At 33.8% G+C, this 72,089-nt stretch overlaps 1 pseudogene; it reads right to left on the reverse strand.

The window, feature by feature from the left end:
• Positions 1–27,624: 27,624 nt before the first annotated feature.
• Positions 27,625–54,118, reverse strand: LOC123827389 (annotated as a pseudogene).
• Positions 54,119–72,089: the final 17,971 nt, after the last annotated feature.

A 72,089-nucleotide genomic window follows, 5' to 3' on the forward strand; every position in this document is an offset into this window, starting at 1 on the left:
GGAAAAATCTTTTTTTTTTTTTAAGATTTTATTTATTTATTTATTTATTTTTTAGAGAGGGAAGGGAGTGGGAGAGAGAGAGAGAGAGAGAGAGAGAGAGAGAGGGAGAGAGGGAGAGGGAGAGAAACATTCATGTGTGGTTGCTGGGTGTTCTGGCCTGCAACCCAGGAATGTACCCTGGCTGGGAATCGAACCTGGGGCACTTTGATTCCCAGCCCGCGCTCAATCCACTGAGCTATGCCAGCCAGGGCTGAAAAATCTTTTTCCTGATTGACCTTGAAGGAGCACAAAGAAAAAAAATGCATGAGACAGAAAAAGCCATAACCATATATATTACACATAATAATGATGTGATCATTTACTAACCATTCTAATAAAGAAAAATGGGGAGCAAGCTCAAAATCACAAGCTCAAAAATTATTTGGGAGCAATAATCACAAAAATCTATTTTTCACAGTTATGCAAATATACTTCTTCCTGAATATCTAGACTAATAGCTTATCAAAATGTCCCACATAAATTCTAGGAGAGATAAACACATTAATTTTTGTGGCAGGATTAGAAAACATTGTCAAACACTATACATTCCCTCAAAACATCAAGCCTAGGTGAATTCACAGAAAATATCATACATCTTCATCAATTAGTAAATTATAATCATATGTAAATTGCTAAGACCATATAAAAACTAGAAATGGTATCAAATGATAAGAACAATTATCTTTCATCAATCATTGTTTTTATGCCTCACAAATATTACACAAAATAAAACTACAATCAAATTATTAATAAACAGATTTTTCAAAGTCTTAAGTTATATTAAAGAAATTTAAGGTCACCTTATAAAATACAATATATTGTGATAAAGGTGCGTTATGCCTGGAATTAAGTTGTAGTTTAATATATAGGTTACTAATGGAGGGGTTGGTGAGTGGGTGCTAAGAGAATGGGAAACTAAGGCAGAAAATATTTTTCATTATATATTTTATATAATATATCCTAACATATCTTAATTCATCATTACATTATTTCTACTCCATTAACAGTATTCTTTATCAAGGAAGAGTTCTTTTGTCATTACAAATGTTATTCATTTTGTAGTTTCATGATGGACTCATAATTTGGATTTTTTAAATGTATTGTTTATTACCATCCCTGTGTACTTTACATATGTAAAATATATGAATGCATTTTTACATTTTTTTAAGAATTCAGAAATATATGGACTGATATAATGAAGAAAAATAACAATTGAATACAGTTAAACTTAAATTTATTATTTTGTAAACCTAACAAATAAATATAAGAATGGTATATTTGCCCTGGCTGGCATAGCTCAGTGGATTGAGGGCATGCTGCAAACCAAAGTGTCACAGGTTCGATTCCCTGACTGGGGTCAGGGTACATGCCTGGGTTGCAGGCCATGACCCCCAGTAACCGCACAAGATGTCTCTCTCTCTCTCTCTCTCTCTATCTCCCTCCCTTCCCTCTCTAAAAATAAATAAATAAAATCTTAAAAAAAAAGAAATAGGAGCTTATATGTTTAAAAAAATGGTATATTTTAGGCCTGTCTAGAGTAGCTCAGTGGGTTAAGTGCTTACCTATAACCCTAAAGGTCACTAGTTTGATCCCTAGTCAGGGCACATGCTTGGTTGGGTTGTGGGCCAAGTCCCCAGTTGGGTGTGTATGAAAGGCAACCAACTGATGTTTCTCTTGTGCATCAATGTTTCTCTCCTTCTCTTTCTCCCTCCTTTCCCTTCTCTCTAAAAAATAAATAAAATCTTTTTATAAAAAAGAATCATATATTTTATTTTAAAGAAAGAAATTAAGAAACATTTCAAAATAATTACTATGCATCTTCCAAGTAACTGAAGAATTTATTCTCTAATATTTGAAATTATTTTGTTTTGCACATAGTGTTTTTTCTGAAAAATTAATGAATAAAATTTTTGTTATCATTTAAAGCTACACATGCTTAAATATCATTTTTGAAAACTGTTGAAAATTAGAAAGTGTTTAATTACAAGGCAAGTAACTTTTTGTTTTAATGGGTATATGTCTAAAAAAGTTAACATTTTTACAAACTATGCAAACTGATTTGATATTAATTAACTAACACCAGTTATCATGCAAATATTTTCAAGTAATGAAATTCAGGAGCTTAAATGTCATAGTTTCCTTTTATTTGGTTTATGGTAAATATATCAATACAGAATTTTTATGTATTTTTTCTTTTATTTATTGTTGTTCAAGTACAATTGTCTCAATTTCCCCCCCATGATGTCCCTCCATCCCAGCCATACCCTCCTTCCACCTTTGATCCTACCCACCTTTGGCTTGGGCCATGTGTCCTTTGCACACATTCCTGCCAATTTTATGGTAAAAATTCCGGTGGTAAAATCTGAGAGGCCATAGTGTGCCCTAGTTGGAGCACTGTGTTCTTCTCAGTGGTCTTCACACTGACTTTTTACAATTTTCTTATCTAATGTGTGTCATTGGTTTTGTTTTTTTCTTTTTTTCTTATTTTGATTTTTTATATTTAAAAAAATACAATGTTTTTCACATTTATATTTGAGAAAGTTCAAACCAAACTAAAGCTGAAAAAATTAAAAAACACACTTCAACTTGATTCACCAATGTCTGAGTGTAATTTTTCCACTCAGGGAATGTCTCCCTCGGTTGAGGCTTACCTTGTTTCAAGGGCGCAACAGGCACATGTGGCTAGTCACTACCAAATTAAACAGCATACTTCCAGAATCTTCATATGGTTGAGGCAGAGAATGACAAAATGAATAACTTGACAATTTTCTGCCAAACATTTTCACCTGGGCTACAATTCAGCCTTGTCTGTGATCCTAGTGGTCCAAAATATCTTATGGAATGGCCCTTAACATTCTTACAAAATTAATAAAAATACATAAAATAAAAGTATTAATATATGAGCCATCCTGTGACTGGAGATGTGTAGTTAAATCCAGAAAGGCAGACAGAGAAACTCTGATTTGTCCTTCATTGTCTCTACATTTCATATATGTAATACTTTTCTCCCAAAGTAACTTAGAGCATCAAAATATGTCATTTACTACCTTAGGGCCATCTCTTTTTTTAAGCAATAAATGTCCTCTTATGCATAACTAAAATTTCCATTGATGAATTTCATCTCTCAGTTTGAGTGCCCCAAAAATAAACCCTAGGAAAAATACTTGTTTGTGATAGTTAATTTGGAAATGCTGTCCTGGAGAGCAGGAATATATAGCAGGGCAAGTAAAGGGAGTTGGAGATATAACCAGTTTAAAGACGTGACACAGAGTTTACAAACCTGGGAGTGAATGAATGGCTTTCCTTCTGCCAGTCTTTATAAGCAGTTTAATGAAAAGTATCTCACAACTGTCCATCAAAAAAAGTAAAGAAGAAACATTTACCCATCAGTCCTCATCAGCCATTCATCAAAGATGTTAACCCCTTTGTGGGAGTTACTGTTCTTCCCTTTCTGGCTGTGAACGTATACACTTCTGTGCAGAACAGAGTACCCTCGGCATCCCATTCTTACCTCAGTAGTCCAAAGGGAAGGTGGCCTGTCTGAAGAAACTGTCCAAGTTTACTTGCACTATGTTGGACAAAGTTTATATAAAACTAGTCACTAATAAGTCTACTAGAGTAAATAATAGGCAAGAAAATTTTGAAATTGTATACGGGCATATCTAAGAGATATTGCAGGTTTGATTCCAGGCCACCACAATAGAGTTAATTTTTATTTATTTATTTTTTTTTTAATATATTTTATTGATTATGCTATTATAGTTGTCCCATTTTCCCCCTTCATTCCCCTCCACCCTGCCCACCTCCTCCCTCCCTCATTCCCCCCCTTTAGTTCATGTCCATGTGTCATAAGTTCTTTAGCTTCCACATCTCCCATACTATTCTTGCCCTCCCCGTGTCTATTTTCTACCTATTGTCTATGCTACTTATTCTCTGTAGCTTCCCCCCTCTCTCCTTCTCCCACTCCCCTGTTGCTAACCCTCCATGTGATGTCCATTTCTGTGGTTCTGTTCCTGTTCTATTTGTTTGCTGCTTAGTTTGCTTTTGTTTTAGGTACGGTTGTTACTAACTGTGAGTTTGATGTCTTTTTTTACTGTTCATACTTTTTATCTTCTTTTTCTTAGATAAGTCCCTTTAACATTTCATATAATAAGGGCTTGATGATGAGGAACTCTTTTAACTTGACCTTATCTGAGAAGCACTTTATCTGCCCTTCCATTCTAAATGAAAGCTTTGCTGGATAGAGCAATCTTGGATGTAGGTCTGTGCCTTTCATGACTTGGAATACTTCTTTCCAGCCCCTTCTTGCGTGTAAGGTCTCTTTGGAGAAATCAGCTGACATTCTGATGGGAACTCCGTTGTAGGTAACTATCCTCTTATCTCTTGCTGCTTCTAGAATTCTCTCCTTCATTTTTACCTTGGCTAATGTAATTATGATGTGCCTTGGTGTGTTCCTCCTTGGGTCCAACCTCTTTGGCACTCTCTGAGCTTCCTGGACTTCCTAGAAGTCTATTTCCCTTGCCAGATTGGGGAAGTTGTCCTTTATTATTTGTTCAAATACCTTTTCCACTGGTCGTTTTTCCTCTTCCCCTTCTGGTACCCCCATAATTCAGATGTTAGAACATTTAAAGATGTCATGGAGGTTCCTAAGCCTCTCCTCATTTTTTTTGAATTCTTGTTTCTTCATTCTTTTGTTTGGTTGTTCCTTTCTTCCTTCTGGTCCCTTCCATTGATTTGAAACCCAGTTTTCTTTTCATCACGAGTGGTTCCCTATGCATTTTCCTTCATTTCTCTTATCGTTGCCTGCATTTGTTCATCTAATTTATGACCAAAGTCAACCAATTCTGTGAGCATCCTGATCACCAGTGCTTTGAACTGTGCATCTGATAGGCTTGGCTATCTCTTAGTCACTTAAAAGTACTAGATGAGGGGCTCTTAATTCTTTTTGAGCCATCTTTTTAATTTTATTTATTTATTTTTTTCCTGTTTGGTCTGGTCGTGCTTGTGACGTATGAGGGGCAGGGCCTTAGGTGTTCACCAGGGCGGAACACCTCAGTCGCTGGGTCATGACGTTGTATGTGGGAGCGGGGTCCAAGAGGGAACAATGGTACCTGCTCTGCGCTCTCTAGGACTTCAGTCCCCTTTGCCACTTCCCACAAACAAATTGGGCCCTCTGGTGCTGTCTTCTGGGCGGGTGGGCTTGTGTACTTTCTTGGACTCTGTGGGTTTCCCCAAGGAGCCTCCTGTGAGGCTGAGAGAATCTCCTGGCCTCAACCCCCACAGGTATTTTCAAGTGGTGCCTTTAGGCTTTGTTTCCTGGCACTGGGTCCCTGGGTTGCTGGGTCTGTGTCCCTGCCTGTTTTCTCTTAGTTTGTCTGCACTTGAATGTGTGGCTGCGGACAGCCAGCTGCCTTGGGCGCCTCACTGGGTCTGCTTGTTGTCTCCCACGCCCAGGGTCTGCCAGCAGTCCGTCAGCTGCCCCTGTTCTTCTGGGGTCCGCCAACTACTGTCTGCACCCTGCGCGCCCGTGTCTGCCAGCCGCTGCTTTTTCCTTCCGGGACCCCTGGACCCCTCTCCATAGGCCTTCGACTCCACCCCTCTTACTGGTCTGGATGTATGGTAATCAGACTTCTGTTCAGTTCATTTCTCTGTGTTCTGGTTGTTTTTTGTTTGTAAATTCTTGTTGTCCTTAGTTTTAGTTGCGCGAGGAGGCACGGTGCAACTACCTATGCCTCCATCTTGGCCGGGAGTCTAGAGTGAATTTTTAAATGAAGTGAGTCACATGAATTTGTGGGTATGCTAGTGAATATAAAAATTATGTTAACACTATAGCCTACGAAGTGTTCAGTAACATCATATATTTAAAACAACATATATATATACCTGAATTAAAAACACTTATTGCTAAAATGCTCACCATCATCAGCACCTTCCAAATGACTAATGTCTTTGCTGGTGGAGGGACTTGCCTTGAAGTTGATGGTCGCTGGGTGTTAGTTACTGAAAACGTGATGTAGAGACATGACATAAGCAAACACTGTTGGAGAAATGGTGTCAATAGACTTGCTGCATGCAGGGCTGCCACAAATGTTCAATTTGTAAAAAGCATAAAATCAGCAAAGTACAGTAAAGTGAAGGACAATAAAATGAAATATACCTGTATAAATGTTTTAGTTTTATTTTGTTTTTCTGGAACAAGGATTATTTCAAAGCAGGGGATCCACTCTGTAAAGTACATGATTGTCTACTCACTTTGCTATACATCTGAAAATAATACAGGATAATATTGAAGGTAAACTGTAATTGAAAATATAAGTAAACTATTGCTACTATGTTTCAAGTTTTTGTAAAAAGAAGACCTATTACATTATTTGAAGTATGTTTTCCAACTTTTGACCTCCTTATAAATATCTAAAGACTGCAGGGCAAAATTTATTAAAAACACAAGTAAACACCCTACCCCTACCAACTATTGACATCTGTGCAGTCCCACTATCTATAATATACACCAGTAATTAAATGATGCTTCATACCAGGCATGTGAAGCTTTGCAATCAGGGCAGCTGTTGGTGTGTGTCTTCTGATCCTTATTTAAAAAGTAAAAACACTTAGTTTTTATTATAATATACAATGAAAAGCAATTTCTTCCTTAGTTAATTCAGAGGGCTTGAGCTATTCTTTAATACCCATTTCCATTTTTATTCTACTCAATATTCTCTTGAGAACTGATCCAGATGAAATGCTTCTCAATCACTTTCAAAACATCAGTTATTATGACTACCTAACAGTTAACTTTTAACAATATACTCATTTTTAAATCTAGTACTGCAAAGTTTAACTTTCATTAAGAAGGCACCCATATTTTGTCATAATCTAATGGAAGAGCCTGATGTCAAAGAACTTCAGGAGCTTAGAATTTCAGAAATAAATGGAAGATTATGTTGAAGTCTACCACAATGCTTACTTACTTTTCCTACTTTACTTAATTTTTTAAGTATGTCTGTTTGTGCCTGTGGACAATGCTATCTTTCACTTTGCTTAACAAGTCAAACAATTATTAGAGTTGGAAGAATACTAAAATTATGTTCATGCTACCATATTTCTCATTTAAAAACCATATTCTTGATTCAGTGTTTCTTTCTATTTAAATTCAAAACTTGAATAATTGAAACAACTTTTATTTCAATAGTGCTATCCCCATCCTCTTGCCAAGCGATCAACATTAAGACTTTTATTCTGCTTCTGTTAAGCTCTGTCCTGATTTAAGAGACAGATATTGCTCATCTAAGCATAGAGCTTTTGACATTTAAAGTAATTGGAGCAAATTAATGTGATTTTTTAAAAATGCTACATGTATATTATCTTTGCTTTAAAACCTAAATTGCTTATGCAATGAAGAGGCTAAATCTCTTATGAATATCAGTGCAAAAATATAGTGAAAGTATTAGCAAGTAGATAATGAAGATAAAATTGTCTGAAAGTTAGTTACCTTCAAATTACTCAAAGTATACTATATGGCACTTAAATTTTAGGCCAGGATGAAACTTTTTCTATTTTTTCACTTCAGCTAACTCAAAACAAAAAAGTGACAAATTTCTTGAGTATGACTCAATATTTGACTCAGTGTGAATATGTATGTGTGTGTTTCAAGGTTAAACCTGGAGACCTCATTGAATACTGAGCTTTAATAGAAAGGGAATATTCAGAAATACATGAGGTTTGGAGTGAGGGAGAAATCCACAGACCAGAAGTTCCATATAAGTAGATATTCTTGCTCTATGTGACTCCAAATTAATAGGGCCTCTTAAAGTATTATAAGTGTGATGGGTATTTTGCATATACTTATTAAATAAATGATTTCCTGGTTCTCTCATTCATCCATTAAATCATTGATTTGCACAGACATATTGAAGTGCTATTCTTTGATACTGAGGGAGATCCTAAAAATACAAAGATAAAAATTTCTCTAGACTCTGTTTTCAATAATCTTACTATTTTGAAAACAGATCAGCATATAATATAAATATTGTAATATGGTAATAGACTTCTGGCCAAGAAGCCATTCTATGAGTTCTTGCAATGTACTTATTGTGGTTTAATGAAGAGGAAATGCAATGTGTTCAAATATTCCAGTAATAAAGGTCTTTATTCTAGTAGGTCATTAGTAAAAATAGCAAAACAGCTGAATGGGGGGAGAGGGAGAAGGTGGTACAATATTAAAGAAATTCAACCACCTGAGAGTCTTTACAATAGAAAACATTTATAATGAACTTTTCCTGGTGTGTCATACAAAATGATGTGCATGGGGCGGGGAGCAAAAAACCCAGAATTATCTTCTGGAGGGTGGATCCCTTGTAGTACAGGTTTCTGCTGCCAGGTGAGTGTTCCAGGAAGCCATCTGCATCAGTGTACCAGTTGGCACTTTTGTGAAAAGCTGTATTCTGCTTTAGTGGATTTTTTTGAAGACTCTTTCAGTGTATTTGCCCATTTCATGATGGATGATTTACAAGCACAGCTGCCCACACTGTGGTGAATGTTCAGCAGTTTTTGACCAAAAATGGCATGACCCCCAAGCTCTACCCTCCAATTCACCCAATCTCTTTGAGTGAGTTTTTTTGTTTCCTGGATGAATAAATTCCTCAAAGGGAAACATTTTGCCAGTGTGGAAGATGTAAAACAAAAAATGGCAGAAGCACTAAAACACATCAAAATTAACAAGTTCAGAAACCATTCTGAGCAGTGGAAAAATGTCTCAAAAGGTATATTGCATGAAATACAGAATAGTGTGAAGGTGACTGAAGTTTAAACACGAAAGAAAAAATGCACAATTTTTATAAATAATTTCTAGGCTTTATTGGGTTGTCCTTTCTACATTAATGCTCATTGGTATAGAAATCAGATTTACTTTACCTTCTGTTTGTAGTTCCCAACTAACAAGAACATATAGCATTGTTTCACAAGAAATAAAATCTATTTATATATTAAATAGTTTGGATAAATATTTATAAATAAAATTAAAAATTTCTGGGAAAATTGCAGCTATAACCTCTGGAATTTTCAATATGATGTGATACAAATTTATAACTTATAGGAAAAAACACATCATATTTTGAGCAATAGCAGATCATTGAAATAGTCATTGTTGGAAAACTTGTTAAAAATTGAGTGGTTGCTTATTTATCTTCTCTAAATGGTAAAGTTTTATTTATTTTTTTAAGATTTTATTTATTTATTTTTAGAGAGGGAAGGGAGGGAGATAAAGATAGAGAGAGAGAGAGAGAAACATCAATGTGCGGTTGCTGGGGGTCATGGCCTGCAACCCAGGTATGTACCCTGACTGGGAATCGAACCTGCGACACTTTGGTTCGCAGCCCATGCTCAATCCACTGCGCTACACCAGCCAGGGGTAAAGTTTTATTTATAACCCTAAAGTAATGAAAGTAGGGAAAAAAACATATTATTTTTAATTAAATTAATTGGCCTGATATTAGTTAATAAGAACATATAGGTTTCAGGTGTACATTTCTATGATACTAGATCTGTATATTGCACTGTGTGCCCACCACATAAAGTCAAACCATCTTCCATCACCACGTGTTAGTACCCCCTCCACCCTCTACCCCAACTCCCTTTCCTCTGGCAACCACCACATTGCTGTCTGTGTCCATGAGTTTCAGGTTTATAGCTCACATATGAGTGAAATCATATGTTCCTAGCTCTTTCTGACTGATTTTTATTAGAATAATATTCTCAAGATTCATCCATGTGTTGCAAATGGTAGTACTTCATCTTGTGTATTGCTGAGTAATATTCCATTGTGTACAGGTACCCATCTTTATTTAATTGTCTATGAAAAGATACTTTGGTTATGTCTTTGTCTTGGCCACCATAAATAATTCTGCAATAAAGATAGGGATGCATATACCTGTAAATACATGGTTTCAAGATTTTCTGGTAGATACCCAGAAAAGGCATCACTTGGTCATATTGAGAACTCTACTCCTAATTTTCTGAAAAATCTCTATACTGTTTTCCATAGCGGCTATACCAGTGTACATTGCCATCAGCAGTGAATGAGAGTTCCTTTTTTCTCTACAACCTCTCCAGCACTTGTAATTACTTGTGTTGTTGAAAGTAGCCATTCTAACAGGTGTAAGGTGGTGTCTCATGGTAGTTTTAATTTGCATCTCCCTAATAACTAATGAGTTTGAATATCTTTTTATATATCAATATCTATTTTCTATCTGTATATCTTTATGAGAGAGGTGTCTATTCAGTTCCTCTGCCCATTTTTAATTGGACTATTTGTTGGTGTTGAGTTTTATAAGTTCTTTAAATATTGAATATGAAACCTTCATTGGAACTGTCATTTGCAAATATCATCTCCTATTTGGTTGCTGTCCTCTTTGTTTTGTTGCCAGTTTCTTTTGCTGCACAGAAGCTTTTTAGTTTACTATAGTCTCATTCATTTACTTTTGCCTTAACTTCCCTTGCCTTTGTGGTCAAATTTATAAAATGTTCTCCACAAACCAAGGCCCATTATTTTTCTCTATTTTATATTATTATGGAACTATTTACTGTTATTATAATGTCAGATATTAAAATGTGATCAGATAATTTCAATATTCAAGTATAAATTTAAATTAATAAATATACAATTGATCCAAGATGGTGCCAAAGTAGTTGGCAGCTCTGTTCATCTTCTCCCAGACACGGACCAACCAGATTTGAAGTCAGAACACAGAACAGAGAGTAAGTGAAAGCATCTGTGAGTAAGCATGTACTAAGACAAGAGCGTGGAGAGTATATAAGAATTAACAGGAACCGACCCACCTTCAGCGCTCCCTGGAGCTGATGGCCTGGGTTTTCTACAGGCCAGGAGCTGATGGCCGGGATGTTCTAGGAGAACTACCACCACTGCCAAGCCCACCACTGCTGAATACATAGAATCTGGTTACCTGTAGATTGGGTCAGAACTCATGTGCTATTAGGGTGGCAAGACAAGGCCTGGGAGGTGTGGGCTCCAGAAACAGCATGGGGGGAGCAGATGTGCCTGAGGCTGCAGATCTCTGGAAGGAGTGAGGTCAACATGCCACCATCACCATGTGTAATAGCATAGCTGCAGGATATTTCTCAACACCATCTGGGAAAGATACAGAGAGAAACTTTATCTAAAATTGTCAGAGTCTCTGAAAGGAGGTGGCCAACCCTGACCATAACAGACTGTGTGTTTTTTGGTTTTTTTTTTTTTTTTGCAGGGGCAGGGTTGTGTGGAGAACAGGACCCCCAGGGACCCATGCTACAGCATGGGGACCATAGAGATATGGTTTTTAAAAGGGGAGCTTGGCAGGGACCTGGACTCACATCCCTGTGCACATGAATGGGGTGTAGTGGCTTTGCTAACCAAAAACTGGAGTCATAGAATACACTAAAGGGACAAGAAGACCTGACTCAGCATGGCTCATGAATAGAGAGCAACTCAGAGTGAAGAATTCAGGCCAAATCTCCTGCGAAAGAGGAACAAGCTCAGGTCTGGAAGGTAGGAGTTAAATGCCTGAGATTTGTTGCAGTCAACTAGAGCCTTTCACAAACAGGTGAATCTAACCCTTCCACTGCTGGATTACAGCCTGGGCAGACTGGCTAGGCCAGGCCCAGGAGTTTTATGCTGCATACATTTCCCCAGAGGAAAGAAGGAGCATTGATAGGGCCCTTCACCAGACACTACATGCTACACAGCTCCTTAGGCCCTGATTTGCTAAACCTAGCAAAATAGAGAAAACAGAGATGAGTGCATCAAGGCACTGTCTTCTGTCCTGCATAGTTGTTTAACATTCAGCTCATATCCTTCAAGTTTGGGCATAATATGGCACCAGGTTTTATAATACAGTTTATTTCAAATCTCATATAATGCTCTTCCCTTCTCTTACTCCATAATACCTCTTTCTTTCCTCTTTGCATTTTTGTTTTAAATATTATTTTCTTTCTTGCTGTGAACTGATTCTATTCTATACTCTTATTATTTATTGCTCCCTACTTCACCCTCTCAAAACCACTTGTGATTGTCATTAGTCACTTCACATTCCTTCTCCCATTATTCTCTTTCCATCTTTACCAGTCTTTGTTCATAGGTTATGGATAAGGTGGTAGTTGTTACAGTTCTTCACTCCTATTTCAAGATAATGACTATTTTTGTATTTCAAGTCTCAAGTTTCACTGTTTCCCCACTCCAATTCCATTTTGCCTTCCCTCTGTCTTTTCTTTTTCTTTAATTTTAATTATTATTTTCCCCTGTCTTAGCCAGGTTTTCATCCTGCATTCTTAGTATTCCTTCTCCCTCTATCTTCTCAAAATAATGTCCCTATCCTGTAGACATCTGTTAAGCTCTTCTGTCTTCCATTTGCCCCCTTATTCCCATTCCACCTATATAAATCTTACCTCATTGGTTGTTGATATTTCAGTGGTGGAGCTTTTTTACTATATATATATATATATATATATATATATATATATATATATATTTGTTTATTTATTTATTTATAAATAAATTTATAAATTTATTTTACAATAAATATTATATATATAATTTGTTGTGGTTGCCTGTTTTCCTGACACTAGATATATACATATATATTTTTCTTTATATTCTGATTTAACCTAATATTATACACTTCCCTTCTCTTCTTCCACCCCACATTTTCTCCACCTCTTTTTAGTAACAAAGTAAATTTTGTTTTCTTTCCTATTGTGTCTTGTCTCTATTTTCTACTTTTAGTATTGCCCCTTCCTCTATGCTCACAAAACATCTTTTCCTTCAGTCATCTCATAATTATTTTTCATTTCTTATAATAGTCTTAACCTCTTTACAGCATTATTAATATTGGCTCATTTGCTATTGATAGTGTAATTGTGGGTGGATGTTATTTTTCTGGGTGTGGGTCTGTTTCCTGGGCTGTTTGGTTTTTGTTCTGTCAGCACTTGTACAATAATATACAAGACATGGGGGACAGAGTAACTCTCAGTCAATCAGCTGGACAGAAGAACCCACTAAAGAGTAATCCAACAACAACCAAAAGCCAATTAAAACCAGAGAGCCCACATAAAAGGCTTAAAGTGCAATGCAACAGCATCAAGTTCAGGTGATCAAGGAGACTGTATCACTGAATTCCACTAGCCTCCTAATACAACATATCATACCACAAAGATAGGGAGTCAAAGTAGATCAGTCTAGCATACAGGAACAAGCAAGAAATGCTACCTAAAATAGGGAGACAAAGAAACAACCCCCAATCAAAACAAAAGGAGTAATCCCCAGAAAGACTGCTAAATGAAATTGAGGCAAACAAACTATCAAACATCAAATTAAAAATAATGGTTGTAAGGATGCTGAAGGAGCTCAGTGAGAACTTCCAGGGAAGCTGCAAGGAACTTACTGTGAACTACACCAGCACAAAAAAAGGACATAGAAACTATCAGTAAGAACCAGGAGGAAATGAAGAACACACAAAGGATATAAAAACAGGTTACATGAACCAGAGGATTGAATCAGCAAGCTGGAGGATAAGGCAGAAAAAAATACCCAGACAGAGCAGCAAAACAAACAAAAAAAAGACTTAAAAAGAACAAAGAAGGGTTAAGGGAATTTCAGAACACATGAAACATAATAATATCCATATGATAAGAATACCAGAAGGAGAAGAAGAACAGCAAGAGATAGAAAACCTGTTTGAAAAAGTAATGATGTAACACTTACCTAACTTGATGAGAGAAAAAGTCACACGAGTCCAAGAAGCACAGAGGGTCCTAATCAAAATGAACCCACATAGGCCTAATCCAAGAGACAACATAATTAAAATGGCAAAACTCAAAGAGAACAAGGGAATCTTAAGGATATCAAGGGAGAAACAGGACATGACATACAAGGAAGCTTCAATAAGGCTAGCAGCTGACTTCTCAACAGAAACACTACAAGCCAGAAGGAAATGGCAAGAAATACTCCAAGTAATGAAAAGCAAAGGACTGCAACCAAGACTACTGAGCCCAGCAAGCCTCTCATTTTAAATGGAAGAACAAATAAGGAAAGTTTACCAGAAAAAAGAAGGCTAAAAGAATACACTTCCATCAAACCAGCTTTGCAAGACCTGTTAAAGAGGCTGCTTTAAGAAGATGAAGAAAAAGAGTGAGAAAGAGAGGAATATAGGTACAAAAGAGGAAAATGTCACTGAATAAATGCCTATCAATAACAACCTTATGTGTAAATGGATTAAATGCTCCAATCAAAACACATGGGGTAGCTGAATGGATAGGAAAACATAATTCACATGTATGTTGCCTACAAGAGACACACCTCAGAACAAAAGATATACACAGACTGAAAGTGAAAGGCTATAAAAAATATTTCAAGCAAATGGACATGAAAAGAAAGCTGGGGTATGAATACTTATATCAAACAAAATAGATTTCAAAAAAAGGCCATTAAAAGAGACAGAGAAGGAAACATAATATTCAAGGGTAGAATCCATCAAGAAGGTATAACCATTTTAAACATATATATACTCAACATTGGAGAACCCAAATATGTAAGGAAATCTTGGAGGACTTCAAGAAAGATATAGACATCAACACACTTATACTAGGGGATTTTAACACCCCACTGTCCAAAATGGATAGATCTTCCAAACAGAATTAACAAGGATATTGTAGGACTAAACTACACTGTAGATTAAATGGACTTAACTGATATATGCAGAACCTTTCACCCCAAAGTAGCAAAATATACATTCTTTTCAAATATACATGGAAAATTTTCAAAGATAAACCATATCATAGGGCACAAAACAAGCCTGAACAATTCAGGAAAATTGAATCATATCAAGGATTTTCTCTGACCACAGTGTCTTGAAACTAGAAACAACCTCATGGAAAAAAACTCAAAAACAGTCAAATTCATGGAGATTGAATAAAATGTTATTAAACAATGAGTGGGTTAATAATGAGATCAAGGAAGAAATCAAAAAGTTTCTGAAAATAAATGAAAATGAATACACAACAGCCCAAAACCTGTGGGACATAGCTAAGGCAGTACTGAGATAGAAGTTTTTAGCAATATAGGCCGACCTAAGAAAGGTAGAAAAATGTCAAACGAACAACCTAACCCTACATTTACAAGAACTAGAGGGACAATGGCAAAGCCGAGAGTGAGAAGAAGGAAGGAAATAATCAAGATCAGAGCAGAATTAAATGACATAGGGACTAAAAGAAGAATTCAAAAGATCAATAAATCCAGGAGCTGATTCTTTGAAAATATAAACAAAAACAACAAGCTTTTAACCACATTCATCAAAAAAAAGAGAGGACCAAATAAATGAAATCATAAATGAAAGAGGAGAAATTACAACTGATACCATGGGAATACAAAAGATTGTAAGAAATTACTATGAACAATAATATGCCAAGAAATTTGAAAACCTTGGTGAAATAGAAACATTTCTAGAAACATAACCCTCCAAAACTGAATCAAGAAGCAGAAAGCCTGAACAGACTGATAACAGCTAGTGATATTGAAAGAGTAATAAAAAAACTCCTGGCACACAAAAGCCCTGGACTGCATGGTTATGCAGGAGATATTTATAAAATATTTAGGGAATAGCTAGTCTCTGTCTTTCTCAGACTTTTCAAAAAAAATACAAGAAGAGGGAAAAATCCCAAAATCTTTTTATGAGGCCAGCATCATCCTAATTCCAAAACCAGATAAAGACACAACAAAGAATGAAAACTACAGGCCAATATCGCTGATGAGCATGGATGCTAAAATCCTTAACTAAATATTGGCTAACTGGATCCAGCAATACATTAAAGAGATCATACACCATGATCAAAGGGGATTTACCCCAGGGAGGCAAGGATGGTATGATATTTGCAAATCAATAAATGTAATAAATCACATAAATAAAATGAAAAACAAAAATCACATGATCATATCACTAGAGGCTAAAAAATGACTTGATAAAGTATAGAACCCATTTATAATAAAACCACTCAGCAAAGTGGAAGTAGAGGAGGTGTACCTCAACATAATAAAGGTCATAAATGAGAAGCCTACAGCCAACATCATATTCAATGAACTATTAAAAAATCCCATTTACTATAACAATGAGAAAAATAAAATACCTAGGAATAAAAGAGTTATTCCAAGGAGTTAATAGACCTGTAATCAGAAAACTACACAACATTGAAGTAAGAAATTAAGGAAGACACAAATAAGTGGAAGCATACTGCATTCATGAATTAGAATTAACATCAATAAAATGTCGGTACTACCCAAAGAAATTTATACATTCAATGCAATCTCTATCAAAATACCAATGATGTATTTCACAGATACAGAACAAACATTTCAAAAAGGTATATGGAACCATAAGTAGCCCCGAATAGCATCAACAATTTTGAGAAAGAACAAAATAGGAACAATTACAATACCTGATATTAAATTCTATTACAGGGCCACTGAAATCAAAATAATCTGGTACTGGTATAAGAACAGATACATAGATGAATGGAACAGAATAAGGAGCCCAGAAATAACCTGTCTGTATGCTCAATTAATATTTGACAAAGAGGACAATAACATAAAATGGAGGAAAAATAGCCTCTTCAGTAAATGGTGTTGGGAGATCTGGACAGATGCATGCAAATAAGTGAAACTAAACCACCAACTTATAATATACACCAAAATAAACTCAAGATGGATAAAAGACTTAAATATAAGTTGCAACACCATAAAAGTCTTAGAGGAGAACATAGGCAGGAAAATTTCAGTTATCCCACACAGTAATATTTTCACTGATATGTCTCCTCAGACAAGGGATATAAAGGAAAGAATGAACAAATGAGACTATATCAAATTAAAAAGTTCTGCACAGCTAAAGAAAACATCAGCAAAATGAAAAGGGAACCAACTATTGGGAAAACATATTTGCCAGTGATAACTGGGACAAGGGTTTGATCTCCAAAATAGATAAAGAACTCTCGTGACTCAAAACCAGGAAGACAAACAATCCAAATAAAAGATAAGCAAAGGACCTGACCAGACACTTCTCCAAGGATGACATACAGAGGGCCTAGACACACATGAAAGGATGTTCAACATCACTAGTCATCAGGGAAATGCAATTTAAAACCACAATGAGATACCACTTTACACCAGTGAGAATGGCCATCACTAACAAATCAACAAACAACAAGTGCTGGTGAGGTTGAAGAAAAGAGAACCCTAGTACACTATTGGTGGGAATGCAGACTGGTACAGCCACTTTAGAAAACAATATGAAATATCCTCAGAAAACTAAACATGGAATTACCTTTTTACCCAGCAACTTCACTGCCTGGGTTATACCCTAAGAATCCTGAAATACCAATTCAAAAGAACCTGTGTGCCCCAGTATTCATAACAGCACTTACAATCACATGACTTAGGAAACAGCCTAAGTGCCCATCAATAAATGAGTGGATAGAAAAACTGTGGTAAATTTACACAATGGAATACTACACAGCAGAAAGAAAGAAGGAACTTCTACCCTTTGTGACAGCATGGATGGAACTGGAGATCATTAAAATACAAGTACCAAATAATCTCACCTATGAGTGAAACCTAATCAACAACAAAAAAAGGCAAAATATAGCCAGAGTCATGGAAATAAAAAACAACCTGACAGTAACCAGAGGGAAGGGTGGAGGGAGATAACAGGGTTAAGAAGGGGAAGGGTCAAGTCAAAAAAACATGTATAAAGGACCCATGTACAAGGATAACAGCTTAGTGACTGACTGAGGGAGGGAGTGGGGTAAAGGTGGTAGGTGTGGCAGGGTAGAAAAATGGGGGAAAATTGGGACATCTGTAATTGAACAATACATATTTTAAAAAATGTATAAATATAATTTTTCAAATTAAACATGTTTGGAGCCCTGGCTCGTATGACTTAGTGGTTTGAGCACCAGCCTGCAAACCAAAGGGTTGCTGGTTTGATTCTCAGGCAGGGCACATGCTGGGTTGCAAGCTAGGTCCCCAGTTGTGGGGGCATATGAGAGGCAACCACACATTAATGTTTCTCTCCCTTTAAAAAACAAACATGTATTGAAATTTCCATGAACATTTCATATTTTACAGTAATATACTTCCTATAATGTCTGAGGAATTGAAATTAAAATGTTTATTATAAAGTGACTTATAGTTTATTGAATTACAAAAAAAAATTCTTAAAAAACTTCCCTACAGACTTCTTTGTTTTGTCATCTACTTTTGTTATTTTTTAGGGGAGTATTATTTAAACTTAGGTATCACTACAAAATTATGTAAATATACTTTACTGTAAAGAGTAAAAGCTTAAATAAATTACTTTTTTAAAAATTGAGACAGTGTGTTTTAAAATCTTAAATAACCTTTTTAAAGTGATATAGTGTTGCCTCTATCTGTGCCTAATTTCAGTAGGTAGCCTAGTAAACACTTCCTTTAAAAAATTGTACCATTGTTATCTTGAGATGGTAATATTTCATATTTTTTAATTATGTGAAAAAACATTTAATTAAGCTTGGTCATCAAATGCAGTACGATACAAGAGCAAATCAAATTATGCTGTGATTCCTCAAATGTAAAAATTACCCAGAATTATCTTTAAGTGATAAAATAATATATTTGGATCCTGTGTAGGTAATGGACCATTATACATTTGGATTCATAAGAGATTAAAAAAATGAAGTGTTCTTGAATGTTTTATTTTTACTAATGAAAAATTTCTGATTAGAAGAATATTGCCATAAAATTAATGAATAGAAGAAATACTTTGAATATTATTACTTTTTATCAAATTAATATGTCAAATAGAGTAAATTTATGTTGGATAAGTTTATGTTAAGTAAAGGTAAAAGTTTAATAGTTATGGTATATACAATATGCTTGACAACATTTTAAGAGGTTTTAGGGTTTTTTTTCTTCTTTTATTGATTCTAGGAATACAAGAAGGGAGGGAGGAAGAGAGGGAGAGAAATATTGATCAGCCACCTCCTGCATGCACACTACCAGAAACCAGACTCGAAACCCAAGCATGTGCCGCAAACTGGCAATTGAACCACAACCCTTCAGCCTGTGGAATGATGTCGAGCCAACTGAGCCACACCATTGGTATGAACATTATTTTCAGATAGAGGTAACATTACTTACAGGAGACTGTTCTATATGGCATGGGCCCAGCTCCCACTTGGAGATGCATAGGACCCACACCCATAGATAGGTTCTCCTGTGGGGAATCAGGCCTGCAATGTGCCTAGGCCACTTTGAGTCTTCTTCTTACTAAAAAACTCCCTCACCCTGAATTGAGGACATTTACTGCAAAGTAAGTTCCTAAAATCCATGCTAAACCTTCCAAGGAAGAGTGTAACTGGTTCAACCACTTTTGCCTTTTCATTTGCAAATATCCCTCTTCTGTGAAGTGATTAGCAGCATTGGCTCCTTTGTTTTATGTAAATGTTTGTTGCATGGGTCCTCGGCCAGCAGTGACCACGGAACACTGTGGATGGCTCGACGATAAACACGCGAGAAAAAACACACATGCACAGAGACAGACTAGTTTCTGTGGGGAAGTAGGGACGAAATGGCTACCCCCCCTAGTGGGGAGTGCGCTGATTTACAGTCCATACCTGCTTTTATTGGGCTCATTCTGCATAATAATTCAGGTAAAGTACAGTACTCATTAGGGGGAAGTAAGGAACCATAGAAAACAAAGAACTCTGCCAGTCTATTGAGTCGGGGTCAAAGAGCTGTAAGACTGAGGAACAAACTAACTTCCTCCTAAGACCCTTCTCATTCAACTGAGAGCATTCTAAACAAAGAAGGTTTCACAGTAATTTACATGTTCTTTCTTAGGCCTGATCACCCCTGGGAATCTGCAGTTCTCAGCACAGAGCTGCATCACCCTCTCATTGTTTCAGGCTTAGGTGGAGCAAGGGAACTAAGGCAACTGGGAGACAAGGAGTTTTTTTCCCAGGCGCTGAAAACTCAGGCTATGTCAAAGCCAAGGAGCGAGGGTCCATCACCCCCTTTTGCTGCAGCCCCCCAAGTCCTTCTTTTGGGGGGCCTCCCAAAGTGATCGTGCCTGTCTTAGGTCATTCCCCCCCGTGGGGAATCTTACCCATCTTTGGCTAACCGACCAAGCTTTTTGGGGTTCAGTCATGAATAAAGCAGCAGAAGCAGCATTCCTGCCAGGGAGATAAGCTTTTGTCTCCTTGCTGGCTCACGGTTCCAAGGGCGTTCCCTTAGCCTTAGCCTAGGTGGGGGTTTCGGCTTCTGATACAAGTCAGGGCGGTTCCCAACAAATGGTAACCAACTAAAGTGAACCTGTGCATAGTAAATGAGGACCATCATGTAATATGGGGAGAAACCCAATAAAGGTTGGTCACAACAAGGGCCAAGAATTTTGCTCCCCTTGAGAGAAAAGCCATTCTGTCCCTTTGCTTCCACCAGACTTGGTAGTCTGTATGAATGTCTCATTTCATCCATAATGATGTGGACACTGCGGGATGGTGTCTGCATCAATTACTGAGACAGAAAGAGTTTTAAGAAACCTGTCAAAGGTTGCCCAGCTAATAGAGGGCAGAGCCAGATTTAATGTCCAGGCTCAAAAGTCTACAAATATTAACAATGCATAGCAGAAATAAAGTTCTTAAACAGAAAATAGCTTGTGGGGTAAAAGAAAAAGTAATCTCAGAAGTGAATATTATAATTTTGTTAGATTTAAAATATATGTTAATTATGAATAAAAGATAAAAGTATATATCACAGGTACATAAGCCAATTAATAATAATCTAAGCATTAGGATACACTTATCCACAAAACTGTATTATTTCTGAGTGGTATAAATTTAAATATGGTATCTGTTAGCTAATATATTATATTAGGAAAGAGACAGGGCCAAATTTGAAAATTTTTAAGTTAGAATATCAGAGCAGAGAAAATGGCACTTAACACATAAATGACTCATCTACTTTCTGTTCCTGGATACTATATATTTTATTTAATCTTTGGAACAGAAAAAAAAATACATCTTACTGAAAAGCAGAGAAGAAAACCTATCGGATGTCATACATTTTATTCTTTAGACAACTGTGGATTCTAAGCTAAAGGATTTACTTCACATTTCTACACATCTTTAATGTGGATTCACTCCTTTTTGTTTGTTTATTTTTCCTCTCCTTTATTTCATTATGTTTTGGTGCTTTGGAAAGCACAAATGCTTACATAATTTTAATCAATATAATAAGAATTCTAAATCTCTCCAGTCCTTCTTTGCATTAGTACTAAATCCTCTATTTTTACATATCTACAAAATATTGCTGATTTCATTATTTTATTAAATTAGAAAAAGTGATTTTCAGTTATTTACAATCAATCCTTGATTTCTTAGGTAGGAATAAAAGCTTTCTAAATGGTCAAAATCAATCTGCATTCTCTGTATCCCAGATATTTCTATCAAGTATTATAAAGTTGGACCTCTTCAAGTGACCTTACAAAATATTATGTTGCTATTACAACATACTTAAAAAGTAATTGCTGATACATACATATAATTTATACAAACCAGAAATTTTCAACCTTTTAAAATCTCATGGCACACATTAACTAATTACTAAAATTCTGTAGCAGATCAAAATATATATTACTTTTTGCCCATCTGACAAAAAAATGTAGATATAATTTTGATTCATTCACACTAGATGGCTATTACCATGTTGGCTCTCTTATTTGACAATAAAAGAATGAGAGAATGAAGGAAAAGAGGTCAGTGCTCTTGAATAAATAGTCAGGTATTACATGTTTTAAAAAATTTTTGTGGCATACCATTTGAAAAATGCTATTTTATGCATATAAAAATATATTCTTATAATATAAAAGGTCATAGTGTTATGTTTTAAATATTTTGTGATTTTTAGACATTTAAAGAGTTAACTGAGTATTGGTATCAAAACATATTAATATATCTAATTCATATATCTAAGCAAACATTTTAATAAATATTTATTAAATATTTGTTATAACACTGCTAAAACACAATGTTAGCTTTCTTTAGTACATGGTAAGAGCCCATTAAATAGTGAAATCAACAAAAGAGGGTATCAATAAATGTTAATAGAATGTATTTTTTAATTTTAATTTTTTAAAAAATAGTATCTCATAACTTCAAAACCTAGTTATGACATCATAACACATTTGAGTTTTAGGATATTCCATGGGGCCATCATACATTAAAATAGCAAAAACAAAGGTTGTTAAACATGGCATTTCATTCAAAATCATGCTAGGCACTTAATCTTAAATAACTTTTACACTGACATAACATTTTAGATAAAATAATGTCTTCTGTGGGGCTGGTAGTTATTTATAAACTCCATCAATCATATTCAGATAATTTTTTTTACTGCCACTGATAAAGAGAATTGCATTTAGCAATATTATAGTGATTTTACCTGTTCTGAAATTTTACATTTGTATGTTTGCTATTATTGAAGTTTCAAGTTCAGTTCGAAGTTTCAAAAACTAGGGCAAGGAATAGCCAATCCTGCAGAGGAATCTCTAGGGCATAACCCTTCTCAACTGCGTGCTTTTATTCTGATGATCAGAGACACTACTGAATCAGCATGTGCTGACAAGTGTGCTTACACAGGCCTCACAGACACTACCCAGAACTAGGCTGTTAGAGTGATGCTGACATAGGACATGTAGGCTTTCCCTTTAACTAGGTTCTTCATGTTTGTCCATTTTGCCTTTCTTGTTTGATCATTAGTCTTTGTTCAAGAATGCTAGATAATCAATGAAGGTTGAAGAGCCAAGAGCCCATAGTTAGTTAGTAAAGAAAAATACTGTATTACACAACATCAGCACAAATTGACATTTTTAAATAGCCTCTCTGAAAAGAGCTCACTGGAAAAATAACCACTGTCAATGACAGACCTGGACTTCACACACAGTAGGGCTTGATAATCATGTGTGCAAAATGAAGGTAGAAGGTCAACATATGATGACTCAAGAAATGAAATTTACTTCTGTAACTTGAATTGGGCACTTGGAAATGACTTAATTTGTCAATATATAATGGCTCTGTGGCCAAAAACAGGTTGTCATATTACACCATTTCTTTTTTTTTGTAGTTGTGTATATGCATTTACTTTTTAATATTTTTTATTTTAATTGCTGTTGCAGTACAATTTTATATCTTTTACTCCCATCCAAACCCACCAACCCAGCCCTTCCCTACTCCCTCCAATTTCCACCCACCCCTAGTTTTTAATCTATGTGTCCTTTATACTTCTTCTTGTAAACCCTTCCCCTTTTCCCCTGAAATTCCCCTGAAATTCCCTTTCCTCTCCCCTCTGAACACTGTCAGACTGTTCTCTATTTCAGTGTCTTTGGTTATATTTTGCTTGTTTCTTTGTTTTGTTGTTTAGGTTCCTGTTAAAGGTGAGATCATATGGTATTTCTCCTCCACTGCCTGGCTTATTACACTTAGCATAATACTTTACAGTTCCATCCATGCTGTTGCAAAGGGTAGGAACTCCTTCTTTATTTCTGCTGCACAGAATTCCATTGTGTAAATGTACCATAGTTTTTTGATCCACTCATTTACTGATGGGCACCTAGGTTGCTTCCAACACTTGGCTATTGTAAATTGTGCTGCTATGAACATTAGGGTCCATAGGTTCTTTTGGATTGGTGTTTCAGGGTTCTTAGGATAGAGCCCCAGTAGTGGAATTGCTGGGTCAAAAGGCAGATCCATTTTTAGTTTTCTGAGTAAATTCCATACTGTTTTCCATAGTGGTTGTACCAGTCTGCAATCCCAACATACACAACAATAAATTCAAGGTGTATAAAAGACTTAAATATAAGGCATGTCACCATTAAAGTCCTAGAGGAGAACATAGGCAGGAAAATCTCAGATATTTCACACAGAAACGTTTTTACTGATACGTCCTCAGAGCAAGGAACATAAAGGAAAGAATAAACAAATGTGATCTCATCAAAATAAAAAGCTTCTGCACAGCTTAAGAAAACAATATTAAAATAAAAAGAGGACCAACTGTATGGGAAAACATATTTGCCAATGATACCTCAGACAAGGGTTTTAATCTCCAAAATATATAAAGAACCTATGTGACTACACTCTAAGAAGACAAGTAACCCAATTAAAAAATGGGCAAAGGACTTGAACAGACACTTCTCTAAGGAGGACATACAGAGGATCCAGAGACACATGAAAAGATGTCAATATCACTAGCTATCAGAGAGATGAAAATTAAAACCAGAATGAGATACCACTTTATACCAGTCAGAATGGCCATCATAAACAAAGCAACAAACAACAAGTGTTGGAGAGGTTGTGGAGAAAAGGAGACCCTAGTGCACAGTTCATATTACAGCATTTCACATGTAAGGGTATACAAGTAGAAGTTAAACATGTGAGAAACGGTTCATCTTTTGTATTATCTTTCTTTCATGTACCCACTATTCTGACTTGTAATACCACAGATTACTTTTTTGTTTTTAAAATTTGTATAAATAGAAACTTGCATTCATAGCATTTTGTTTGTCTACTTTTCTGTGACATTCTATATATGAGACTCACTTGTACTGATAGTGGTGATTCATTTATAACTTTATCTGTTCTCTTGTTGATATACGCTTAGATTGTTTGCAATTTGGAGCCATGACAAATGATGATGCTTTGAAAAATTGTGTACATGTCTCATAGTGTGCAGATGTACACATTTTGGTTTGGTTCATACCTAGAAGTAAAATTCTGATTCATGGGGCACTTACACTTTAACATTTATTAAACTCTGCAAAATAGATTCCCGATATAGTTACCACAGTTCATATTGCTTCAGGAAGCCTAGAAAACTACCATTTCATAACCTCACTATCACTTGAGATTGTTCAGTCTTAGAATTTTATCCATTTTGGTGTGTATAAAATCACATTGTATTGGGTATTATTTTTGTTTGTTTCAAATTCTAGTGAGCATGATGTTTTTGTGGTTATTGGTCATTGTATATAATTAGTTTTGAAGTCACTGCTCAAATACTTTACATTTAAAATAACCATTTTGTATCTTTATTTTGATGTTTGTATATAACTTACTGAGAAATGTGTATAAATTATTCTACTATCATGGTGGGTTTACCTCATTTTCTTTTTAATTCTGTTGTTTTCATTCTTTACATATTTGGGGGTTAAGTTACTAGTAGCTTAGATATTTAGGATTGCTACATCTATATCAATTTATCATCAGGAAATGTTTTTCTTTTTTATTGTATATACTTTTAAACTTTAAATCTGCTTTATATTTACATATTGCATCATCTCTCTGTTGCTTATTGTTTTGTAATGTAAGTCTTCCATGCCTGTGTGTGTTTTGTCTCTGTTGCTTTGTTCTTCGTTTTGTTTTGATTTGTTTTTATTCAGTTTTTTCATCCTTGACTTAGTTGTAGTTTATCACTTTTTTGAAATGAAGACAGCTTTTGTTTTGATATCATATTTTATCAAATGTGTTAACAATTTAAAAAAAAATATTTGACAACATATTACTCCTTGGTTATTTCCTATAATAATCTATATTTTATTTTATGCTTTTAAAATCATTGTTGTCACAAGACAAAATCTATTACTGAAATCTATTACTTCACCAGATAGAAAAATAAATAAATAAAAGTCCTCCAAGCAGCCCTAAGTGCTTAGTTTATCTCAATGGATTTCCTTTCCCTGAACTACACCCACAATTCTTCACTATTTTCTTAGTTCTCTACTACCTTCAATCATACATTTCCTTCTTTTTTAAAATTTTAATAGTTATTTTCAATTTGAAGTTGGTCTGACTTACTGTGTCCAATGTTACCAGGAACTAAACAATTTCATTCTGTTTTCACATTGCTCACTCACCACGCATGCATAAGTCACTGATTTTGGAACCTCATCCATATTCCTGAATTCTCTTACACTTTTCAAAAATATTCAGCTGGGTGTGGGGATAGGTAGAAGAAGGCAAAGAAGGGATAAATTGTTATGAAAGGAGATTTGAATTGGGGTGGTAAACACACAATACAATGTAAAGAAGATGTGTGGTAGAATCATGTACCTGAAACTTGTATAATTTTACTAACCAATGTCACCCCAATAAATTCAATTAAAAAATTTCAGGTGATTCTTTTGAACTTTACAGGGACAGAATTGTATGATATCTAAACAATAATATTTTTCTTCTAGTCCTATTATATTATATATTTCAACATTATTCTTATATGTAATTGTTTTGCCTAGCATTTTTTGTAGTTTATGTAAAAATTTATTTGACCAAATTGTAGAAACAGTGATACTGTTACATACGATACAGTTGCAAGAATCTAAATGAAAAGTGTGGGTTTTATTCCATTGCACAATTTGCTAGTGCATCTTCTGGGTAGTGTGAACACAATAAATAGGAGTGAGGGGCAGAAGAGTCGGGTAAGCTAGAAGCAGGGTGATTTTTAGTCAGAACTGTAAATTTGAGTTGCCCCACACACTGCTGGGGAATATGGAGTGTTTCAACTGAGATGTTAACTGAAGAAGCAAAAATATAACAAAGCCAAATGTGCAGCCGTGTCTATAAAATATTCCATATACAGTTGAATCAGGAGTTTCCTGGTCTTTCATTAACTTGGTCCTGACAAGGGAATTAAAGTCCTAGATAAGTAAATATTCAATTTACCATTCCCTAAGATACAGAGAAGATGAAGTCAGGACAGTTGCTATATCTCTGCTGCAAGAGAGCCCCCCTTTTTGTTTGATACTTAATGGAAAAAATGCTCTTGTTAAAAAATGCTCTTGTTATCTGTTGATGGCCAGCAGGCTTTTTGATATGGCTTCCTGAACAGGACTGAATTCTACCATATTCATTGCTGCTGAGTGGATGGCCTCACATCAGAGTAAATGTATGACTATTTCTCAAGCATTCTCATTCTGACTATTCAGAGGATGTTGGTTCTGCATGGTAGAATGTGAAAAAGAGAATGCTTAAATTAATCTATGGTTCATGGCTTCCCACAATAGTCTAACTCCTCCTTTTCCTGCTCTGGATGGAAGATCTTCACCCATTTTAGTGTGATGGTCCCTGGCCTCATGTACTGTGAGAAATGGTGGTCCGGAGGTTCTATTCTTCAACCTTTTAAATTGACCAGTGACTAGATGTTAAGAGTGCGTGTCTTTAAAGTGTGGGTTTGTCTAATCTCCCAGGAAAAAAAAATGCCTTCAGGCTTAAGAACTAATGTTCAATAGGAAACACCCTGCCCAGATTAGAAATAAATGCGAATTAAGAATAAAAGTAGAGCTGAAAAATTTGGTGTCATTTGGGGAAAAAAGGGGGTTAGATTTTACTGGTACTCAAACCTTCTCTAATACAAAACATTTGGTCAGAATTCATGATTTGTGCAGATGCAATAACAACAAAAACTTCTTACAAGAAAAGAGAAAGACATGGAGGTCTGGAGCTTCTGTTGGAACAAGACTCTCCTGGTTATGGTGATATACAGTTGAGTTCATTTAGTGTCTGATCCACTGTCTGATGTAAGCCTATGTTCTCTTCTTTGGCCTGGGCAAGGTATTTTTCCAGGTCATCAATTGACCTTTTCAGTTTTGCAACTGTTCTCTCTGCAAATTCAGCATGATTCTCAGCCTCTTTCAGTTTGCCAGACAAAAGTTTAATTTTTTCTTCATACTTATACTCCTTTTCAGAATACTTTATAGAGGCAGCCTCTAGCTACTTCAGGTTGTTAGTGACATTCTTGAGTTCTTCTTCCAGATCATCACATTTTAGTTCAGAAACCTTAGTGCACTCCTCTGGTTTCTCCAGTTTGCCTTCCAGGACAACCAGTTTAGGAGCTACTTCTTCATATTAGCAGTCAGCCTCCCCTGCCAAGTGCCTGGCCTTCTTCAGCTGCAACTCCTGGATCTCCGTTTTCTCTTCGTCTTTCATAGCTGGACTATCTATCACCTTCATTCCTCTCTAGCTCTCATCAATAGCCTTTTCTGCTTCCTCTAGCTTCCACAAGGCTGTAGACAGTCGCTCTTGAGCCCTGTTCAACTCCTCAACAGCTGGATGTGTGGATTGAGAGCTGCTACATCCCCTTCAGCTTTCTCTGGCCAGTGGCTTTTGCCCCCAAGTTTCCACTGCAAGCTCTACCTGGTCTGTTGCTTCAGAACCAGGATTGTGTGTTTCATGACCTCCAGGGAGTTGAGGCCAGCCAGTGGGCACTCAGCTTAGCTAGACTTAGACAGAAGCTGCAGAAGCCTCAACCCAGCCCCAGAGCCTTTACTTGCCTGGTTATTTATTTATTTATTTATTTTGGCTAGTATTTCTTAAACACTATTTAAAAACACTGGTGAAAATCGGGATCATTGTATGAGGTCAGTCCAGAGGGTATACAGCCATGTAATAGGAAAAATAGAGACATTTATTGAAGAAGATACAAGAAACATTGTATGCCCTGGCTGGCATAGCTCAGTGGATTGAGCATGGGCTGTGAACCAGGCATCACAGGTTTGATTCCCAGTCAGGGCACATGCCTAGGTTGCAGGCCATGGCTCCCAGCAACTGCACATTGATGTCTCTCTCTCTCTCTCTCTCTCTCTCTCTCTCTCTCTCTCTCTCTCTCTCTCTCTCTCTCCCTTCCCTCTCTAAAAATAAATAATAAATAAAATCTTTAAGAAAAAAGATTGTTTTTTTTAAAAAAGAAAAGAAACACTCTATATAGGACAATGACACCTCATTCCCTTCAAAGTAGGCCTTGGGACTTCACACAGTTCTCCCTATCACCATCAGCTGCCCCATCATCTTTTTCTGAATTTCATGGATAGTCTGAAATATTTTCCCCTTCAAAGGTGATTTTAGTTTTGGGAAAAGCCAGAAGTTGCAGGGGGCCAAATCTGGGCAGTTGTGGGGCTGAGTTACCTGAGTGATTTGATGTTTTGCCATAAGACTCTGTACTAGACAAGATACATGATCGGTTGTGTGGTATGATGAAGCTGCCAGTCACCAGTTGCCCATAATTGCAGACTTCTGAATCATCTGTTTCATTTCCATGGAGGAATGTTCAAGCTTAATGCAAAATTTGAGGCAAATTTGTTGCTCTACTCACTCAGTCATTTTGAATGCAATGGCCACAGTGTACACATGCTCACTCAACATCATCTACTGCCTCCACTGATTAGTACAGTGAAGTTATCATTGTTCACGCATGCACATTCCAGTCCACTGTCCTTGGCTGTCAGGTCACATTGATGTGAATGTTGCACAAACTGTTCTCATTATATTAACAATGGTTGGATGTTTTTTTGACAGACCCCATATACATACACATACACATATATATGTATATATGCATATAGGTATGTGTATATATGCTTTATATATATGATTTACTGATATTTTATGATATCTCCATTATTAAAACAATCACAATAGCTAGCACAAACCTTTGTTGTTATTTTTAAGCATATATATATATATATATATATATAAAATAAAGAAAGATATGAATTATTTCCAAACTCAGTTAGCCATTTAATGTTCTATTCTATATGCTGGAAACTCAACGAGAGGTTATAAGAGTCACAGAGTTAAAAATATGCACCTTTTCTTCTTATATGTAACAGCAGTTTTTGTGGTGTGTAGACTAAATTAATGATAAGTCAAAATTTAATCAACCTAGCAAGCCATACATAGTCATGACTCCAATTCATATGTGTTAGAAAAGTCTTGAGGTATCAACCCTCCATTGATAATGTATAATCATTCCAAGCTACATTCCTGAACTTTCTCAAACAAAGTAATGCTCCTTCAGAAAATTTTGTTGTGATTCTCAAGTTATAGTTAGCATTTGTTCAATGAAGTACATACTATTTTTTTCTAAAATCCATATACTTTGTATTTCCTGAGAATGCTCTTTCAATTGTGATGCCATTGTATTTGTTAAGACTATTCCTGATGATTCCTTTCCTTTAGTTTTATTTACCTCAGAAAAAATCCCAACTCTTATAAAAATTATCTCAAACAAAAATATCTTTAAATACTTAATGAGAAATTGATTTCATTATTTTCTGTTTCTACAAGTTTATGTACAGAATGTCACTTGTATTGGATAACAAATACACACATACACATGCATGTGCATGCATATGCACACACAGTCTCTAAAATTAAGTAAGTCCACTACTGCAGCTCTCATATTCATTAGAATCACCTACAGAGTTCTTTAAGAATATTGATGCTGAGGTCTAAATCTCAGAGATTGTTAATTTCAGGGGTGAGACTAAGATACAAGTTGCTTTAAAATTAATCAAGGTGCTTTATAGCCAGGGTATGATCAACTACAGTAGACATGTTTTTGAGAGAATTAAAGAACTTTAATGACTAAGAAGCACAATTATCTTTTTATCTTTCATAAAGACTTGAATAGGGCATTTACTCTATTAATTTGTGTATTAATGTAAGTGTTTGAGTTACCTAAAAAGTGATTGCTTTAAGAGAATATGGTCTCTTCTTTGATTTCTCTGCCACTGAAGTGTCCCAGCTCAAGACAAAGCATACCAATATTTGCATCAGGTAACATAAATAGAAAAGTGATTTTAAAAACAATGATAACAACCAAGCTACGGAGACTTCTGCTTCTAGCTAAGAGAAAATAGCAGAAATTTACTCTTTTGCCTAAAACAAAATACATGAGCTGAAAATTACCATAACTTCTTTTCTGGAAAAGTCTGCAAGCCATGGCCAAAATAGAAGAAATTGGGGCAATGTTCACAGATCTAAGTTAAGGAGATGCAGCTTATATCCCAAGGAGGACAAATGGTTTAGTTAACAGAACAGAGTACTGGACAAGAAAAAACCACACAGAAACAGAACTCTGGGCTTGCAAAGAAAGTCCCCAAGTCTTCAGTCGAGTGCTAATCACTGCATCATATTAAGAAAGTAGCTGAGGCTAGGAGGAAAAAAACACCCAAAAGAATCAGAGCAAACAATCACAGGAGTTCACATATCACCAAGAATAATTACCTTTCCGATTAACCAAAATAGAAAAACTCATAACTGATTGGGGGGTCAGCATAATCAGAATGGTTTTGCTTCAGTAGTGGGGCAAAAGTAACCCTACACTGAATGTTTTCTGCATGCCTGAATAAAAATTAAAATAATATTGTATATCAATTATACTTTAATAAAAAATAAAACAAGACCAGCTCTCAAGCTCTGATGTTGGAAATTTAAAATGGTACAATTTGAAGAAGTTTTTCAGTTTCTTAAAAATGACCCAGTCATTCTACTCCTTGGTCTTTGCCTGACAAAGTAAATTATATATCCACAAAAAGTGTAATATAAGCATGTTCATAGCAGTTTTATTTCTGTTAGCTAAACACTATAGATAAGATTATGATAAAGTCTATCAAAATGATAATGAATAAACAAAGTCTGGCATATCTACATAATCAACAAAAGAAAAAAGCAAGCATTAAATATAATAAATATTAAGCAAATATAACCAGAGAAATTGAAATTAAGAACAATTAACAATAACCAGAGGGGAGAGGGGAGGGGACAGTGGGGAGGAGGATTCTCAGGAACTACTATAAAGGACAAATGGACAAAACCAAGGGGAAGGGTGGAAGCAAGGGAGGAAGGTGGGTTTGGCTGGGGCAGGGGGAAGTTGATAGGGGAGGATGCAGACAACTATAATTGAGCAACAATAAAATAATTTAAAAAATAATGATAAATAAAAAAGTTTAAAAAAGAAAAGCATTACTCATTGATGAAAAGGAATATCAAAATGTGGAACAACATGGAAGAATCTTAAAATAATTATGCTACTTGAAGAAAACAAAAAAATTGTATAGTTTAAGATTCTACTTATAGATAGAACATTGAAACTAATTTACACTGGTAGGAACGAGGCTAGTATTGTCTGTTCTGGGGGAGGTGAAGAAGGAAGGACAAAAATGATAAAGAGGCACAAAGAAACTTTTGCAGATGAAAATCCCAGAAGAAATCTGCCTCATCCTGTGAATGTCTTATGTGGGAAATAAATTATTTTCTGGACTATAATGAGGTCTGCCTCTTCAATGGAAATTAGTCATTGGCACCATTTTAGAATCACCTTTCACAAATTGTACCAAAATTATACTGATTTGAACTCTAAACTAGAAATATTAGATATATATTAAGTAACATTTCTTTTTGTTTTGCTCTGTTTTGTTTTTCTAAAGCATGTCCTTAAACAATTATGGGGATCAGGGCAAATAATAGGCATTTGTTTGGTCAAGATAGCATAAAGTATATACAACAAAACGGCATCATTCACATCAATAAAAATGGCTGCCAATCAGCCATGGCACTTTGGTTCAAGAATAAAACCACCTAAGTCATGCCAGACACATCTGGCAAGGAGACAAACCTAAGATATCTGCACACATGACCAGAACAGTCGTGTCTGCAAATCAGGACCACACACAGATAGGCTCCAGAGAAATTTCTCCATTCCCCATCAAGGGTGCCCAGACACTTATCAAGAGACCCAGAGAGGTAGAGTGCACAGTCCTCAAGGGTATAACTGAGGCAGGCTCCAGACCACTGCAGAGACAGCTGAGCTCCACATGGCAGAGTGCTGCTCCTTGCCACACTGATGTTCCTTGGCCATTGGCCACCTAAGGCTCTGCTCCACTACACTGAGAGTGTATCTTCTCTGACCCACAAAACCCATGAGACTGAGTCTTCCTTGTAATACACCAATATTCCCCTTGCCCACTGTGCTGTCTCTCAGACCTACTGCCTCAGACTTTGGAACTTGGGTTCGTTATCCCCTATTGTTTGCTCTGTGTGTGAGTTATATTCTTCCTAGATTGTTAGAGTGTGAGTAGGATATTACTGTATGTTGATTTTCGACTCCGAGTCAAATAGTATAATTACCTCATGTGACTCTTGTCTATGCCTTGGTGCCTGGTTACTCCATGGGCAGCTAGTCGAGTAGTTGTCTGGCTGACTTATAGGAAAGATTATAGAAAGACTATATGTGAAACATACACTCCTGACACCAACCTACCCTACTGATATCTGTTTGCCCTCATCTTGCAACAAGATAACATAACAAAATTTCTCATAAAAAGCTGTTGTTCTGAAAACAAATCAAAGGCAATCTTTTAAATACTCGGGCTTTTCTTTTGCACCATTGTTCCTTTCTTTGATTGCTGAGGGGAGAGGGTATAAGAGTTCTAAATGGTAATTGAAAACATAAAGTAAATAAAGAAAGAAAGTTTTTTCATCATTATTAGGCCAGGTTATCTTTCAATATCCAGTAGAGATTTTATTCCACACAAAACTTCACCTTCAAATGGCATGCTGCTCATTTTATTACCTATAAATGCTGCTACCTCTCAAAATAAATTAAAATTAAAGGTTTAATAAACCTTTGATGATTGTGTAAGATACAAATAACAAGACTACACATGATTTCTTCTTGTACTGTCTGTTGAGTCCTTTCACTTAAGGATTAGTTTATACTTATATTACATTTTCTTGATATTTATTCGAGATGAGAATTTCCTTCAAGAAAAAAAGGAAGGTATGTCAACAAAGAATTAAATCAATGTATTCTCAGTCATTACTCAAAACAGTTCCCACAAGTATTAAGTGAATTAACAGGAAATAGAATAACTTTTAATTATGACAGATCTTTTAAATTTAAAAAAACTGTTATATATTAAATTAAGAAAAAGTAAATGATAATAATAATAATGAAGAAAATAAACACTATAAAATATAAAAGAAGACTCCATTAAAAGACTTCTGTATTCCTTATCTCTCAAAACATAATTTCCATTATAATACAAATAAAGGAACTATTTCTTTTAAATAATTTTAAGGAACTTTTAAGTCATGAAGAAATAAAAAAAAACAGGACAAAGAGATTCTAGGTGCATAGATATAAATGAACCATGACAGTAATTTTGAAAATGCAGGTAGAAATGCAAACAAAATTAGTGGACTTGGCTATGAAAGAAAATACATTTTTCTATTCAGGTGTTCCCTCCATTTGGTTATATAATTTATTCTTCTTCTAGGAATAAAATTAAATGAATGAGGTGGCTGATTATTATATAATTTCCAAATCATAAATATTTGTATCTAGATTTTGTACTTTCAAAGGAATACTGTACCATTCCCTTACAGCTAATGAAAGTGAATTTCTGAAATAAAATAAAAAGCTCAATACCACACAGCTATTCATATTAACATCAGTTGGTAAGCAAGCCTGGTATTATATCTCCAGTCCACAAGAAATATGGCCAGGGAAGTCTTGGTGTTGTTGTGCAGTATAGGAGAAAGCAAAATGAGAGATTTGTTGACACATTAGCCACTGTATTGGCACATTGATTTCTATTAGTGTTGACCTGAGCATAGATCTGTTCCTCTTAGTACTTGTTAAGGTATTTCATTGAATACTTAAAGGAGTAAGCAGAAGGAAATGAGGCAGGGAGGGAGGAAAGAAGTATGAGGGATGGAAGGATGGAGACACACACACACACATAGAGAGAGAGAGAGAGAGAGAGAGAGAGATTACCCAAATGTTTACATATTCTTAGATGGTAGATGAGTATCATAAGTAAAAAGGAAAATGACTTTTAGAAGGAAACAATACTTGAAATCATATACCCTTGCCTACATGACATTAAGTTCACAAAGCTAGAATAGATATGTGATGTACAGTGTCATCACATCATGGAAGGATAGAGAAGCTATTAGAAGACAATAGGGACTTTTAATACAATATTAACTGAGAGGCTGAGGCACATAAGCTTTAACAATTGCAGAGAATTACTACTACCCTAGCTCTGCAAAAGCAGAGGGAAGAAGGGATGTTATGACCACAGTGAACACTGGTGTACAGAGAGGAAGATTACTTAATAGAGGCCAGTGTTGAAGAGTGTGTTGGATCCTGTAAAACACAGAATAGAAGTAAGGAAGTATCTGTCTCTCTTCCCCTCCTGCCTTTAATCCTCTGCCATTTCTGCTTTTTGGTCAAATCATTCTTGGAGTCAGAAAGTAAGGGTAACTGATTGATGCAGTCTGTAATAGTCAGTCTCCCAAGACGTACAGCATGGTAGAGAAAGGCAGGAAGGTTAAGCAGACATTTTCCAGTTCACCATCATTGTGTATTGTGAGGTAAAAAATCCAGAAGGAAAAGCTCATAGGGAAAAGAAGTGGGTTGTTCGAGTATTGAAGTGCTCATATACAAGAGTATATGCATTTGGGAAGGGTAAGTTCTTATTAAGTCACTTATTTTTAATGGATTTCAGAAAGAGAAGACTTCATCTCAGGAGCCAAGTGATAAGCAGCTCTTACTCTCTAAAGCAATTTTGAAGGAAGGTTTTAGAGAAAAGGGTGAATATGTTTTCTCTGTTAATGTGTTAACAAGTAACCATATTATATCACATGCTTGTATTGCTCTTTTCCCTGCCTGCTGAGCTGGAACCAACATCAGTGCACTGGAATAGCCTTCTGTTCACTTGTGTTTTTAGCCTTCAAGCACATCATGAATTATTGTTCCTGTAAGTTATTGATGGCTGCATTTGGAGGACAACTTCAACTTTTTCCATTAGCCCAAAAGTGAGCTATTTACTGCTTGTTCATTGCTATAAGTTTATACAGGTTATCACCCAGCTTTTCACTGTAGAAATTGCCTGCATTATGCCTCTGGCTTTACTTCCTATAGGTTTATCAATAGGTCTACTATTACTCAGAATTTTAAAAACTAACACATTAGATATCAACTTTCTTATAGAAATCATTTAATTTCATCGAATCATCTCACCTTATGATTGGTTGATTTATTGAGAGAGCTAAAAACCACCTCAAGTCACCCACAACTTAAGCAAAATGCAGTTAGCCATGATAGATTTGTGTTTACTTAGAATATATTATGTTTAAGCAAGAAATATTTGTGATCTATTCTGAATCTCTGGTCTTTTCAATTAAGGAATTATCCCCAAATTCTTTCTTTTTTCTCTACTAACAAGGTCACTTCTCAGTTTTCTTCTCTCATAATTTTTTTCTCATTTAACTTTCTTATTTCTCTCTATTCTTAATTGCTTACTTTTTGTATAAACCATTTTTCCTCCCTTCTTTCCTCTTCTCTCCTGCCTTCCCTTCCTCCCTTCCATCCTTCCTGCCTTCCCTTCCTCCCTTCCATCCTTCCTCCCTTCCTTCTTCTTCCTTTTGTTTTGTATCTTCCTTTTCTCTTTTCTATCATCTTAGTATTCTTTCTTCTTTCACTGTATTTTTCTCCTTACTTTCCATATTTATAAAATAATATTTTATGTATAATTAGAGAATAACAAAATAAGAAGGAATGTCAGCTATAGGATGGAGCAAAAGTAGATTTACAGTTGTGAGTATACAAAACACAGAATTTATTCATTATTACTATTTATTAATTAGTGCATTATATTCCTAATTTTGTAAGCCTGACTTCTGCCCCATCCTGTATTTGTGAGAATTAAAACAAAGAAGATAAGAGCAATGATATTATGATGTCCAAAATACATTCAATTGGTGCTCTTTATTTTCTATTCATTTAAATTTATCTGACCTTTAACCTCCTAATTCTCAAAAAAAGAAGTTATTTTGTAACAACTATAGGGTATATGATATAAAATAAAAAGCCAGTTGAGATCAGGGAAGATGTCTCATTAACCTATTCATTCTTTTTAAAAATGTTTATTGAACACTTATCATTTGCCAGGAAGTGGTCTAGGTTCCAAGATATAGAACTTGACATGGTAAACAAAGTCCATGCCTTCATGAAGGTTATATTTTAAAAGGGTAGACAAAACAATAAATGCAATAATATAAATAAAGTATGCTGGATTTTCAAAAAATATAGAGAGATAGTGAAATATAAAATGTGAAAACAATCATTTGGTTTAATTAACAATAATATTTGGTTTCTCTGAAGAATGTCATTCTAGAATTTTTCCAAATATTCTTAAACAATTTATTGATAAGAATTGAACTTCAGCCCGCACATGCCAATGTTATTTGCTGATAATTAAGAAGAGCTTTTTCAAACAGAAATTCTGGAGATGTGGTTTAGCTGTTATTAGGGAAAATTAAAAACTTTACCAAAATCTAACCCTATATTAATGGCTACTCAGGTATTTTTAAGAATATGGATGATTACGTTTATTTATGTTTTAGAATTTTACCTGATTTTTATCCATTGCAAATAAATAGATATAATTGATATTCTTTTTCTATCATATTTTTAATGTTTCTTACATACACCATTTCTCAGACTAAAAGACAACAACATCCACAAATACACAGAAAGTAAAATGTGCTGAAATCAATGCCAATCAGTAAATGAAACAATTTTTTCATAAGTTTCTAATAGAGTGATTTTTTCAGGCAATGAAGCTAATGCTTGTTTTAGTTTTCTATTATAAAAATATTAATTGATCCACATTATTAAAAAGTCTGGTAAATATATATGTGTATATATACATACATACATATATTTTAAAGGGTACAATTTCTGGCATTTAAAAGATATGTTAGAAAAAACACACATGAGGCACTTTGTGCCCGTCTCTTCTGATTGTTGAAAACAAACAGGAATCAGGAAACATACACCCATTTATTTTATACTTTTTAACTTTTGTAGGAGTGTTCACATTTTTCTTTATTCCCCAATTGGAGTTGAGGTTTGGGCAGTCTGGCTTTATCAAATGTCCAATACCAGATGCATAGTTATCATCAACGATGAACTCTATTTTAGTATACTTCAATGTGAAATAATAGTTTGTTCACATGGCGAGAGGAAAAGGGCCTGACATCTTCCCTGGCTCTCTTCCAATTTAGAGCTGGTATACAGCTCTATTAGGCTGTCCTTTCTACCTACACACTTTCATGGTTCTAGTGAAAGTATATCAAAGATACAGGCACTAATGTACAGAAAAGTTATTCGTAGTGCCATTAGTTTTATTATGTTCTGAACTGCCTAATTTCATATATGTGACAATGTAGACACATTGACTCAGCTGGAAACCCTCACTAGAAGAAGTCACTTAACAGAATTTCAGGAGGAAGGCAAGAAGAATTACAGGGTATGAGAATGAGGCAAAACACAGTGTTAGCCACTCTCCTTGTTCTCATGGTGGAAATTTTATCCACTCTGGGCATTGAGTTTAAATGCTCCAAACAGCTCCAGAAGGCTGCACTTTCATCCCTATTGTAGGTCAATGAGCATATTTGCATGGTAGAAATTATTAGCAAGTAGGCCTGTCCCCAGGAGAGTATCCATGAGGCTATTCACAGACCATTAACAGCAGAGCTCACCCATGACCAGCAGAGGCTGTGAAGAAATGCTCTCTCCTTGGGAACAACCATTAGTGAATGACTGCCATTCTCTTCAGAAATATTTCTTTACTTGCGTAACTCTTACAGATTTTTATGAAACTCATAATAAAGCTAGTCAGGCATGTTACTGGAGTATTCCTTATTTTTAAAATAAAGCTGTTTCATAATCTTTATGATATAGAAATGTATTCAGACTTCTTTGGTTCATTTTTCTTATTTGTTTTTTTTTAATTTTTTAAAAGTAAAATTGCTGACTGGAAACATTTGAAGAATTTGAACAAACTCAGGAAAGACTTGTCCTTTAAGAAGGGAATTTCTCCTAAAATGGTAAACTTAAAACCAACAATGTAAGACATTAAATAGATCAAATAGAAGAAAATTTATACTCCTAAGAAAAGATATTGATCAATACCTAATACCCAGAATGTAGCATGAGGTTTATAAAATGTACTTCCCAAATTGGTTCTTTGCAAATGAATATGATGCCTTTTGCAATTTAGATACTACACATCTAAGTAGGGAACATAATCTGCATCCTACAATATCAGATTAATATTTGAAATGAAAATGTGTTTAAAAGGAATACTGTCACTTTAACCAAATTTTGTCGAATACAAACAGAAGGGAAAGCAGAATGACAGTTATCTGAGAAAAAATGGAAAAAAATTACTCATAACTAAATTTTAACAATCACGTAGCTGGAATTAACTTCCAGAAATCAGTTGCTTCTTGCCCAGACATCAGAAGGAGGGACAGTGCACCATCTCACATACAAACAGAATATTTTTTTTACAACACTGCCTTACTCTGACTTGAGTCTGTACTTAGTATGTTGAAAATCTTCTCACTGAGTCACATTGTCTTTCTTATTTGTTGCTGGACTCTTTGCAGTAAGCCATGATTTGTAAGGTGACAAGGTATCATTAATGCACATGTTTACTTGCTTTGTTAAGAATATGGTTCAGAGCTTAACATGTTTAATAATTTTAAAGATATTTTATTCTAAATTAACAATATTGAAGGACCTATAATCTTACTTAGCTTGACTGTAAAAAAGTTATAATGCTCCTTTTTCTGTTATCACTGGGCAGGGTACTAAGATGACATTATTATACTCCTGAGCATCCTCTGGTCCCACCCATGCCCCTCCCTGACTGCACAGCATGGCCACTATCCCAAACCCCCTTGGTAGTTAAGAAAAACTTTCTTAGATAATACCATAGCTGCATTATTTTTTTCTCCATTCACAAGTGGTATGAGAATTAGAAATGTTAAGATGACTATAACTGAAAATTCTACAGAAAGATTATTGTGGAGAATGTATACAACCACTGTTTCCCAATTTACTAACATCTAATTTACAGACTCAAGACTCATGAGACTGTGAAATGTATCCTCATATATAAAAAGAATTCATTCTTATTCTTCCATCACTTGGATACAGGACCTACATGCTGTGTCTAAGGGTTAAATATATTCAGAGGAATGAAACCCATTCTACAGAGTACCCCAAATTCAATGTCTTCTATCCCTCACCTGACCATATTTGGGACTCAAATAATACATATAAATTTTACCATATGTGTGCATATGGTAATGTACATGTATAAATATCTACATATACTCACATATACATAGATATGCACATACACACTCTTACACCTGGTATTTATTGTCTAGTTAAGAGGTTGTCAAACTGTGACCCACAAGTCTAAATCCAAACAACTGTCTCTTTCTATAAATAAGAATTTATTGGACCACAGTTATATCTATCTTTTAATATATTGCCTATGGCTGCTTTTGTGTTAGAATGATTGAGATGAGTACCTGTGACAAAGACTTATGATCATCTATACCCCAAATATTTATTAACTGTTTTCTTTCCCATAAACCATTTGCCTACTCCTGGTATTTTGAAAAAGCAGTTATTTCAAAGAATATTTCTTCATGTTTTTATTAATTCAATGAAGGAGATATTAAGGATAAACTAGATTCCACTGTACACTAAAAAGTCAAATTGGCAATGACTCTTGCCCTTAGATAGTAAATCTAAGCTGATTACAGAGCAACAAAAGACAGGATAAAAATCATACATAGGGTAATCTGCCTAGACACTCTCTGAGTTGCATCAGCCATACTGAAATATTCTATTTTAATGTTGGTGATAATATCTGGATTTCTATTATAATAATTATTAAATATATGTTCAAATATATATTCAAGGACAAACCTGGAGAACATTATGCTAAGTGAAATAACTTAGTCAGAGAAAGAAGAATAACACATAATTTTAATCACATGTAGAATCTAATGAACAAACTGAACAAAAAAGCAAAATAGAGACAGACTCAGAGAGAGTAGGATGACAGCTACTGGGGGGCAGTTTAGGGGGTAGAGGGATCAAGTGAAAAGATGAAAGGACTCATGGACATGGACAACAGTGTGGTGATTTCAGGGAGTAGAGGGAGGGAGGTATAAGAGGGCTAGATGGCAATGGAAAAATACAATAAAAAATTTAAAATATATATATTCAAATGCTTATCTGACTATATATCAGTATATGTAATATATATACATATGTATATTAAATTTTCTTTAAAACCATTTATGCAAGTTGCACTTTTATTTCCATGTGGAAGCTCTGTCAACCATGTCAATTAGTTTTTTTTTTGTTATTTCACTAGTCACACAGGAAGTTAACACTTTAACAATCACAACAGAAAGGGAACTCGCAACTTCCATCTTCTAGTCTTCTTATAAATACAAAATAATTATTTTCTTCCTTGACATAACTCAAACATAAAATGTATTATAAAATCTCACTGAACTCTATCAGTACAAGATATAGATTTTAATGAGCTAAGGTACTGGGATGAGATTCCATTTAATTTAGAACTAGGAACTCTAGCAATCGCTTTTGATCATGAACAGTCCATCTCCTAGCTCTCATTGATATTAGGGCAAAAATAATTTCAGTAATGTAAGCTTCCCATAAAACTTGATGCCTGAGTTTCTATATACCTTGGTTGGAGGAAATCTTAGGACTTTACTAGTTTTCCCTACTTATCTATCCCAAAGGGAAAGCAGAGTCCAGAAGGCATTATATTGCTCGATGCCTTTGGTTACTGCCAAACACTTTTTCTTAAACTTCTATGAATTGAGTGTGGTTTCACCAACTGTAAGTATATTCCTGGGTTGCCTTCCTATGTTAAGAATTTGTAAGTCCAATGAGTAGGTTGTGATTGCAACATTATCAATTTCCTCCATGCAGTTGACTAGAAAACCCCAGAAATATTACATTCTAGGTAAAATGTTTGAATCCTATTTTCTTATCTATTAGGAGACAGAAAATAAGGAATATGAAGTATGGGTTTAATTTGATAAAACATTTAGTTTTTGTGGATGACTCAATAAATGAGGTCTATTTTTTGCCTTTCTGAAACAATCTGTAATATTCACAATTGTGCATCTATAAGTTAAATTTCCTAATTTACATGCAATTGCTGAATTTCATGATATTTGACCATGTTATTGTTTCTCCTATTTGCCATCAAATTTTCACACCAAGATTTAGGACAGTGAAGGATGGTCTCCATAAAGTGGTGTTTGGGACAAACATGATCTCCTTGATATTAAACTACTCTGACATTTAGTACTGTGGTACTTACTACATAGCAGGTATGTAGAAATGATTATGTCACTTCTAGGTGTCTAAAATAAGATTGATCCTGTAAAGTCTCCAGGTAAAATAAGTGTATGTTTCCATTACTACTGTTGAAATGAGACTGAGTGAATATTTCTTGGACTTACATATTGAAAAGACATAGACAAGAAGGTTTCTCTGGGCCTTTGTGGTAAGAAATTCTTTAATTTCAGTTAAACACTGTTGATGAATCTTAGCTTAAGAATAGCAGCTGAATATTCTCTATGCAAACTCTATCACCTGTATTTATGTAACTAGTGTAATAGCAGTCTTTGTATGGTTCCATAATTTATAATACTTACACTTGCTTTATCTTCTTTATTTCCTTTGTGTCTCTCACATATGCTAGAGTTTATGCAGAGAATATTCTGTCATTCTTCTGTCCTGTTGGTGAAAAAACAAAGGCTCAGACATATTAACTAAATGTCTAAAGCTGAACATTAACACCAAATATAAAATAACATAAGTTTTATTAAAGCTATTTTGTAATGAGATAGGGCTAGAATTCTAATTCACCTTTGGGATATAAACTTTATTGAAAAGTCTTAAGTAAATTTTTCTATGTAATGATGTATTCTAGAGACATGAAGCTTCCTTGATAACCACGTTAACCATTACCAAGGTTTTCTTTTTAGTTTTGAAAATGTGCCCAGATATTGATGTTAACAATGTTCAACCCAAATAACACAATTTGAGAAGTTTATCCTGAAAACATGTGATTCATATAAATGTAACTTAGCATTACTAATTTCACACTCTTAACTATTGGCATCTCAGTAGCTTCCTTTCCCCCCTAAAATTAGTTTAGACATTTCAGTTTCCATGAGTTGTGTTACTTCCATTTATGAAAGATAGCTTGTCAACAGATACAGAGTGAGGTTGCTAATTGCTATACATCACATCTTCACTGCAGTCCTTTATTATACATATTTAAAAAATGACACCACTGACACTGAATACACATCATTCTATGTCAAACTGCACTGTGGACATCCTTGAAAGAATGCCTACTGCAAAAGTATATGTACTTTTCTCAGTCATTAAGCACTGGCAAATATTTTATATCTCATCAATTATTATACTAATAATGTGTATCTTTGAAAATGGACATCAGTTATAAAATCTCTAAAACTGTAAAATATACCGAGAAACAACAAGCTGTCAGCTGTTGGTAATACACAGAAATGAGGATCTGATAAATAACATATCGTACCTGATTAACAGAAATTGTGATAATCAAAAGTTTGCCTCTGATGACAGATATAAAATAAATATATTGAAGAAACTGGCTATAAATAATAAGAAATTTCTGTTGTCTATGCAAACAGCACATTAAAGGAATAGCTACAGGCTATGATATTGCTCAAAATTATCCAAGACAATACCATAGAAAAGTGGCCTGAAGGTTTTTAAAAATTGTTAAATTTGAATAACACAAAAAACATACTGATAACTAATGTTGTTATCAGTGAAAAGAGATTTTGATAAACATAATATTTTGGATGACATGCAATTTCAAAGATCATTTTGCAATATAAAATAAAAGTAGTGTAAATCCCTTCACAAATTCAGTAGCTATTTGAACCAATATGTGTATTTTTAAAAAGAGATAATTTGAAGATGTTTTTAAAAATAAGAAATCTTGTTATAACTGTATATAACCACTTGCCTATAGAGATGTTTCTATGTAATAAATGATAAAAATAAATTTTACATTTCAGAAAGTTATATATCTCTCAGAAGACATTGATCTATTATTTTCAAATTGATATAAACAAATGTAATAGATTTTCTTCTTTAGTCTTTGATATCTGAGGCTCATCTCTACCATATATGGCCTACAGAATTTTGGGCATGTTGTTAAACTGAGATGAAGCATAAAATTGGGTAGTAATCATTTTCATATGCTCATATATGAATTTTATATATGTAAAAATTATTACAGAGTTCTAAGCTACTTTTGTATATGTGTTGATTTTTTTTTTCAGTTGAACTTTGGAGTTCACTTTTAAAGCATGTTGGTACTGATAACTTCTTTTGGTTGTTATGAAGGGGATGTTATTGAAAGCCATTGATAGCTTACAATATTGTTTACATAATTTTGTTTAAATACTTAGAAAGTAAAAATCTAGTAGTTTTGAGAGAAAAATAGTACTAAAAATGTCATAAAAGAGTGAATTGATAATGATAATTACTGAATTATATTTTTTTTTGAAAAATTACAGCATAGTACATAGTATATAGCCAGTAGTTTCTTTCTCATTTCCTTCAGTTTATTCTATATTTGGAAGTAATGTTATGTTAAAATGTACTGAAAATAATTAACTCTGAACTAGAAAATACTTTTTCTATCAAGTATTTTATGATATACATATTGAAAATGAATAAGAACCTTTTACAAAAAAGACTAAGATTAAATATGAATACACGAAGTGTCATTGTTTTAATATGTATTTCAAAATATATACAATGTATTCACTTGTACTTAATTTTATAGAGTATAAAAATATAATCTCATGGGCATGGACAATGGGGGGATTGACTCTAGGAGTGAGGGGACAGGGCAGGGGACAGCAATGGAGAAAAAGATGAGACAAGTATAACTGAACAACAATAAAAAATAATGAATAAACTTGGAAAAATATATAATCTACATATTTAATGTCTGATAATTTCAATTACAAATTTAGTTGTACTATTATTTTTTTAATTTACTCAATATTTGTGTAAGGTCAACAACTAACCATTTGTTTTTACAAATTCTGGGAAAATGTCAATAAGTTCTACTTTTATAATGAGTTGCCATCCCAATAGTATTCCAGTCCCTATTCAACCTACAATTTTCACTAATGACAAAATGGCAATAATATAATATTATAACTTTATATGTTATTGTAGAATAGGAATACACTTAAGTCTATTATTTACTATCATATTAAGATATTTTATATTGTCATTTTTCTAAACAACAGACACATTAATAATTTATAAAATTTTCAATGCCCAATTAAAAAAATCATTCCCACTTTTAGGAATCTATTCAACAATCATTAAGGGTTAATTTTTGTGAGTAGTGTAAGATAAGGATCCAATTTCAAATTTTTTCATGTTATTATCAACTTTTCCCAACATAGTATATTAAAAAGACTATTCTTTTCTCATTGAGTATTCTCAATAATCTTGTCAAATATTAGTCTGTAAATGTGAGATTTTATTTCCTGGCTCTTAATTTTGTCCCATTGGTCTATATGTCAATTTTTATGACAGTACCGTATTGTTTTGATTACTAGAACTTTATGGTATTGTTTGAAATTAGAAAGTTTGTAGCCTCCTACTTTGTTCTTATTTCTTAGTATTGTTTTGGCTATTTAGGGAACTATTAGCCTCAATGAAATGTGTGTGTAATGATACTAAAAAAGAAGATTTTATATAAAGTAATATTCTATTAATATTTTGCATGTGTTATGTAAAATACAATACTGATGGATCCCCAAATAGAATTATTTTGAGTTTAACCTTCTGTATTGTATCTCCTTTGGCCTCTGAAATAACTCATAAAACAAATTAGTGTCTTTTCTGGGAATAAATTTGCACAGCATTTCATAAGGTTGGATATTTTTGGAAAATGTCAAAACAATTAATTCAGGTTCCCTGTTGTTAAGTTTTTAAAATTTAAGTATATGAGATGGGCTACTTACATATGATAAGTTAAATAATGGAGAAATTGGAAAAATAAAATGCACTTCATATGATTATTAAACGACTGCAACCATCTAGAAGATAGCACCGCAACCATGAACTGGAAAATCAAGAAAGCCTGAAGTTGAACTATGTATATAGGGTGATTTAAATACATTAAGATGTGAGAACAAGAATGATAAAGCAAATGGATGAAAATACTGTGGAATCCTCAAGATGTAGTGAGGAAATTATATTGGTAGGGGTGGAATCAGGTTAAGGAAGGAAAAAATATATATCTGTTGTTTGTTGGACAGCATTCTTAGCTGACGAAAGAAACTTTAACTTTGCTTGGGAAATTCTTCCCCCCAAATTCTTAGCCACGAGATTTACATAGAATTAATTCCACTCCTGGTTATAGTGACCAATATAACTAGGATTTCTTTAAAGCAATAAGGTTAATCTGTCTCATGAGAATATATGACATAAGCTGATTCAATAATATGAATGCCTGAACTTTTTCTGAGATTGCTTGGACACAATTCTGTTTTTCCCAGAAATATGCCAATGACAAAGTAGGCAGTGCTAGTAGCTACTGGCAGTAATTTTGGTGCTGGTATGTTAACCCAGCAAGAATGGCACGTGATATAAATTTGGCTGGTGACTGACTATTACATCAAATTGTAACTGTACTAGAATTTTTTCTATGATTACAGTTACATATGTTAATAAATTTCCCTTTTTAATTTAAGCTAGTTTAAGTTGAATCACTTTCACCAAAAAGAATATTATAATATATAACTAGAATTTATATTGACAAAATAGGTTGAGACCAGAATCTTCTAAAATTGGAATGACTAGATAAGTTATAAAGTTGAAAAATAAGCAGTGAGAAAATATTGAAGAATTATGAACAAAGTTCTAAAATTACAGTGTTATGCATAATGTGTTTAACAGCATTTTATCAATGGATCATATAGAAAATAAACTAGCAGGAGAAAGAAAATTATCCATGTATAAAATTTTTAGACATTAAGGTAAGATGATGGTTGGAAAGGAAGGAATTAGTATGAGATTCAATTTGAAAATATAGAAATATATACTCAGGTTATATAAGAGAAGCTAAAATTCTATAAATTAAAATATTTGGATTTGTCAGAATATTATTTATTTGTCTTAAGGAATTTTTTAGGTGTGAGACCATTCTCATGTTTACAGGGGACTAGAGGGAAGGGTCAGAGTGGTCTGTGAATTTGGGAATCACACTCAGATGATCACCTGCAGGGAGCTTCCTGCCATGAGCCCCTCCCTAGACTGCTCAGGGGGAGAAGAACAGGGCCACCCATTATCCTGTCTCCAAGTCTTGCTACTGCTGCAGATGGTCCCTTGTGCTAACAGATCAAAGTCCTGTGGTGGATACCGGCCACCAGTATCCATCTCTGCTGAGGATGCTCATCGAAACACAAGAAAAACATTCACAGAGACAACCAGGTCCTGTGGGGAAATAGGGACAGAACGGCCACTCTCTCTAGTGGAGAGTGATCCATTTCCATTCCCAAGCAGATTTTTATTAAGAATACCAACTTAGTTTGTGGATTCACAGTCTGGCAGAAAAGATCAAAAGAAGTAGGTAACTTTCAAAGGTGTAGACAGAACCCTCACTGTGATTCTGAGCAGAGATTGGAATTTTAACATTTGAAAGGACTAACAGGGCTCAAAGGGCTAGTTTTGGTTTCCTGTCTGTGCCTTCAAATTCTAATCTAATCATCCTCTAGCAAACAGATCTCACAGGATCTTGCATATTCTATGTCCCAGGCCTGATTACCCTGGGGGTCTGCCATCTCTGGTCTGGGCTGCATTGCCCCTGTTATTTCTGCAGGCCTGAGTCAACAGAGGAGACAAAGGCAGCCAGGAGACTTGGATTTCTCACATCTAAGAACAAGGACTTAGGCTTTGACAAAGCCAAGGAGGCAGGGGTTGATGTCCATCACCCCTTCATTTCCACAGCCTCCCAATCTCTTCCCTGAGGCTTCCACATGATCATGCCTGTCTTAGGTAATTCCCCCCATGGGAAATCTTACCTGTCATTGGCTAACTGATCAAGCATAGGAGGTTTAGGCACAGAACAGGCAGCGTTCATGCCAGGGAAATAAGTTTTGTCTCCTTAGTGGCTCCTGGTTCAGAGGTCTTTCACTCAGCCTAAGTCCAGGGGATTACAGCTTCCTGAGACCAGGCAGGGAAGTCCCCAATAAAGTCTCATCCCTGGACCTTCCTGATCCTCTTTCAGGGTCCACTGCTTCTCTCAAGCCCTGGTTAGGCCTAGCCTCATCTAATACCAGTGCTTAGGAGGTGGTCCATATGCTCCTTCCCTCAACCACTTATTGGTACATTTTTTAAAAAAAGTAAAATTGTCTTTCTCCTATAAAACATCCTATATATATTTTATTTTAGATAATTTAGAAATTTACATGGTTGTTTTTAAAGTACATTTTTGGTTTTTTCCAGGTTTATTGAGATATAATTTACATATGATATTATATACATTTATAGTATATAACATGTTGATTTGATGGAATTATATGTTGTAAAATGACTACCATACTAGTGTTAGTTAATGCTTCCATCACCTCATAATTACCTGTCTATTTTGTGCTGAAAATATTTAAAGTCTATTCATTTAGCAACTTGTAAGTATATAATACAATATTATTAGCTGTAATCACCATGCTATTAATTATATCTTCAGAACTTATGCATGTTAAATACTGGAAGTCCGTGCCTTCTAATCAGCATCTCCTTCTCTCTCTCATCCCTAGCCCTTGACATCTACAACTCTATCTTTTATGAATTGGTTTTTCAAGATTCCACATATCAATGACATCATACAGTATTTGTCTTTCGCTTTGGGACTTATTTCACTTAGCATAATGCCCTAAAGCTTCATCCAAGTTGTCACAATTGGCAGGATTTTCTTCTTTATCACAGCTGAATAATATTCCAGCATATAATCATAAAACCATATATAGGACATGTTATTTCCAAAAACAATCTATTAATTTGTTGTGCGTGGGTCCCCGGCTAGCAGTGACCACGGCACACTGTGGATGGCTCGACAATACGCGAGAAAAAACACACATGCACAGAGACAAACCAGTTTCTGTGGGGAAGTAGGGACAGAATGGCCACCCCCCCTAGTGGGGAGCGCGCCGATTTACAGTCCATACCCGCTTTTATTGGGCTCATGCTACATAATAACTCAGGTAACGTACAATACTCATTAGGGGAAGTAAGGAATATATAAAACAAAGAACTCTGCCGGTCTATTGAGTTGGGGGGTCAAAGAGCTGTAAGGCTGAGGAACAAACTAGCTTCCTCCTAAGACCCTCCTCATTCAACTGAGAGCATTCTTGAACAAAGAAGGTTTCACAGTAATTTACATGTTCTTTCTTAGGCCTGATCACCCCGGGAAATCCGCACTTCCCAGTACCGAGCTGTACTTCCCCTGTCATTGTTTCAGGCTTAGGTGGAGCGCGGGAACTAAGGCCACCGAGAGATAAGGAGATTTTCTTCTGGACGCTGAGAACTCAGACTTTGTCAAAGCCGAGGAGTGAGGGTCCATCACCCCCCTTTGCTGCAGCCCCCCAAGTCCTTCTTTTGGGGGGCCTCCCAAAAGTGATCGTGCCTGGCTTGGGTTGTTCCCCCCGTGGGGAATCTTACCCGTCTTTGGCTAACCGACCAAGCTTTTTTGGGGTTCGGCAGCAGAAACAGCATTACTGCCAGGGAGATAAGCCTTTGTCTCCTTGCCGGCTCACGGTTCCAAGGGCGTTCCCTTAGCCTTAGCTAGGCGGGGGTTTCAGCTTCTAATACCAGTCAGGGCGGTTCCCAACATTAATTAGATGAATTCATTGTTTCAGCATCCACTAATGCTGAAAGTTCACACTAATGAATTCATTTTAGTAAATAATATCTTTTTCTAACTAGACATGTCACTGGAAATTCTACATAGAGGAAAAGAGTCATTACGCAAGGTCTGCCTGATACCTTTCAAATATACATTTATGTAGTGTTAGTTGCATGGTAAAGGATGGTAATAAAAGAGCAAGTACAGGTACTGTATTGCTATGAGCATATGATTTTGGAAAACCTGCATAATCACAGAATTTGAATGCTTCTTTATACTGCAGAGCATGAAAAAAATACCATTTCCCCTCTTCTCTTCTTTTTAATTTTTTTTGTTGTTTTTGTGGTGATGGTTTTCATCTTTCCACTTCTGTTAGGTAATGAAAAGATAAACAGCTCTCTGGTTGTCACTAAACTTGATGACACCAGAAACAAAAAAGCCAGATGTAAAGAAAGAGAAAAACAGATATAAAGTCAAAAAGAGTACATACAAAATTGCCTAGAGACTGGGTAAACTAATAATAAACTAAAATGATAAATTAAAGCCAGATGCAATTGGAATAGTGGGGTTGTAAAAGTTTATGAAGTATATTTCACAATATTAATGCATATCATTTAGCACACAACAAGAATGTGTGTTTATGATGAGGTAAATCACCCTCATGGAAAGGAAGATGAAAGTGAACCCAGGCATACATTATTCTTAATATGTTCACCTTTAGGCAATAAAATTATCTCTAATGAAATATTAGATTTGTATAAATTAATAAATGTATCAATATATTGATTGTTCAAAACTTGGTGAATTTATAATTCATAAAATAATGTTATATAAATTATTAAGTAAATAACAAAAGAGGATCCAATGTAATTATTCAACAATATATGCAACAGATTATCAAAAAGATCTGCATGTTAATCTCTTATATAGTGGATGCTTAGAAAATAGAGTGGTAGTTAAAGCTGAGAAACAGTAAAGGGACCTGATCAAAAGAGTAATGTAATATTGTAGATTTAAATTTCACAGTCCTTTTGGGGGCAGAAAGTCCTGGTTTGGTTGTATGGAGGCTTCAATACCTGGACTTCCACCACTCTTTAGCCAAAGGGCTTTGGATGAGTAATGTAAGACAAGACAGCAGTTTTCTCATCTTCAGTATGAAGTTATAAAGTGATATGACTCTAGATCCATTTAAAACTGGTTATCTATCACTTTTCTCTATATCATCTATCTATGTTTCTACCTACCTACATATTTACTTAAATATATATTCATTCGCTTGTAATTCTTACCTCTAACATGCTAACATACCCGGAGTCTGAGTTTCCCAGGTTGGCTTCTTCAGAAAGCTAAGGCTGACATGGAGTTTAGAGCTCTTGGGAACAATATCTATGAGAGCGTAGCAAGATTTAAAAGTTTTAGGGTTTCTGGTACAAATACAAGACATCAGAGGACCCCACAGGGAATGCCAAAACTGGGGTGGTTTTTCAAAGTGTTCCTAACTTGGAGCAAGGTAGCTGAGACTATACACCATGTATCTAGAAGTTAATGAACACAGACATCCAGGGCAGAGAACTTATCTTTAGGAAAAGTAATCTCTAATTGCTGAAGACAATTGCCAGACAAGAAACTTTTGATAGTTTGGATGAGTTCTTCAGTCTTGAAGAAGGGATCTTCCTGGTGAAGTACAATGTAATAATATAGGTAATATTTGTGATATCCCAGTTTTTCAAGGAGATCCAACTAGCTCCTTGAATATTCTGAGTGTGAATAGTAATAAACAGGGTGTTCAAAGCCCTTATAACAAAATAGCAAGCTCCATCAATGAACTATTATGTGACAAGTAAATTTATATTTTAAATTTGGTTACAGTATATGCTCCTCAGAATTTACGAAGTCTACTAGTTCAAATTCTCCAAGGTCCTAGAAACATTCCTCTATTCCTTTGAGAAAGTAATTTTTGCAGACCCAACACATAATTTTCATTAAAAATAATAATTCTAATGCCACTTTTATTACCCTGAAATGAAATTCATAGGTAATACAGCCTATCTGTAAATATAATCTCAAAAGATCAGTAATACTATAGCTATAATATAAGGAAAAATAATAAAGTCACTGGAATAAAATAACATGAATTTCAATATGTAAACATTCAAGCAAAACAAAATTAGAAGACATGCTGAAGTAGTAAGATACATGCTCTATAATCTGACTGCTACAAATGAAGCCTTATACAAATATCCTGTATTGGAAAATCTAATACCATGAGGGAGCTGCTATTGATGTTATAGTATCCAAAATTAAAGACAACTCTAAGTTCCTGAAAAAACAAATTAAAATTTCTTTCCACTCTACTAGCATTTGCATTTCTTGAAATAAATGTATGATATCTTGAAAATATAGAAAAATCTGTTCCTATGTAAAGAAAGTTAAATGACAAGTTCAGTTTACTATAAACATATTTTTCATCTTTATAAATGTCTGATAGGACATTACAAACACATATAAAACAAAGAGCAGTTTGTCCTTCTATAGAATGGTTGCAGACTGCATTCCTTGCCAACCCATTAAATACCAGTATCCCTTAATAACTGAGATAAACAAAAATGTTCCCTATACTTGCTTAATGCCTCCAAAGGCCAATACACCCTAGTCAAACCTCCTATCAGTATGTCTGTTCAGCCCTATAGGGCCTGGAGGAATTACTAAACACCGACCTATTTTTGATGTGTACATATGAAATTTCAGCTAAGTTCCCATATATATTTATCTGTTAAAGAGCTGGTTATACTTGTTTTGACTACACTTTTTTTTGTATAGAGTTTACAAAAACTTGCATTTTTCTGAATTTTTTTCATTAGATATGAGGTAAAGGCAATCAAATGCTTGAGCTACTTGTCATGACATGAGGCTGCCATGTAGACTGGGGATCCAGGTTCAAACCCCTCTTTTTCTGCTTAGGATCTTCACAAGCATTAGAGAGTAAACTATTCTGCTTGGCAATTCTCTGATTATTTTAATTAAAAACACTATCAAATCCACAGTTGCTGTAAGAATAAAAAGAAATAAAGTGTATAAAACCTACCAGTTAGCACAGGTGTGAGAAGCATACCATTAATAATACTGGAATCTTATGCTACAGGATAGAAGAAAACAAATTATAAATATAGCTAGATAAGTACCAAAATAGATAGAGATATTAGGTATACATATAAATAGATTCCTTTATGATTAAAATCCACAGGTAGATAATTTACATGGGAAAATGTGGGAGAAGGAAGAGAATTAGACTCACATTTATGTGTGAGAATACCTAATTATGTCTCCCCATCCTAACTCTGGCATGCTATTGGGATATCTCATAGGTGAGGAGACAAAGTAATTTATCATTTAACATGGAATACTTTCAAAAAAGGGTATGCTATTAATAAATATATTAGAAAATAGAAATAACTTAAGAGGTCTCTACACAAATTAAAACCCATAGACACCTTAATGATTTCTTACCATCTGACTCCACTGATGGGCATGATTAAAATAATCTTGACATATTTGCCATTCTTCTATTGTTTTCATGTTAGCTGGTGAAATCAACAAATTTAATTGTGTTTCTTTTTAATAAAATTTTTATTTACTAATGTTATTTTGCATGTCATAATATATTATTAATCCATAATTTGTTAACTTAAAAAAATTGAGCTATTGATGCTTTACTCATTTACCTAAATATAGGCATATTTTATTGTTTACCTTTGTATTTATAACCATATAAATCACTGCCTTCAAAATTTTAGTTAGGTATCATATTTAAATTTTAGAATCAAACACTATCTAAAAATGATCTACTTCATTCATTGTTTTTCAAATGACACATTGTTAGTAATAGTGCTGTCTGTGTAGAGGTTAAGGTCTTAAATGATGTAACCAAAACACTATAAGCTGTGGAATTATATTGATCTGAGTTAACATTGCTGCCCCTCTACTTTCTTACTAGCTGTACAACCTTGATCAAATTGTTTACTCTCAATTAATTTGAATTTTTTATCTGGAAAATGGGGATCATAACATCTATCTTGTAAAGTTGTTTAAAAGAATATTAAGGTACTTGTCTGGAAATGACTTATTTAAACATACAATGCCTTTATTTATATGGTAAACTATTATACGAAGTAAATGAGGTTTGCAAATAATGGTATTATAGATTGGACTAAATATTTTCATGATACATATACCTGCTGAAACATTACATCTTTTCCCATATATTCAACTACTATTTCTATGTCTATACCTCCAAGATGTTCATCTTCAGCAAATTCCGGGGCCATATATCCAACCTCACGTTCTACAATTCTCCTGAATATTGTACATCCACCTCAAATTCAACATGTCCAAAGCTGAACTCACAACCTCCTTCTCAACACTACCCTTATCCTGAAATCATATGCTAAGTAAACAGCATCATTACTTCCTGTGTTTCCCAAAAGAGAAACCTGAACGTCTTCATTCTTCCCTCACCTTTACTGCTGTACATCTATCTAACTGGCATATAAAGCCAGCTAACTGATGTATGTACAATAAATAAAACTTTGTCCCCTTCTTTCTATCCTCCTTAAAAACCATCTCTCATCATTTCTGCACATAAAGAATTTTCTTTTTTCTATGTTCTAGGCTCAGAAGTGACCACACTAATTCTAATCATACCCTCAAAATTCCTTTGGTTTCATTGTGGCTGGAATGATTTAAATGCTTGCTAGCATGTCTCTCCTTTGATATCTTAACTGCATAACTTCAGCAAAACATTCAGACTTCTTTCCACAGCACACAGAGTCTGTATTTGATTGGGTCTCCACCATTATTTGCTGCTCCCAAGCTTACATTTTGCTGCCTACTCTGAAGAAGCTGCACTATGAAAATTTTATGTGCTGGTTTTAAGAAATGTGTAGCCCAATTATTTGGACCCATATTTCCTTTAATTTAATATATTTCTTCAAAACTCAACTGCTGACTCACCTCCTCAATAGAGTTACCAGTAAAAAATTCAAGATGCCCAATGAAATTTGAACTTTAGATAAGTAAGTGACATTTTAGTGTATTTCCCATACAATATTTGAAACATACTTGTACTAAAATATTATTCATCCTGCTTTGCATTGAGCATATTTAAATGCCTCTACCTGCCAGTAAACTAGCAAGAGAACATACCCTAAGTTGAATCTGCTTTGAAATTTCCTAAATGAAGATAAACATTTCATCTGACAAAGCTGGATTGACTGTAATTCAATTTTAATATTCTGTATTGATGATTATTATTTGATTTTATATAGCATATTTTATTTTCTTGTAAGAACACTGAAACTATATAGTTTAAACATTATGGATAACTTATTTTTAGAAATTTTTTCAAAGTTTGCAAAGAGAATATAAATGATTTTAATGGAGTTCATTTTAATGTCTCTGGGACACAAATACAAATAAAGATATAATCAATTTATGTACAAATAAATACACTTAATGTCATTAATGCTTCTTTGGTGTGAATAAAATATTATGGGTAAATATGATTAAATGAAAGATTTGAGTTTATTAATAAATGCACACATAATAAAATGTAGCTTCACAAAATATTTATAAATAACAGCTCTAAGCTAGCACAGCTGAATATTTGCCACAAAATACTATTTGACTTGATTGATTGGTGGTGTTGTAGCTGTAGAGTAACTACAAAATAACTCATAGCAGAAACTGTTGAAAACTGATAACACTGGATTCCAATAAAAAGTCTTATACTATCTGAATACTGACTATATGCTCAGAACTTTGTGATAGTATATCATTGATGAATGTGCATGTCTCTGTTTTACTACCATTTTTTTTCTATTTTAATAGGTTAAATTGATCAAAATTGATATTTTATACCATTGCAAACTAATATATAACTATATAACTATATATATATATATATATATATATAAACAGCATGTATGTTTATATATATGTATTTATAGAAAAGCCTTAAAGCTAATGAGTTATGTTATTCCTAGCATATATTGTACCAGTTTAGAAAATATCATATTTTTAGGGCCATAAGATGCACCTAGGTTTTAGAGGAGGAAAATGGAAAAAAATTGTGAAGCCAAAAATGTGGTAAAATATTGAATAACCTGTGACCCTGCTCCACCACTCCCCCCCAACACAGTGAGCCAGGTAAGCTGCATCCGAACTATAAGATGCACCCCCATTTTCGTCACAAATTTGTGGGGGAAAAATGCATCTTATAGTCTGAAAAATACAGTAATATGTTTCTCTAGTAAATTAACTTCCAGTAGAATTAATTTGGTTAGATCCTTAAAAAGAAATACTTTAATAAGAATTAATATTAATATATATCAATGATATTTTATGTTCTGTATTTAGAGGTTTTAGTACATTCTGTAACACTAGAATGTTTTATACTTGTCTTCTCAAAGATTTTTTAACATAATATTTTGATAGTGATATAATGGAATTTTAGTTAAAATAATGTCAGCTATATTTTAAACTGGACTGCCAGATAACTTTTGACAAATGGGGTAATCCACACACTGCTCAAGGTGGTGAATATTTCAAGCAGCCCAAACTTTTTTCTTGGGTCCCTTGCCAATTAATTTCTGTTTCCTTGGGGACAAGTGCAGTTCTGATTTCTATCACCACACTTTAGCTCTGCCTGTTCTAAAACTATAAATGAATGGAATACTACAATATTCACTGTTTTGTGTCAGACTTTTACTCATAGTAGTGTTTTAGCAATTCATTCTTCTTGTATTATGTATTAGTAACTTGTTCACTTTATTAATAGACATATTCCATTGAATGAATATAGTACAAATTGTCCATTTTGGTAATGCACATTCGGTTGTTTCCAGTTTGGTGCCCTTATGACGTAGCTACTATATACATTCATTTACATGTCTTTTCTTGGTTTATGTTTGTATTTCTATTGGATGAATACCTAGGTGTAGAATTGTTTTTTTGTTACTTTTGTTTCATAGAGAAGATGCTACATTACAGTATCCCAATGTCCTTTAACCATTAATTATTCTGAATAGCAATGCATGAGAGCTTCATTGTCTCCTATTTTCACCAATATTTTGTTGTCAGCCTTTGAAATGATTTGCCATTGTGAAGAATGTATATAATTGTATCTTCTTGTTCTCTTAAATATCCCTGATGACTATAATGTTGAAAATCTTTTCATGTACTTACATGAAAGTGTATGTTCAAATCATTTATCCATATTTTGCTTATTTTCATATTTTGTTAATGCACTACAGGATTTCCTTATATATTCTGGATAAAAATAATTTGTTTTTATTGAATTTATTGGGGTGACATTAGTTAATAAAATTACATAGGTTTCAAGTCTACGATTCTATAATTCATCATCTGTAAATCTTATTGTGTGTTCACCACCCCAAGTCAAGTCTCCTTCTATCACCATTTATCCCCACTATACCCTCTCCTATTATGAATAGCTTTTCTAAGTGCTGCTTTATTAAACACTTTGCTAATTGTCTCTCTTAAAGAGCAAAGTTTTGAATTATTATGAAATCATTATATATTTTTAAAGATGGTGTTTTCCATTTCAGTCCAATAATACTTTACCACCCAATCAAAGTATTTTCTTAAGATTTTTTTCTAGGAATTCTAGAGTTTGACTTTTGTTGTTATGGCTATGATCCATTTCCAGTTAATTTTTGTCTTTGACATAAAGTAGTGGTTCAGATTGTATATATTTTTTTTTCCATTTCCTTATCCAGAAGTTTCAGCTCCATTTGTTGAAAAGATTTTTCTTTTACCCACTGGATGGCTTTTAGTCTCCAGTCTGAAACATAACATAAAATCTGAAAAAAAGCAAAAAGAAAGCAAAAAAGCAACAGAAAAACATAAAGATTTTTTTTTTGCTCCTGACATTTTTGTGCAATTTCTAGTTGTGTTTGACATATTAAGGTGATGTCCATAGGAAGAGACTATGATTTAAAGCCACTTTCTTTTACTAAAATATAAATGTTTAAAAACCACTCTTAGAATACAGAAGGATAAAAAGGATATAGTACATATACTTTTAGAAGTAGGGTATAAATCTTTATAAGATAAATTATCTATTGAAGATTATTGGGCATTTTTACATAAAATCTTTTTTATTAAAAGATATATTCTTTTTCTTGTCTTAAAAATTTTAATATTAGGGTGATTATAATATTTATCCCATTGGTCAAAATAATCTTTTTGCATTAACCATACAAGAAAGTATTATCTGTTTTAAAATTTTCAATTTAAGGTCTCTTCAACTTTACTTCAGTAAAGCAATTTGAAACATTAGAATTATTTGTACATTACTAGAAAGTTTTGTGTTATCTTATGGACACATTTGTGTTATGTAATTAAATTGAAGTGTCCATAATATTTTAATTGTATTCATTCTTCCCACATGGTGAACTTTGGCATTGACTATCTAGAAGAAATCTACTGAACGAATTTTATAAGTAGAATCAAATTAACTTTAATTCTATTAAAGTGTCTTATAATTTTAATTTCCTTGATACTTCCAATTTATAATGATTTAGATACAACTGAGAGAAAATTGTTCACATGGAAAGTTCATTTTTATAATACTGAATATTTCTATTATTATATTAACAAACATTTAAAATATCATTAGCTCCATCCATTTTCCTTTGTTCTCTCTCAGAAGTTACTAACAACAGGCTGTTTATTCCTTTACAGATTGACAAATTCCAGTGAGTCTCTCTGAAAAATCTATCAATGGTTGAGTCTCTAGACTATTCTATGCTTAAAACCTAATAGTTCAGAAATGCCAGGAAATTAATGCACTAGGGATGATTCTAAAAGTGAATGATGAAGTTTTTGTGGACAAACACTCCATTTTTTTTTACATTTCAATATGTTTCTGAGACATGTTCCACAAGCTCCTCCAGAAGGTTCCCAGGAGGACTGACCATCATACCAGCAACTATTTATACAAATAGTTCCTTGACTTTTCTCCTTTTCTTTTTTTCACTGTCCATCAAAGTGCTTTCTGGTATCATTCTCCAAACAGCCTGCTTACAACCATTTTCTTCCTCAGGGTTTATGTTTGGAAAACTCAAAATTAGATCACTAATATTAAAATATTTTTAGTTGACTTCAGCTATTCAAAGTCAAGGTTAAATTTATCTAATTTGTAACATACTACACAATGCCACTCAATCATTTTTTTTTCTTTACTTTCCTTGTCTTTGGGATCAAATTCATTAAATCTTCTCCATGACCATAAGAAAGGGAATGAAAGGTAATTAAAGGTAAAGGGGGTCAAATATATAGTGACAGAAGAAAATTTGACTTGTGTGGTGGACACACAATTCAATATACAGATGAAATATCATAAAACTGTACATTTTGAAACCTGTATACATTTATTAACCAATGTCATCCCAATAAACTTAATTTTTAAAAAAGAAATAACAAAAATCAAATAATGTTTATAAAAAAATCAAACCTAATGGTTCTCTAGAAATTATTCACCACTTTCAAAATAAATCAGAGGAGGGACATCAGTGAAAATGGTAGCATAAACAACACCAAAAATTTGTCTGCTCATTTTTTTTTCTTTTTGCTCAATCCTTCCATCCTCACACCTAGTCCCCACCCCAGACAGGTCTCAGTTTGCTCTCCATCTATGAGTTTTTCACAATTTTGCTTGTCACTCATTTTATTCATCAGATTCCACATATGAATGAAATCGTGTGGTACTTGTCTTTCTCTAACTGGCTTATTTCACTTAACCTAATGCTCTCCAGGGCCATCCATGCTGTTGCAAAGGGTAAAATTTCCTAATGTCCTTCTTCTTCTTTTTTATGGCCAAGTTGTACTCCATTGTGTAAATGTACCATGTTTTTGTTTTTGTTTTTCATTCACTCATCTCTTGTCAGACACTTGGGTTATTTCCGAATCTTGGCTACTATAAATAATGCTGCATTCAACATAGAAAAAACTTATAGATACAGACAACAATGTGGTGATTGCCGGGAGAGGGGAGGTAGAAGGAAGTGAAGGAAGGATTGGGGGGATAAATATTGATGGACAGAGACTTGACTTGGGGTGATGAACACACATACAGTGTAGCAATGATGTGCTGTCGAATTGTGCACATGAAACCTGTATAATTATTTTTAACCAGGATCACCCAAATAAAATCAATAAAAAGAAAAATAGTCCATTAAGGCAATAAAAAAGTCCAAAGCTTTCAGAATAATTATTTTAGAACTCCGGATACTAATAAGAAACCCTATTAGTACCAGGAGAATGTTTAGTCAAGAAAAATATCTCTATCTCAGTAGAAGTAGTGAATTTTGTTGTATCTAAACCACATGGTCAATCTCCCCCTCCCAGGAAAATGGTAGCCTTGAAGAAAGCAGGTAACATCTCCAGTACAGGTACCAGTACTGAAGACAGCAGAGCAGATGCCATTCACACACACACACACAAAAATGGTATTGTATATTTTGACCTCTCTGGTTTTCCACAGAGAAAAGCCTCAATGGACTTGGTTTTATCTCACCTGACTCAAACTCTCTAAGTGTTAATGATGCTACTTAGTGATCATTTGATTAAAAACATCATAGGCAGATATATTTGTTGCCTGGTGCAATTAGTAATAGTTGAGATAAGCGAAGACAAACTAAAATCTGGAGGGGACAGGCTGGGGAAAGAATGATTAGCAAGACAGCCTTTTAAAATCTCCAACATATTCTCAGAACTCTAGAAAGTTACATGTATTCCCAGGCTGTGTGCATTCTCAAGAAAGACATGAGAAGGCTCTATGTTCTCACCTTTGGCTAACATTCAACTTATGTGCAAATGGTAAATAAAGGGTAAAGGTAGAGGATTAAACCAACTGACTCAATGTTAAAGAAATTCCCTAACACACATACATAAACATACAAACACACACCAGGTTGATTTGATTTCCAAAGACTGTGAGAATTTTAGTTTTGGCTCTAGACATTTAAGAAAATCTAGGTCCAGTCATATGTGTTCACAAAGCTAAATGGAACAAAGAATTCAGAGGATATACATGACCAAAAAGACAGAAGAAAATATTTAGTCATAAAAGTGAAAACAACAACAACATAATAATCACAATGTATATCAAAAACAACAGCAAAAAACAGGAGAAGATAATCTTATATACAGTTACCACATTAAAATACCCAAAATTCCTGTTTTTCAACAACAAAACTAATTATGAAACATGCAAAGAAAAATAAATTATGGCCCTACCCTAAGAAAAAAAGTAACAATATACAATGACCTGAGGAGGTCCAGACATTGTATTTACAAAGAACTTGAAATCATGAATTTAAAATAACTTCAAAGAACTAAGCAATGAGTAAAACAAATGGAGACAAAAAGTGATAAATGTAAAAAAAAAGCAACATTAAAATTCTGGAAATGAAAATTTCACCATAGGAGCTAAATGGTTAATTTGAGCAAAAAGAACATAGAATTAGTAAATGTGAGGATATGTCATATGAGATTATACAGTCAGAAAGAAGAATGAAGAGAACTAAACAAAGCTTAATAGATCCATGGGACCATATTAAGTGTACAAACACACACAAAATAGAAGTCCCAGAAAGAGGGGAAAGAGATAAAAAGGAAACAAATTCAACTCCAAGTAGGATAAGCACAAATTCATACCGAGAGACAGTCTGATCAAACTGTTTAAAGCCAAAAATCAAAGACAGAATAGTGAAAGCAGCAAGATAAAAGTAACTCCTAATATAGTGGGATCCTCAATAATAACAATGGTATATTATCATAAACCATGGAAGACAGAAGGAAGATGACATTCAAAATGCTCAAAGAAAAACAAGACAAAACAAACTGTCAACCAAGAAATCTATATCCACCACAACAATCCTTCAAAATGAAGGAGAAATTCACACTCCCAGACAAACAATAATCAAGGGAGTTTGTTGTTCTAAATGTTTAGAAACAGTCCCAAGAATAAATGGAAAACTTAATATACCTATAATAAGTAAGGAGATTGATTTAGTAATCAAATCACATACAAAAAGAAAAAGCCTGGGACCAGAGGGCTTCGCTGGTGACTTTTATCCAATTTTATTTTATTTTGTTAAAGATTTTCTTTGTTTATTTTTAGAGACAAGGGAAGGGAAGGAGAAGGAGAGGGAGAGAAACGCCAATGCATAGTTACCTCTTGCGTACCCTATACTGGGGACCTGGCCCACAACCCAGGCATATGTTCTGATTGGGAATCGAATTGGTGACCCCTCAGTTCACAGGCCAGCACTCAATCCAGTGAGCCACACCAGCCAGAGCCTTTTATCCAATTTTAAAGATCAATTTACACCAATCTTTCTCAAACTCGTATAAGACAACAAGAGAGGAAAGAATGTGGTAACTTTATGAGGCAACAATTACCCTAATATCAAAGTCAGATAGACAACAAAAGACAAGAAAACTAATGACCAGTATCCTTTTGTATAATTTTTATTTATTGATTTTTAGGGAGAGAGAGGAATAGAGAAAGATAGAAAGAAGCATAGATTTGGTGTTCTAATTACCTGTGCATTGACTGTTTGATTCCTATAGGTGCCCTGACCAGGGATCAAACTTTCAACCTTGGCAAGACAACACTCTACCCAACTGAGCTACCAGTATCTTTTATGCATATGGAATTTAAGACTCTATTACAAGAGTAGGTATTTTAAAATATCCCTGGTCAGTTTACACTGACAAACCAATAGTCACAGAAAGTAGCTCTCATCCTGGGAGGAGAAATTGACTCTGGTCAATATGAAGACATAGAGCTATTACAAAATAGTAAGGGTAGAGAATTCTATGTTTGGCTCTCACGTGATGCACTTTGGATACCACTATCCACTTTTAATTTTAAGTAAACAAATATAGTGACAATAGACTGAAAAGCGTATGGTATCCAGGTACTTAAACCATTACTGGTATGGGCATGAATAATATCACCAAATAAGCTACTTTGATCAACAGAAGTGCTTGCTAGGAGAAAATTATATCTAAAGTTATAGAAAATAATGAAGATGAGTACTTATTATAGTCTCAGAAACGACCATAGCAGTAGAAGCTAGAGTCCAATTTTTCATCATCTTATTTTTGTGAAACTATAACCAGCCAGAATCTCAGATACACTGTGACTAGGTAAAGTGAAACTGTCCAAAGCAAACAGAGCTGACTGAAACAACAGAGGAGCTGGTGAATGCTGTTGGTATCCCTCCAAATTGCCTTTATTTGACAAGTGCATCCATCCTTCTGCTGCTGGATGTTTTATTGTTATGTCTCAAAGCAGCTTCTCTGAAGAATATACTTCACATAAACAGGTGTTGTCCTACCTGTGAAATTAAGCCCCTTTTTTCAACTGGAGACCATATGCATCAAATTGACAGATTGACACTGGGATAAAAAGACAGACATTCGTTCTTCATCGTGAGACTAAATCTACCATGCAATTTATGTTCCAGGTCTACTAGCAGGATAAGGCTGAAGCTCTTCATGGCTAAGGCCACAGTCTGGCTCACCTATTTTTTTCTCTTGTACCATACTGCTTAGGGGATACATATATTAAATAGTTTGGGCTTTTTGATATATGTGATATTATTTCAGTTACCCAAATCTGCTACTGCTGCTGGAAAGCAGTCATAGACAATACATAAACAATGGTTGTCTCTGTGTTCCAATAACATTTTATTTGCAAAAATAGTCAGTTGACATCAGTTGGTTCCTAGCCACAATTTGCCACCCCTTGGTCTAGACAATAACTATTCTGAGATCAATGAAAATTAAATGTAAGGCAGTGAGACAAATATGTACTTGGAGGAAGATTCATAGTCTTGGAAACATTCATTACTATATCTGAATGAATAAAATTAAATAAAAAATGTAATTAAAGAATAAATAAGAAATGAATTCAGAAAAAGAAATTAATTAAATTGTTAAAATATGTTATGAATGAATTATAGTAGCAAAAACATCAGACGCTCTAACTGGTGTGGCTCAGTGGATTGAGCATTCTCCTGGAAACTGAAAGGTCACAGATTGGATTCCTGGCCAGAGCAACACCTGGCTTGTGGGCTAGGTTCCTTGTTAGGTGTTTACGAGAGGCCACTGATCAATGTTTCTCTCACATATTGATATTCTCTTTGTTTTGTCCTCTCTCCCCCTCTCTCTAAAAGTAAATAAAGACAATCTTTAAAAAAATCAAAGACAACTCAAAAGAGCTAAAATTTTAAAAAATCTCAACAAAATAAACCACAAAGCAACCTATGATAATAAAAACAAAATATAAATTTAAAAATATAAATGTGAAGATGAGCCATACGCAATTTACATTGCTTTAAATGATATGATGGTCATCCCATGTTTTAAAATCTCTATTATGTTTTGAATGAAAACTGACAAAGAGAGCACATGAGAGTAAATAGGTAGTTTATAACAATTTAACACAAAATGGATTCAAATATTGCAAATAGAAATCACAATTAGGAAGGAGAAAGATAATAAAATAATTATTCCTCATTGTATAGAGTATATTCCAGGAACGTAATGATAATTTACATATAGACAAGGGATTAAATATTTAAATATCTTACTATGTACGGAAAGGGTATTTGTTAAAATTTGATATTTATTTATGATAAAAGTAATCAATATAGTAGAACACATGCAAATATGTCATAAAACACAGGTACTATTCTTAATGGTGAAATATTAAGAATATTTTTATTATAGTGAAAATCTAGATGAAGTAGTCTATCATCATCACTGTGTTTTATAACATTCCTGAAAGCACCCTAGCTGGTGTGACTCAGTGGATTGAGTCCAGGCCTGTGAATCAAAGGGTTACCAGTTCAATTCCCAGTCTAGGACACATGCCTGGGTTGTAGGCCAGGTACCCTGTAGGGGGTGCATGAGAGGCAACCACACATTGATGTTTCCTTCCCTCTCTTGCTCTCTCACCTCCCCTCTCTAAAATAAATAAATAAAATATTTTTAAAAATAAATAAAACATTCCTGAAAGTGTAATCATTGGAATTTAAGAAGAACAAAATAAGTGCCATAGGTATTTGGATAAGCAAGAGAAAAATAATTATTTATAGGTTAAGAAACTATAAGAAAATAAAAGTGTATGTATTATATCTATGTATACATATGTGCATATATAGTGTACATTTAACTATATGAAAATGTGTATATACATTTTGTATATAAACATATACATGTGTGCATATACATATACACACATGAAATAAAAGTTCAGTAAAAGGACTATTTAAACATTAAATATACAAGGAATCAATAGAGGATGATTTGAAATGCTTAGACACTGGGTTTCTTGAAATATGGGTTCAAGATACAGCTTAGACACTTATCAGCAGTGTAATATGAATATGTACTTAACTTCTTTAATTCTCATCTTTATTATTTGATAACACTACAATACCTATACAAGTTGGCTGTTTCAAATTATTACTTATTATTCAATATAATATCATACATATTTATAGTAACATTTTATCTTGAGATCAACTAAGTAAAAATAATGAAGATAACTATATGACTATTAAAAACCTATGGAATTTACTGAAATATAGTAAAATTAATAAAAAAATTTAAAAGAAAAGTAGACAAAGCAAGAGGCAAATTCTGTCATCAGGTATGATATCTAAAATACCTGTTTATTCAGATTAACATTTTGGGTTTATTTGGGCATATATATAGGAGTGCAATCTTTTGGTCATAAGGCCATTTCATTATATTCAAAATTTATTAAATTTTAGAGAAACCTCCATAATGTTTTTCACAATGGCTGCCACCTTCTGCATTCCCACTAACAGTGCACTAGTGTTCCCTTCTCTCCATGTCCTCACCAACACTTGCTGTTTGTTGATTTATTGATGATAGCCTTTCTGATAGGTGTGAAGTGATACCTCATTGTGGTTTTAATTTGCTTTTCTTTGATGATTAGTGATGGTGAACATCTTTTCATATGTCTTTTATCCATTTGTATGTTTTCTTTTAGAGAACTGCTTATTCAGATCCTCTGCTTATTTTTAATTGGATTGTTTAAATATTTTGGTGTTTAATTACACCAGGTGTTTATATTAATATAAATATATAAATATTTATATTTATAAACTTTAAATATTAAGCCCTTGTCAGATGTATCACTGACAAATATAATATCCCATGCAGTAGGTTTTGGGTTTTTTTTGTTGACAGTTTCCTTTGCTGTGCAAAACCTTTTCAGCTTGATGAAACCCCATTTGTTTATTTTTTTTCTTCCCTTACCCAAAGAAATATATCAGAAAAAAAAGTATTGCTCAGAACTATCCAAGATTTAATGCTTATATTTTCTTTTAGGAATTTTATAGTTTCAAGACTTACAGTTAAGTCTTTAATTGCTAAGCTATTCACCCAAAACTAATATAAAATAATATTGAATGTAAACTGAAATTGAAAAATAAAATTAAGAATAACACATTTATTATAATTTACCTTTATTGTTATATAGATATTTCCCAATAACAGAGAAAATTCTAAAAGTCTATCTGTTTAATCCACTTAATAGAAACTTGTCAACATATAAAGGTCATTGGGATAAAAAGGCATGTGGTAAAATTCACAAAATTTCTGCAAAAAAAAAGGACAAGCAATGTTTTCCATTGATCAAAACATATGCTAGCAATCAACACCACTATATAAAGTCTGAAGTAAAATACTCAGTGAAGTACAGAAGACTGGTATAAACTGAGGGAAGGGATCCAACATAAAGAGAAAGAGAAAGAAAGTTTTCTGAAATCAGTGAGAAAAATATGGATTATAAAAGTGGTATTGGGGTAAATGGTTATCATTAAAAATAAAAAGTAGCCAGAGGGGTGGAAGAGAATGACAATGGGGGAAAATAAGGGAAGAACCATCAAGGAATATGTATAAAGGACACATGGCCAAAGCCAAAGGGAGTAGGTTCGACGGTGGGAGGTGGGGATGGGTGGGACGGTGAGGGGAAAATAGGGACAACTATACTTGAACAAGAATAAAAATAAATGAATGAATGAATAAATAAAAATAAAAACATAAATGTATATGCAAAAGATATATAAGTAAACAAAACCTGGAATTTGAATACACAAAAAATATAAATAAAAATGAATATTTAAAATACATTTTAGTAATTTATAAATGAAGATAAATAAGACTTTTTCTGTTATTATATTAATTAAGAATAAAATATTACAAATTTCAATGTTGCTATGGAAATAATTCTGTAGGACTCTAATTTAGGGCAATATATGTGGCAGGCAATTTGACAATATGCAAGGTTATTTTAAACCTGTGTACAATTTGATTCATCATTTCCACTTTAAGGACTTTAATCTTAAAATGTACAGACATATGTGCAAATATGTTATCCTTTGTATTAAATTTGATAGCAAAAATTTAAGAAAACCAAATATTTGAGAGCTTTAGGTAAGTATAGTAAAATCACTTAAATATTTTACAGCTATTTAGAACATTGAGTAATTCTATTTATTATAAAACTTAGTTTTATTACAAGACATGTTGCATTATAATTGACATAATTTCCCTCAGCATAATATTTTCAAGTTCCATTCATGTTGTCAAAAAGGGCAGTATTTTATCTTCTTTATGGTTCAGTAGTATTCCATTGTATATAAGGACCACATCTTCTTTATCCAGTCCTCTATTGAAGACATTTCAATTGTTCCTATATGTTGACCACAGTGAACAATGCTGCAACTAACACAAACAGGAGTGTATATATCTCTGCCAATAAAAGTTTCCAAGTTTCTTGGGTAGACATCCAGTAGAAAGATTTCTGGGTCATATGGTAAATCTGTTCTCAATTGTTTGAGGAACCACCAGGCTGTTTTCTACAGTGGCTGTACCAGTTTCCATTCCTCCCAGCAGTGAGTACTTGTTTCCTTTCTCCATAACCTCTCCAATACTTGTTATTTATTACTTGCCTTTTTGATAATAGCCATTCTAAAAAGTAGAAGGAAGTATCTCACTGTAGTTTCAATTTGCATTTCCCTAACAGCTAGTGAAGCTGAACACCTTTTTATATATCTGTTGGCTGAAATAAGTCTGTTAGAAAAAGCTAAGAACCATGTGATTTCACTCATGTGGGATATAAAACTAAAACTTATAGACACAGACAAGAGTATGGTGGTTACCAGAGGGAAGGGATTAGGGGTAGTGGAGAGTAAAGAAGGCCAAATATTTGATGATTGAAGATTCTTTGACTTTGGGTGGTGGACACACAATGTGATATATAAATTATGTATTGTAGAAATGTACATTTGAAGTGGTCAATATGACATATTAACCAATGTTACCCCAATAAATTTAATAATAATAAAATAAAAACAAAACCACAATGAAATATCACCTCATAAAAAATTGGCATAGTATTACCAACATGACTGTTGAGTCCACTGTGAGAATCTCTCAATATTTTTCAGAATCAGGAAATAAAGTGACTACTTCTTAAAATAGAACAATAATCGCAGAGATAATAAGGCAGAAAAAAAGACAAGTCAAATAATATTAAAAATCTCCCTGACTATACTACCTACCTCATAAAATGTATATTGTGTATGAATCTAAGTCACCACTAAAATTATTTGTCCACACTCATGATTGCTCCAATATATTAAATGCAACAAAAGCAGTTTAAAGAGTTTGTTGTAGCATAATGTTTAATATTAGGGTAATATTCTTACCCAAATTAAACAGAGGAAATACCAGAGTCAAATAGATATAATCCATTTATTTCCTACTGTTAAATTATTTCACTATATTTAGAAAGTACTATTGTTCCAAAGATACTCCTTTTCAAATAATGTCAGACATCATTAAGCAATCACAAGGTCTTTCATGTGAGTGATTAACTTTGGGTATCATAGATTGCTACAAAAATGCTTAACAATAGCACTCCAACACACTGTGAGGTGTATGTAGGAGAATTGGGTAAAAAGATAATGCTGCCCCTTTTGATCCCACAGATGCTGAGGAAGAGCTGCACTAGGAGTACTTCCCTAGGTGATGGCAGGAACACATATTATTAACAATGTGCAGCATATGCAAATAAATAACAAACTATTTTTATTGAATCTCATATTTTTCTTGAGAATATAATAAAACATATAAAAATGTATAACCATTTATTCATGTGAAATGCTTTATGGGAATGATGATGAACCAAAACTCTACTAAATTTTGTAACAGTATTTAGAAGGAAGTTCACTATGCTACATATTTTACTCCAAAATTTAAAAATATGTTTAATTTTTATTATAATACAAATGTTAAAAGTCTCTGAGTCTGGTTGCCAAATAAAACATTATGACCTAAAATAGAATGCCATAATATTATAAGCACAATTCATGGTTGTGTTTAAAATGGTATTTTTTGTGCCAATTTAAATTTTTTCAGCATATCTTGACACAGTCTAATATTTTTAACTGTCAACTTTTTAAAAGTATTTTATATTCTAGTGAATTACACAGTTTAAAAGATAATAATAAAATATCAGTCTTCTATCACTGTGTTTTAAAGTTAATTATTGAAGGGCTGAAAGTAATGTTTCACTTTTAATATCTTTATAATTTAAATGTAAGTAAAAACTAAATTTGCTCTAGTAAAATCTTTTACTTTAAAGTTGTGAGTGATGATTTTAAGCAAAAAACAACCACAGAAATAAATCCCCTGGTTTTAATTGATGTTTGATTTTACTGCAAACAATTGTGTATAATTGCCATCTTCCCAAGTTATAATGAACAAAAAAAAACATTAAAATAAAGATAATTTTTTAAATTAAGAATTACCCTTGATTGATTTTCACACAATTAGTGCTTGCATCTAGATTCATTACCTTTTCTATGCAAAATGAAGTATGTGTGTCATTTAGAAAAACTTTATAGAGTTATTTTCTATAAATATTATATTGCAAGTATTTTATACAAGATATTAATAGCAGGGTAAGTTATATTCAATATTTACAGACAAAAGGAAGTCAAAATAGTAAAGGTTCATCTATCACAAATAATATAAATTTCTAAGGCACATTTTAAATTTATATTTGACTGTTTTGAGTTATATATTTTAAAGTGTCTTTTGACATAAAATATATAACATAAGGAAGTGAGAGGAATCCTGTGTTGTATAAAAACACAAGCAACAAATAACCTCATAAAGTACAGTTTAAAGAAAAGCAAGTTAAAAAACAAAGTGTTCCATTTGAAAGTACCCAAGAACCAATTATGAAATACAAGGAAAAGATAAGGACCATAATAGAAGGCTGTGTTAGCTCTTTTGGTCAAAAAGGATAGGAATGTTTTTAACAAATATACTGGAAAAAAATAAGTACACCAGTAAGAATAATAATATTCAGTGAGATATATGAATATAAAATAGTTTTCAATTGTTGACTATTAGACGTTCAGGTTCATGTTATATTAAACCAAGAAGAGAAAACATCTGAAATAGTAGGGAGATTATACAAAAGAATTCAAAAGAGACCCAATGTGAAATTTTACAGCTGAGAATTTCAGTTTCTTTTCTCATAGACATGTAACAAGTTGCTATTTAGGAAGAAAGAGAAATATATCTATGAAATGATAAGCATGTGTAAGCATGAATTAATGGTATGCCCACCTTAAAATTAATGGTGAAATATTTTAAATTTATAATGATTCTATTGTTCATATAATCACCACATGTAATTGGCTTTAAGATTAAAATACAAAAGATTGTCAATACAAAAATGTTCCAAGAGATTGCAGATATTTTGAAGGGCTATAAATGAACCATAAAACAAATGATACATTTTTTAGTTATATCACGCTTTTAATGAGTCATCTTGGGAATAAGGTCTAGGCTGAATTTTTTACCTTCTTTATTAATGAAATAAGAAAAAATAAATAGGACATCACTTTAAAGCTGAAGTTTTGCAAAGTTAGGATTAGTTAAAAACAGAAAATTACTACAATGAGTACTAACCTGGATAAAAATAAGCTAAGGTGCCAAATGACAAAATGTTATCAAATTTATTCAGCTTCATGTGGACTATATGTAAAATCACACATGAAATGCCAGCTTCTGTTTCACTTCTATTTGTAGTAAACAAGTCTTGAATTTGTATCTGTAATTCAAAAGATGTGAGAGATCTACAGGGCTCGTTTTAATCTAACTTGTATATATTTTTTTTATTTATAGGTAGTCTCCTTTAAGATTGTCCAATCAAAGACAGTATGGAGTGTAAATCCTTTTACAAAGTTCAAGAGTTCATCATGTAAGCAAGCCTGTATTTTTCCCCCAAAGAATAGAGATGTACATATGAGCTCAATTAATAGATTCAGTCTAAAATATTAATATTCCTTTTAAACAGTTTGATAAAGAAAATAAAAAGTAAGAATGTAAACCTCTGCCTAAAATATAATTATAATAGCTAACCTATAAATAATCCTAACTATGCTATGTGCAAGGAGCTTCTAACACATATGAACTAATTTTTTCCTCACAAGGACAAAAGGAGATAAATATCATTGTATCCACCTTCACTTTACAAATGACATTTAGACAGAAATGCTAGTTGGTTTAAGGTCATTGGCCAGCTAGTGACAGCGTAGCTCTTAAACCCAGATAATCTGGCTGCAGAATCTGTGCTCATAGTCAGTATACCTGGTACTTTGTTTCAAATATTTGTTCTTGTCCCTTCAAACTGGGCAGGTACAAAGGACTCCTTGACCAAATGCAAATAGAAAATGTAAATTGACGACCAAGTTTGCACTGTAAAAAGAGAATGCTTCCTGTCTTATGAGACTGAGAGCTCTCTGAATAGACTTAAGCCTTGTTATCGTCATTCTTATCTAGAACATAACTTCTGCTGGAAGGTAAGTGATGCTGGGAGTTATCACTTAATAGACGTGGAAGCTCTCAGCAAGGCATGCACTTTTTTTAAAAAATTGTATTTATTGTATGTAGGTAATGACTATGAACTCTAAATAAATTAGATATTGCTCATCTAATAACACTTTTCCTTTCTAATTTCTGAGGTCTTTGTCTCTCATATTTCTAATTCCACATTACTTTCAGTAGCAGATGTGAAAATTCATGTAGGTTAATACTTAAGTATGTGTGATATATTACTTAATATACTAAAACATTCTTATTTTA

This window comes from Phyllostomus hastatus, unplaced genomic scaffold, assembly GCF_019186645.2.
Source record: "Phyllostomus hastatus isolate PE091 unplaced genomic scaffold, TTU_PhHast_1.1 phas_contig_86, whole genome shotgun sequence".
Lineage (NCBI taxonomy): Eukaryota > Metazoa > Chordata > Mammalia > Chiroptera > Phyllostomidae > Phyllostomus > Phyllostomus hastatus.